At 43.1% G+C, this 60,592-nt stretch overlaps 2 protein-coding genes and 1 long non-coding RNA gene across 3 annotated transcripts in view; all 3 read left to right on the forward strand.

The window, feature by feature from the left end:
• The window catches only part of LOC139626108 (uncharacterized), a 3,375-nt gene extending 2,854 nt beyond the window's left edge, over positions 1 to 521 (forward strand). The window contains exon 3 of the long non-coding RNA XR_011692113.1: positions 1 to 521. This exon is cut by the window's left edge and continues 46 nt beyond it. This is a non-coding gene — a long non-coding RNA (uncharacterized lncRNA).
• A 22,944-nt stretch (positions 522 to 23,465) lies between these two features.
• gsx2 (GS homeobox 2) lies at positions 23,466 to 25,160 on the forward strand. Its single transcript, XM_071486692.1, has 2 exons — positions 23,466 to 24,154; positions 24,395 to 25,160. Exons 1-2 carry the CDS (start codon positions 23,779 to 23,781, stop codon positions 24,733 to 24,735), a joined length of 717 nt encoding a protein of 238 aa, XP_071342793.1. The 5' UTR covers positions 23,466 to 23,778; the 3' UTR covers positions 24,736 to 25,160.
• Positions 25,161 to 29,698: 4,538 nt separating this feature from the next.
• On the forward strand, positions 29,699 to 48,891 carry pdgfra (platelet-derived growth factor receptor, alpha polypeptide). The gene is made up of 29 exons (XM_071486883.1): positions 29,699 to 29,871; positions 32,071 to 32,146; positions 32,244 to 32,534; positions 33,399 to 33,659; positions 34,055 to 34,194; positions 35,098 to 35,260; positions 35,624 to 35,816; positions 36,024 to 36,139; positions 36,229 to 36,525; positions 36,615 to 36,881; positions 36,969 to 37,099; positions 37,234 to 37,402; positions 37,503 to 37,692; positions 37,852 to 37,967; positions 38,871 to 38,997; positions 39,082 to 39,278; positions 39,854 to 39,948; positions 40,344 to 40,476; positions 40,762 to 40,866; positions 41,730 to 41,840; positions 42,259 to 42,412; positions 43,047 to 43,207; positions 43,521 to 43,636; positions 44,156 to 44,278; positions 44,389 to 44,500; positions 44,589 to 44,688; positions 44,868 to 44,973; positions 46,151 to 46,383; positions 46,967 to 48,891. The coding sequence occupies exons 2-29, from the start codon at positions 32,089 to 32,091 to the stop codon at positions 47,112 to 47,114; spliced, it is 4,413 nt and encodes a 1,470-aa protein (XP_071342984.1). The 5' UTR covers positions 29,699 to 29,871; positions 32,071 to 32,088; the 3' UTR covers positions 47,115 to 48,891.
• Positions 48,892 to 60,592: the final 11,701 nt, after the last annotated feature.

Raw genomic sequence — 60,592 nt, forward strand, 5'->3', positions numbered from 1 at the left:
GATGTGTCAGCCAGACGTCCAGGAGAACTCCACTGAGTGATTTATGAAGGTGCTGAAACACACACAAACACACACACGCACTTAAAAGCACATATACACACACTGATTGCCTGCCTGCAGAAAGACACAGTAGTAGACAGGACGCAGGCCAGGCCTGTGTTGTCGGATGGTGCAGACTAAACAGTAAACAGGCACCTCACAGGGCAGTTTACAGACTCACTCTGCTGCATTGCTCAAACAAAACAACTTAAACAAACAAAATCTCACATTTTCCACATGCAGTGTGATCATAAATCTTCATGTTCCCAAAAAAACTGAAAAAAAGTGGAAAATACTCTTTGCAATGTATTCCCATTATTGTTCATGAATGAGTGATTGGACTGTGTCTGTAATCACAGAAATGTGTCATACCAGAGTAAAGTCGTAAAATAAATGTCACACTGACAGACTCTGTGAGCTCTCTGTGTGATTGTGTTCAGTGTATCTGTGCGATGTCTGTCAGCGGAGTCTTTGTGCTGCAGGCTGTATAATAGGAGGATCTGGCTTTATAATGGGACCCCTCTCTATGGGCCCTGGCCCGCTGCCAGCAACCCCAAATGCCTCTCACTGGCTGTTGGTTTAGCCGTTGATCCCTGGAAGTGGCAGTGGACGATTGTGGCTGCATTGGTGCTCGTATAAATCACAGGATATGGTAGGTTTTACTGTGGTTGATTTTTTTTTTTTTTTTACATCTCCACAATGGGCTCAGCCTCGCTAACAAAGCTGAGATGCTTTTTACCCGTGCTTAAAATAGTCGTCTGTCTTCCGATGAGCCTGTAAACCAGCGGGCCACAACACAGATCTACATCTATAATGTTTCTTTAGCCTCTTTCATGTTCGTTAGTCTCATACAGTCTGACTGAACCCCTAAACAAAGTCCCCGCTAGTGTTCCTCTTATCCATTCATGTGCTAACCTCCTACACAGCCACAGACAGACAGGCAGGCGGGCACAGACTCAGAGGAGCTGAGATTATAGCTGTTGGGGCTCATGCTCTCTAATCACAAACAGAAGTGAAGACGTTAGCTGCAGCCAAGGGAAGCTTGTGTGACACTGGCTGGTTCACAGAACATGGCAAATGATTTTTGGTCACAGACTGCTTCGGTCCTGTTTGGAGGTCTTTGTACTGTTCCTGGGTTTTGGGGTCCTACATGCTCCCTGCTGCAGCCCGACTGCTGTGCTGCAGGGATAGCACAGGTCCAAGTGCTTTAGAAATGACTTTGGGTTGACTAACTTTAAAAACAGTCTGATGCATGTGTATTGGAAGAGTGCCATACAGAGTGGATGACGTATTTTTGAAGGCTAACCTGGATGTTAGCTTCACCCTGGTTCCCTCAAAAAGAAGCCAATGAGATATTTACATATGCTTTTTGAATCACTGCAGAAAATAAACTCTGTGACAAAGAAAAGTTTATGATTCTGACAAGTTTTGTCACCACCACTAAACTTCCAACTTGCAGTTTGATTCAGCTCTGAGCTCTTCTACAAAAGCCTTTCCTCTTACAAATTTAGTGATAGTTTGTAGCTCCAACCTCTGTTGTCATTTTTAGCTACTTGTTAGCAACCACCCTTTTTTAAGAGATGTAGAAGCTTAAAGAAATCAGGACGGTGGTATTTACTGACTGTAGTTTGTGTTGTAGAATAAAACATGAAAATGTCATGAGCGTGTGTGAACCACAGACCTTATTTCAGTCATCTAACCAAAACCCCATTCAAAAAAACCAGTAGACTTTGGGACAGAAGCTAAAATGCTAACTAATTTCCAGGTTTTATGACTCATTCCTGCAGTACTCAATAACCACTCAAATAACAGCACCAGGGTTTGGTTTTGACCTCTGACCTTTGACTCTTTTTAACAGTAAATCTCCTGCCTACACCATGTTTTTGTTAAAGCTGAGATTAACACACAAAGGCAGGCATCCCTGCAAAAAACAAAATAAGTTTAATATCATAAAGTGTTTGTTGTATAAGTTCTCAACCAACTCGTGCAGAGCATATGAGCCCACAGAAGGCCTTCATTTCCATACTTGGGAAAAAAAAAACAAAAAAACAAAAAAAAAACAACAACATAAAAAACACATTAAACAATGGTGGCAGAGGTTCAGAGATAAAATAGTAGATATGGTCCCATCTCCTCTCATCAGGCCCACAGCTTATCCGGCTTGTGGAGCAGTTTCGCTGTGTGAAGGCGGCAGATACACCACCCACAGCCCCACCCTCTCTGTAATGAAAGGGGTTATGTATGTATGTGTCTTAATTCTCTTCTACTAATGTCTGTGGGTGGCAAAATTAGGGTGGGCTGTGCTGGGGCCACTTAAATAGAAAACCGTGTCCAGTTTAACCGAGCTGCTCTAAGCCGATTTTTTAAGGTCACATTGGCACCAATGGGGGATTAGTTTGGTTCAGATCAATGTCTGATTGGGATCTTTCTCTCTGCCATTGCCTCCCTCTGTCATGGGAGAATGCAGCTAAAGTCTTGCGATTTGTACTTGGGGAGAAGAAAGGCTCTCCCCTCCCATGGAGGACAAAGACACACATTAGCTCAGTTTTGCTGTTTTTTTCTCCTCCAGCAGTAAAGCTCCCAGTCTAAAGGATCAAACGTATGAAGACATGACCAGTGATGGCACCCCACCGCAGCTGCTGTAGCTACTGTTGCTGCAATATGTGTGTGCATATGTGTGCATCTCCATGCATGTGTGTATCATGTGAAGCGGAAAAACAGGTGGCTTCAGGAGCAAGTGCAGACACATTTGTAGTGACTGTATCCCTGTATAGATTTCTGGGCTATGACTTTTGTTGGTGTAAGGAGCTGCTTCTGAACAAGTGGCGTCCACATCGGTGGGATGTTTGTCATGTTTCCCACAGGACTTGCAGATAATCAGGCCGTTACATTCAACCTCCAACGTGGTCACTGCCATCCACGGGAACGAAAACCTGCACTGTGCTATTCATGATCTTCAATCAGGAGATTCACAGACATAATGGGGGTGACTGCTGACAATCAGATACTTCAGGGTTAATTGACCGCACATTTAGAAAAGATCGTTCAGGCCTTTATTTTATTTGGGATAAATAATTACAGTCAACGGTCACTTTCAAATCCACAGCTTTTAAAGAAGCTGGACAGAAAAACCAAACACGTCAGTGCTCGAGTAAACTGTTATTTTATAAAAATAAAACCTCAAGAAGTAAAATCATCTGAGTACTAACATATTTACTACTTGAGCAGTGCCTTCATAGACACTATACTCCTAGTCCTACAACTACTATTACTCTCTCAGAAACTGTTTTGAGTATTTATTCCAGACCCTTGATATCAGACGTCACTTTCCTCCACCAGTCCGGTCTTTGTCAGCACTAGTTGGTCACACTGGTTCTGCATTTTGTATAACTAATGTCTGACAAATTATTTGAGTACTAACATACACAGTATATACTACGTGAGTAGTTACTTCCTAAGCACTTCCTTTTTGATTATCAAGACAATCTCGTGTTGGTCTAGAAGAAATGTGAAGGTTTTCTTAAAGAGGTTATTACATCTGCATTTATTAAAGGTCTCATATTATATGAAGTCAGATGTCCATGTGTTTTTGATTATAAAGCAGGTCTAGGTTCTATATTAATACTGTGAAAGTATCAAAGCCTCAGTCCACAGACAAATGCACACAGCCTGTATTCAGAAACTGACCCTTAAAACCAGCAGTCAGGACTTCTGGAACTTTGTGATGTCACAACAAAGCAGTCACCACTCTCAGCCATGCCCAAAGCCTCACCCACCTGGACCCACCATCCAAACCTTGCCGGATTTGGTTTCTCTGAGTGTTTACCTGAAATTTGCTATATTTTTATTAGATGGCTCAGAAAACAGTCAGCCAATCAGAAGAGACGCTCAGATCCTCTCTTCTGATTGGCTGACTGACCTGTAGTTACTAGAGCTCCAGAGAGAAGCCTGAGAGAGAAAATCGATCAGTAAGCAAAACAAATCTGGATCCTATCTATCAGACCTATCATACATGTACCTGTATCCATAAACTCAGTGTAATGAGCCTCAACAGAGGATCAGAGGACCAGCAACCTGTGTGAAGTTTGTGGAGGAGAGAACACAACTCACACTGACTGAATACAAAGTGGATAAACAATAAATAAAAAAATATAATGCATCCAAGTGAAACAGATTAAAAAGGTTTTACTGATAAAATATACAGTATGTTGCATTAATAGAACTCCAACAACAACAATTTACTCAAAGAAGTTCTTGAAGTACAAGTAACAGAGTTCTCATTTTGAAGAGATGAAGACAGTACAACAGAAATATCAACTCAAAGCTTTTATTAGCAACATTTTAAATCCAACAAAGGTCTCCCTTGGGAAAAATATGTGCACACAACTACTCTAGCCCACGGTGAAGACACTACATGTTGAAACTCATAATCTCACATTTCATTTCCTTTATGAGCCGAGCCGAGCTATCATCAGAGGGTTTTTCGGACATCTCTGTAAACCCACATTTGTTTGGAATAAAGCTTACAGTTCATCGGCGGGTGTAAAACATGGTGAGATAATTGCTGGTGTAGTGTGAAATGTTTCTTTGTTCATCTGTATCTGTTGTCGCAGCTCAGCATATCATTATCCAATCAAAGAGGAGACCAACTAAACAAACAGGGCAGACCATAATTAATGATGAAGCTACGTAGTAATCTGTAATCCCAAGCAAAACTAGTGTCATTATTTAAATAAAAGAGCAAATCATAAAATGTGTCAGGTGATTTGTCTTTTCCTTCTCTGTACACACATTGTATGATTTACGCTGGCTGGTAAATACACTGGTTTACACAGAGAGGTTCTCAGCAAAGGCTGAAAATAAACACAGAAGGAAGTGCAAACACAAAGACTGAATAAATTGCAGCAATGTCAACATGAATATTCTTCATGACATTGCAGTTATTCTCAAATGAGGTTTAATCAAAATACTGTACCTATTTTCATTAAAAAAAATAAATAAATAAAAAACACTGTGAAAGTCTATTGTCCATGCACATTTGAATTCTTGTTATCTGCTGATCCAACAGTCTCAAGTGACTTCCCACAAGTGTACTACAAGAGTCTTGAGCCTACTTCGACTGTTGCTGCATAATGGACTCTCCTCCCCTTCAGTTAAAGGCCATTGAGAACGTCTGCAGCTGGGAGTGTTTATCTCCTTGTAGTACACTGGTGAGGGTTAGTTAAACTAGGGTCACAGGTCAGAGGTCAACCTCAGCCTCCAAGTAGAACGCATTTAATTGACATAAAGCCAACCACCAGTAACATTAGTCTTATGAAGACAAACATGACATCTAATTTTTTACTGCCAAATCCCAAACTGACAAAGCTGCAAGTTTTTGTTCCAATTCACATGGAAAACCTTTATTTAAAACTCAAAAGCTGATTAATCAGTCACTTTGAGGTCTGTGGGGAAAAGCTGTGAACACAACACTGATGTGTTTATCGTCATATGAGTTGATAAGATAATCTTTTTGAAAAACAATTGTCCATTCAAGTGAATGGGAACTCAGAGCTTAGAGGCAGATCAACATGAAAAGTTGTTTTTGTGCTCTGAAGTGCACGAATCCCAAAAAATGGGTGAAAATTATTCATTATCTCAAGAAGGATACCTCCCAGTTAGCAGAGTTAGCTTTGAGCTCTATAGATCTAGTAGATTTTATATGGCTCCATAAGATGGTGGAGGAAATACTTGTTTTAAAGTAATCTATATGTAATGGAAATGTTAATAAAGCTATTTCAATCAGGAGAGACAAGTGAATGAAGTGAAAGTAAGTATTTTAATTAGACAAGACATGTGATGAATAGTGCTGAAATTATAGACTTTGGCACTTGGTCTCGTGGGGGAGATGTTTAGGTTTAGGATGAGCAGCAGCAAAATACATGAACGTATATGAATATAATCCCCCCGAGACCAAACACTGGTGGTGGTGGTGGCTGACTATCCCTCTGATGCTGATGATGGCTGAAGAACCTCTGATGCTGAAGATGGCTGAGAATGCTCCTAAACTGATAAGGTTGAAGATCCCTCGCCGATGGGATGGCTGAGTCTTCAGATGCAGAGAAGACTGAAGAACCCTCTGAGACAGATTATGGCTGATGAACTCTGGAACCAGGTGGAGATTGGGGAGGAGGAGGGGCGCACATCAGCAGAACAGGAAACTAAAACTGAGAAGGAACATCTTTAAAAAGGGGGCGCCAGCAGAGGATAGGCTAACGAGAAATTGTGTCGCCCTGCTATTGGTTAGTTGTGAAGAGCTGACTGAACAGCTGATAGGACAATGACATCCAGGGGCCGGAAAAAAGAGGGAATAATGAGTGAATGTGTGAGAAGAGGTGTGCCTTAATTAGGATTATATACAGCATATGCAAGCAAGAGGATAGGTCTTCCTGATTGAACTTATGCTAGAGCTTCATTAATTCTGACAAAGTGTAATGTAAATTCTGAGGACACAGCAGGATACATACACTCTGACAAAAACATTGAGAATTTCTTCCAGTTTAGGCTAACGCTATTGTTGTTTTCATGCTAACCTTTCTCTTATATTATATTATAGCAATATATAGAATTGCTGCCATCAGCCAAACAGACAAAAACATTTTACAATGCAAGTGCTGCATCAGATTTATTTCCCTTATTTACTTTTGTGTTTCGACTTGTTTCCAGCAGCTTCTACTCCTCTGCATCCTGGATTGTACCAGCAGACACAGAACAATATTAGCCTCTGGTCTCCAGAAAATATCTGTTTTATTTATTACATTCTGGTTGTTAACATTGTCCGTCTGCCACTTGGTGCCAGTAAGGTCTTATACACCATATTAGTTATACACTATATACATTTATATGGGGTCGGCTTGGGGGACACATTCCACACATGTGCACAACGAATCAAATCAAAATGTTGACATCCCTGCCAGAAGAATTACAACATATTTGATCGTCTTTGTGTTCTTTTAAAGATCAATTGTGGGGTTAGTGCTGTACCTTCAAACTCAGCATTCATGTTTGCTATTGCACAGCTGTTACCCTTGTAGTGTGCTGCATACGCAGATATCTGCACCAGAGCATTGCATAAACCCTCTGGTGATGAATTTTATGCCACACAGAGGCTTGTGTACTTGTGGATGTGTAAAGTATAACACTGGCTTAGCACAGTTGGTTTATGAGAAGAGCTGCCTGATCTCAGAGTGATAAAAGATACTATAAAGCTCTATAAATCATTTGTGATCCATTGTTAATATAATAATTTTGCTTATAGTCTTTTAAATTCCCATCTCTACTTAAACCACCATCTTCACAAGGCTTTAGACTGGTGGTTTACATTTTTAAGATTTAGATGATCTACATCACAACAGATCTAAATGTTGGAAGTTAGAGAGCCATGTTGATGTGTGTCTGTTCCTTTATGAAGTGATAAAGACGACAGACACTTTCAAGAACCCTTTATGTTCTTAGGTAACTGAGAACGCTCATGAGGATACATAGGGTATCATTAGAGTTAAATGTGGTAGTTTCTTCTGGCAACTCAGCGTTTGTTTTTGTAACTCTGCACTGAAACTTGCCAAAGACAACGCAAATGACAAACACAGCTGCTAGAAACAGCAGCTTCTTCCAGAGGCAAATCTCTGATTGTCTGATTATGTGAAGCACCAGTGTACATGAAATGGTCTGAGAGGTCATTATGCAGGGACACTTCTCACACAGCTCCAGGTCAGGGTGCTTCTGTGGGTGAAGGTGAAAGAAAGTTACTGAGAAGGAGAGATGACAGTAAACAAATTATATGGTTGATTGATTAAAAGTGAAAGAGAGATTAAAGAAAAAGAGAACGAGATATTACACCTAGTCCTGTGGTAAATATATACATCATAGGATTCAAGGTGAAAAGTATGTGTCTGTCTTTACTTGGTCTAATAATGTATTAAAGAAGCTATTTGTAAGTAAACATGCCACTTGTAAGTACATTTCATGTGTTATGTCTTTGCATTTAAAGCTTTCCACGTGTCATTTAACGCTGTTTCAATTAGGGTAAGGGGTTAGTCAGATGAGAATTGCAAAAAGCAACAAATACGTAGTCATAACATCAGAAATTGTGTGTTATTCATACACCAGTTGTTGATACCAGGCTGATTGTGGTGTCAGTTAAAAGAAACCAAGTGGAAATGTTGGTATAGGGAACAAGATGCAAACAGACTCCTCCTCCTCAGCAGACACCTTGTTCACCCAACCCTCCACCCTGAGTGCTTTAACATTGTGGAGAGCCAGTGGCACTGGCAGGATTATACTCCATAGCACACACTGCTCGAAGGCTACATTTAGGTTTCCCACTAAGGTCGCGACCCATCCCGTGTCGTACGGAATCATGTTTGTTTGCAGGTAAAATGATGCAATATGTCTCATATCCCTTGCTGTGAATAATGTGATGGTCAAGTGAAACCAAACTAGTTATAGTCTAAATTGGACTGGAGAAGTTTATCAGTGAGCAATAAACTGATGAGCTCTGTGTGCTAAGAAAATACATGTATGGCTGCCTTTTTAAAATAAGAGTAACTGTACAGTGTGATGCACTGAAAGCTCACCTGGTAGAGCGCAGCTCTAAAACCATTGTATTTAACCACAGTGGTCCAGGTTCGAGTCTGAGCTGAGGCCCTTTGCTGCATGTCATCTGCTTTCTTCTCTAATACTAATTGTAAAGCTGTAGTACGCTGCATTTATTGTTATCCTTGATATATTTGAATCATGTGTATCGAAATCCAAAAATGTTTGGCATTAATTAGGCAGCAGATTCCCTCATTTAGCAAAATAAACAAACAAAATCATTTTTAAAAAATGTGTGTACAGTGTGAACAGGATTACAGCTTCCAGCATCACTGTGGGGAGCCAACCCACATCCACTTAAAATTTCAATGTCAGTCACTTTTTAAAGTGTCTGCAGACGGCAGGGTGAGGGCAAAATGATGCAAAGACAAAGGTCTGTATCAGAGGGCCAACTCCAGTTTACAGCATCAAAGTCTAACTGGCTGCGTGTCCGTCCTCATCTTCCTCATCCTTACTCTTTATTTCATTGCATAAAGAACACACCACACACTGGCACTGAATGTTAGCATTGGACATAAACTGTGAGACGTATAAATGAACATAATTTACAGGGCTAAAATTAACAATTTATACTCTTTTAAATAAATAAAAAAGAAATGTAATCTTTTGTTGTGTATCAAAAATCTGTTGAACTACGACCCCAAACCAGGATTTGTCTCGAACCTTGAGTTTTGTGAGCTGCTACATGTGATGCAGGCTGCTGGACACCTTTCCTCCAGTTTTCTCACTGAGGGGAAAAATATGTTTGTTTTACTCATGGGTTAGTTTTTGGGTATGAAAAGGAAAGATTGACAGTGCACCTGTGGGCTGCCAATGAAGGGGTGACCCTGATAAAGAGAGGGGGGAGAGGAGGGGGAGTGGCTGCCCAAGAGGTTCCTCAGTTCTGCAAACCACTTCAGTTCTCACTTGAGTGCCTCTCTTTGGGCCTTAACCCACACAGACCCCCACCTAACTGCTTCAGATTGAAATTCCTCCACTCGGCAAGACCCTGTGCTCCCCTCCTCCCCCAGCGCTCGGCACACACCAAGGGGCATTCAAAACACATTAACACCAAATCAATGGGAAACAGTGAAAAAAGCAGGAAAAAAAGAGGAAAGAAAGAGAAAAATCTCCTTAGCAACATAATCTAGACGGCCTGACGAGAGGAGGAGTGAAAAGAAAAGAAAAAGAGAGGGGTGGTGGTGCCGTTTAGGGAGGGAAGGAGAATTGCACACAAAGGCTGGGCACACAGACAGCAACAAAATTGAAAATTAACACAGAAGAAACAGTTCCTTTTTTTCATGGGAGCACAATCAGCTACATTAAACCCGAGCCAGGCCCCTCCTCCTCTTCTTCAGCCCTCCCTCGCCTGTAGACGGAGGCTCCTACAGGACTTTGCCCTGTTTCAGAAAACTGTGGACGGAGGTAACCGAAGAAAAACATTAGTGTTACTATGAAAGTTGTTTAAAGCCGAACTGAATTTCTCCCAAACACATTTGAAAGAATTTGAATTTAAATGTTTTTAACCATCGCGTGATGCATAGCAGTCTACTGTGCATCATTAAGGGGATCCCACATTCATATTAAAACATGGCTGTAGTTGTCTTCTACAACTACTGCAAATCTATTTTTAAAAATAAGAGCGAGACTGCGGCTTGTTGCCTGTGAATCCTGCTGTAAACGGTGTGTGTTTGCAGGCCTAATCTGCACGTCCACAAACACTTGTTGGGGATCGTCAAGCTTTTAGACAAACACTCAGTCTGGCTTAATGAACTCATGGTCTCTGTCTGTGGCAGCACAATGCACAAGTCCCTGTGCTCCGAGGGCAGAGACTGGTGAGCTGAAAAAACAGCAAATAATGGAGAAAAGTTTAGCAACTAATGAAAAAAAAAAAACCCTCTTCTGCTGAGTCCACAGGGAAGCACATGTACCAGTAGGATTACCTGTCAGGATTATCATGTTGTGTTCATTTGTGTATATTGGAGAGCAATTAGCGTGGAGCAGGAACTCTGGCCACCAGCAGCCCTGTAAATGACCTCTGACCTCCACTACATGATCAGCCCATTGAGAGGAGGGCCTGCTTTAATTAGGGGGTCATTAAGAGCCAACCTCAACGCACCATGGGACCACATAAAGCCAGCACTCACTCCCACCTGCAGTCAAATACAGCTGACTACGTCATTTACATTCAGCTTCATTTTATACATACAAACTACTTGAATTTGTTTCGTTTGTTAACAACATGGCTTTACTGTCTGAATTCTGTTTCTCTAAAAATCAAACTGTCATATTTGAGCAGGGAAAGAAAACATTTTCTTCATTTCTTCACCACTGGGAGCAACACTGGATGTGATTGGCTCAAAGGTAAAAATAAGATTACACACTGACTATGATTCATTGGTTAAAACGTAGAGGAAATTAAAAAAAAAAAAAAAAACTATGGAAGGCGGGTGAGCACCAGAGAGCAGGACAAAGTCTAAAGAGGTGAAACAACAAAGTGGGATGGAGCATAAAGGTGGAGAAAATGGATGACAAGGGAAAGAGTGATTCCACGGGCCTTTTATTCAGGCCTCTGATTTCACACTCGCACAAAGAGCTTTGGGGACGTTTCATCCTTTTCACATTTCTTCTGCATTTATTCAGTGTTATTCTGTGGTGCAGTGTCTCCTATATGGGAGAGGGAGCGCTGCCCGGAGAGGAGTCAGCTCCATTCACAGCTTTATAAATCACCTCAGCATGTGCAGACCGTGGCCAATCGGCCAATTACACCCCCCTGACACACCGGGGCTGATAAAGAAGGCCCAGGACAATGGGATCACAGGCCAGATAAACGACCCTTTAATGAAGTCGCCCACAAAACAGGCCAAAACCGCGCGCCCCACTTACGTATTCCATCACGCCGTTGCCCTCACATTTCCTCTTGCTCAGCCGCCACGGCAGGCACAGCTGGGGAGAGGGAGACACAGAGAAAGAGAGGCAGAGTGGGAGAAAAAGGAGAGAAAAATGACTCTGTGCTCTGACACTGCTAAGCCCCCTGCCCAAGGCCCCTTTCAGACTTTTGGCTGAACAAAAGCATCTGTTGCCATACTGTGCCGCTCAGACCCCCCCTCACACACACATACTCCAGTCGGGTAAGGAGCCTCACGGGAGCTAAAAAAGGCAGCACTGGGCCGTATGCAGCTGAGGCTGCTCACCTTGTGGCACAACCTATTGTGCACCCCATTCCAGGAGCTTCTCCATCCATCTTTGTGTCTCTGGGACAAATAGAGAAAGAGGGAGAGAGAGAGAGAGAGAGAGAGAGAGAGAGAGGGGAAACTTTGTATGACAGAGTGAGAGAGTGAGAGAGAGGGGCACAAGACTGCAGCTGCAGGATGAATAGGAGAGGGAAAGAAGGGATGAGGTGGGAGTGAGAGAGAGAGAAGGGGGCAGCTGCAGGGTGGTCCCACCCCTCCATCCATCCACCTCCAGAGTGTTGTTTGGCTTCTCTTGGGATTCAGAACACAAACAACTTAGTCGTCAAGCTATGAGCCACAAGTTCAGACTGTTCCTGTAACACAGCAGAGAAGGGTGAACGAGGAGAAGAGCAAAAGTGTAAATCAGCAAAGATGGAGAGATGTTTTCATTTCTAAACCTCTCAGCTCTCATTTTCCTCATTTCCCCCCTTAAAGTTGTTAAAATCATCTTTTTCTACACTGTTTGAAAGACTCATACAGTAAACTGTATGTTCTGTGTCAGCCTGCTCCAACTCTTCATATGTGAGGTTTTACGCTGCCTGAAGTTTGCAGAGCTGACTGCAACAAGTGGAAATATTCTAGACGTCTTCCTTTCACACACATTCCCCCAAAAATCTGTTTATCATTTGTAATCTTTGGAAATTTTAGAATCTCTGCTAAAATAATAATAATGAAAAAAAAAAAATCTGTGCATTTGAACAATGTTCAGCTGCACAGATTGAAGTGTGACCTGCTGAGGGCTGCTGCCTGATTCAGTGGACAGAGGAATAAAGGTGAGAGGCAAAAAAAACAGAACAGGAGCTGCATTTCACAAGCAAAAGAAAATATTATCACAAAGTTCATTTAATAAACTGAGATAGAATTCAGTGTTAGAGTCATTTATGAAGAAAAGTTTGCAATTAATTCATATTTTAATCATTTCATTAGCTTAGGATGTGCAGCTCTCTAACTGCAGAATGTTTAATTAGGACCACGAATGAACATAATAATGGTAAATGGTTAAAAAAAAAAAAGATATGAGCCATTGAGTTTTATTGAGGAATGTGAATATGCAGGGACTAGACGGAGCCATAAATATATATTAAAGATGCTGCATGTTTGAATCCCTGCAGGCACGTAGCTGGCCACTAACACTGTTAGTTATATAGGTTGTGACCAAAATTCAATGACAGGACAATGTTTAATGTCAACAACAATTTGGCAAATAAAATATCTACATTCTAGCTGTGAGTGAAAACCCAACCCCCCACATAAACGTCACAATTTAATTAACTGACACCTGATTTTCATTTCCAACCAAAATAACATCTGTCTGACATTACACTGACATGCAGTGTCTTCTGGGCAATGTGAAGCAATTTACATGTATTAACCACTTTTTATAGCCAATGTGTGAACAGTTTGTAACATAACATAGAAATTAGACCTTCACTAAGTTTCTTTGTTGCCCATAACAGTCTGCACAGCAACGAGCATATGAGCCTTCCCTCAGTGCCTCTCTTCTGCTCCCCTATAGCACCAACAGTGTGCAACACAAGCTAAAATTAGCTCAGAAATGGAGTCTGCTAACGTAAACGACCTGCTCCCAGCACAACACAAACTCCATATAAGCACAAAAAAGGTTTATCAAGTGAGGCTCGTGGGAATGTGATTGACAGGTCAAGATCAGCAGGGCAGTCAAATCAAGGAGGGACCTCACAACACAGCGTTAGTCAAACCATAGTTTCATGTAGCCAGACCTATGTCTCAAATATAGTTTATAGTCAAATTGTAATAACAATGTAACTTTATGTACAGTTCAGTTACGCAGCCACTGTTGTCATTAATAACAAGGATGTTCTGAATGTTACATATAGAACCTTTAATATTGATGTTTACTGATGATAACTGACATTATTCTGTTTTTACCTCATTGTTTTGGATGTGAACAGGACCAGACTTGGTAACTGAGCTCACAATGCAAAGACTTGATGTGCTGTTTTAAAAATGTTGTTTTTACAGAGCAATGTTGTCCAATAAAAACCAGATATCTCCAAATTTGGCTTTATTTGGAATTTCTGAGAAAAAACAAATGATTCAGTGAGAATTTGTTGTACTTCTAAAGCTTAAAAAACAGTTGAAGCCCTGCAGGTTTAACATGGCTGTTTTTCATTTTGAAGATACATGGTTTCTGTCTCATGAAAATTAAAAAAGAAGATAACTACATATTGAATATTAGGGACATTAGTCCACCAGTTCTGATGGTGGATTAGTTGCTTGTAAAGTGAGACAGTTGTGGATGTTTGGTGGTTACCACAGCTGCAGGTGCAGAATGGGTGTCACCAAGTTCAAACCCCTCCTCCCATGCTTCCCTCCACCCTCCCCTCACCCTCTCCTCCCCGGAGGAGAGCAGGGATGTCCAGTGGTTGTCCTCTCTGTTATCAGCACCATGGGCCGAACCTCCAGCCGCCTCACCCAGAGTCACTCCTGTGCACTTTGTGATTGTTACCTTGCTCCTGAGGAAAACTTCTTATGGATTACACCTAAAAAGACCCTTTGACTGAAAGAAAGATACTTGTTTTTGATAGAGCCTCTCTGTCTAAAATCCTCTCCTTTATTAAAGCCTTCTTTTCTTTTCTTTTTTTTTTTTTTTATTTCAGAAGACCCTCCACCGAAGTTTGTGTGTTTTTCTGATTTATATGGAGATCAGGTCTCATCCAAAGATGCTCCTATACAGTATCATCTTTTCTCCATTTGCACAAACATTTCTCACTCACACTTAAAACAAATTTACTCTCTTGGGCATTGTCCTGCTTCAGAATGAGACTTTTAAGAGTGTGTTTAGCATTCAGGTTTGGTCATTCACTCCCCCAGTCTCAGCCAAGAAATCTTTGTTTGGCCATTCCTCTTCAAACCGTGGAGTGTCGGGAGGGGCGGGGGGATCGATTTGATTCTAATCGGACCATGAAAAGAACATGATCTAACTACTTTCAGACCGGAGTATATTTAGGCCCACTCCTCTTTACACCCCCCCCCCCCCCCCCCCCCCCTCCCCCCGCCCCCCCACTTTAGTGTGGGCACAATGAAGCTGGCCAATTTAAAAAGCTTTGAATGTGTCTTCAATGACTTTGTGAATACAGGGAGAGAGATTTGGAGAGGAAAAGAGGGAGAGAGGGAGTGAAAAAGTGGGGAAAAAAAGGGGGAAACGCAGGAAAAAAAGGCCAGGGAGCAGGCATAAAAATTCCAAGAGTTGTTTAAGCGTGGGTGGGTTCATTTGCATGACAGCGCCATGTGAATAAGACTGACCTCTTGGACCGCCCCAGTGCTAGGCCGAGCTGCAGCCTGACGTGCAGGCTTTGACCCAGCTCATTGACTCTGAATGGATACTCTGTCAAAGGGAGGGACCTTCCAGCTCTCAGCCGGACAGGCATCTGCAGACCTCCTGTTTGACACCCAGCTACCTCTATTTCTACCCCTGCTACTAGCACAGAGAGGCGCGCGTGCACACACACACACACACACACACACACATACACACATAGACTGAGACAGACACATTTACCAAACCATTAGGCAGATCTCCAAAACTCTTAACTCTTAAAAACTTATCACCGACCCCCAGGCCTGCGAGAAGAATCACACAGAGACAAGTAAACATCCATGGAAACAGATTGCAGACATTTGCAGACCTTTCTTTACTTCATTACACACACACATGCACACACACACAGACACGACAGGTGCAGTAAAGCTCTTGCACGTGCAGGCCCATCAACACGCTTCACTTGATAGCTCTATGATTTACTGCAACAGGCAGGTGAGAGGACATAGAGTGGACCAGGGGGGTGGCTCAGCGATGTAGTCTGCATACAAATCTCAGTAGCTGCCCCAAACTCCCCCTCGACCCCATACAAAGTTGTGACTCTGTGCAAACACAAAGCTCAGACGGCTCACAAACACCCTCTCCATTTATCTGGCTGGCACAGAGCTGGGACGGTGCAGACAGGAGCTCTCGGCCCTGACCTCCGCTGTCTAGATGAGCTGAAAAGGAAGCTCACTGCGAACAATGTCAGGCAAAAACACTTGTTCACTTTCTATAAATTGATTTACTTCCAGAGAAAAAAGACCAGTGTGCTGCGATGAATGACCAGAGTGATGCAGTGAGTTGCTATGGTATGAGAGCTCACTCACAAAGTACACGGCTCTGAATCACAAACGTTTTACTCACCCAGCACCTTCCTGTAAAGCTTCTTTAAAAAGTGTATTACTATATTTAAATCTACTATATATATATATATATATATATATATACACAGTATATATATATATATATGCACACACGCACACTAGTATATACTACTGTTAATTAAACTACTGCTGTGTAGGTGGCTGAGGCTGTGAGCAAGACTGGATCATCTACTGTATAAATATGTATGATACTAACTTTTAATAATTTTTCTTATTGTTTTTATTTCATTTAAATTAGAAATGAAATTAGATCATGCAGGGCTGACGTTGTGCTGTGCTCTACTGTCTTCTTCACAAAACGTGATGATTTTTCTGATGTGTTGTGGTTAAACTGAAGGAAATAGTCATATTTCTATGAGGGCAGTAAAGTACAAGGTGGAAATAAATATAGAAATAAAACTTATAATCCCTGAACATCTTCTCAAAGACAACTCCTCCTGCTGTAGAGCTGAAATTCATACTTTCTGAAATTCCCACGTGGGCCCAAAATGAGCAACAAAGGAACCTGTTTATTTCAAAAAGCACTGAACAATAACATTTTTAAAAAAAGCACTTATTTTATTCAGAATATATTTTACATTTACTTTTTGTTGTTCTCACACATTTCATATATTTTACTGCCCTTCATTTGCTTGAATACCAGTTTAGATTATGTTCCCACAACATAATAATATTACTTTCATAAACATGCTGCATTAGTGTTGCCTTAATTAAAATTTAATTAACCTGTTATTGTGAAAGAAATAACAAATCTGTCACATAACCACCAGATACTGTAACTGTGCAGTAAGGCTAAAAAATAGAATTAAATAATTAAATAATTGAAAATTATCTAAAAACATTTGTCAGCATTTTTTCATATTTACACTCTGAACTGAAGATGGGATGCAAACATGTGTTTTAATTTAATCTACTCATCCATACAATGTTTCGTTTGATTTTATATATTTATATATAAATGTGTTGTTTAAATTATTTATTTATTTATTCTAGTGGATTCAATTTATCTTATTTAAGAAAAAAATCTTTATTTATAGAGCACTTTTCTAAACCCACGTTACAAAGTGCTTTACACAAAGCAGCAGAATAAGACTCGATATAAAGAGATCAATGTTTGCTGTTTTTGCTGCATTTTACTGAACTTTTACTGAATAAACCAAATGTTCAGTGGGCACCATCCTCCCGCCGTCATCTCTGGGATACTGTGCACTTGTCTGTCCACAACTCAAGTCATGATGATCAGCTGAGGAAAATACATAATGAAAAGATGTAAACACTGCAATTAAGGCAGATAAAAATACTACAACACACTATATTAAACATTAAAACAAGCAAATCAGAAATACAGTTAAAGTCTCTTAGTATTATAGTGCAAATAAACCAAAGGCTGCAGGAGGACAATCAGTAAATCAATCAATAAAATCAACCAAACCATCAAAATAAAGAGGTTATTAATCTGGACAATAAAAAAATTATCTAACACAGTTTCACCACCAAAACTGTAAACCATCAAAATCTATAAAGGAGAGACAGATCTGCCAGACTGTCAATAAAATGAAATAAAATCTCTCTGTGATTAAAGTATGTTTTAAGAAGAGATTTAAAATGTGTCACTGCCTCTGCTGAGCTGATTTTCATCAGCTTTCAAAGTCAATAAAATCAAATCTAAAACGCACTGAGAGCCAGGGCAAGGAGGGTAAAACCGCTGTCATGTGGTCACGTCTCCTGGATCCTGTTAAAAGTCTGGAGCAGAGGAATGGATTTAAAATGGTCTCTGTGTCTTTAAAAGATAAAAGAGATTAAATTTGGTAAAAACAAGACCGGTTTTGTTTTGTGCTGTTAAAAACTTAAGTTGATGTAAAAAACACTATTTTCTTTACCACAGCTCTGCACATGTCTGTGTGAACTGAGGGCGTGTGGCTTCTCTTTCACTCTGACACAGAGCCTGAAGTGAGGGAATCAGCCTCTGAATACTGAATCACAGTCAAACACATCTACGGATTCAAGAGGCTTCATATCTCTGATATTCCACATGTTAATTTGGCTGTACCACCTTACCTCCTCACAGGGTTTTATTTTTATTTTGCATTTTTTATTTTATTTTGCATTTTTTATCCCATCACAACAACCTGTGAATATCCCAGGTACCAAATCAGACCTGACCTCTGGGTTCTGGTGTTCCTGTGGAGGGCGGCTCTGAGCTGCTGCTGCTGCTGCTGCTGCTGCTGCTCCTGCTACGCCCGATGATGACTCACAGACCTGGGGGTTGGATGCAGCTGCCGCCCACCAGAGACCCAGCCAGTTCATGTGATGCCCCAAAGTACCCACCACACAATGAGCTGCCTGTTGTATAACAAGCTCTGCTGGGCTTAAGACACTTCAGGAGTTTTTAAACCTTGTGATGCCCTCGATCGATGCAAAAAATAAAACAATCAAATATGCCCCCCCCCCCCCCCCCCCCCTTTTGCTAAAGCTTCCTTTTAGCATGTGTGCATCCTGAAAAAAACAGTCAGTTTCATTATCATCAGAATATTCAGTCACCTTTACTTTCAAATGGCTCTGTCTCAGATCACCTTCACTGAAACATATGAAGCATCTCTCACTCGGCGGCTGACTGAACTGTTCTCATGAAATTTTTTCCTGCAGGTTTTTAAAAGCTTCTGTCTAAGAATCACACAAAACCACCACAGGTTTTCTCCTCGTGAAAAGACAGTCAATGACCGTCTGAGGCTGCCCGCTGCTCATTAACATATATAAATCTGATAATCCTCTCTAAGTGACAGAGAAAGAATCACATGCCCTGACAGGAAGGAACTGTGTGGATTTCAATTACTGCAGAACAAGGGAATGAATATAAATGAAAAGTGAGATGCCAGCAGCTATAACAGAGGAGAAATCAGATCGATGTGTTCTTCATTGTCCAAATGAGCAGAGTAAGGCCCAGCAGAGGCCCAGCCCGACAGACTCTCCACACTCTTACTCTAAACTTCTGCATATCTTCCATTATGTGCATAATCGACGGGAAAATGTGGACATCGTCTCAATTAAGAAGTGAGTTTGCCCGTTTGTGTGAGAGTCTCTGTGTGGCCTGGAGTGAGGCGGGAGCGACAAGCTGCCCAAGAGACACTAACAGGCAACAATGAAAATCAACATAATGGCAGCGTCTACTCAAAGTGGCACTTTTCTAAATGGATATTTAATCTGAGGACAGAACACACAGAAAAATAAAACAGAATAAGTCCCTCTTTAAGCAGCCTGCATCTATGAAAACCTTGATCTGTCCTCCATGGCTACGAGGAGACTAAAAACTGATTGCATAAAGACTAGAAGTTATTATCATAAGTTCAAACATCCCATCAGATAAGAAAAAAAAAACTGATTGACAGGTATAAGGTGTGGATGAAACACTTTGGTTTGTTTGCTTCTTCACAGTCTGATAAACAGCAGAGGACAGAGAAACTGCGGCCTCGGCCCGGCGACAAAAGACATGGCACATTCCAGTCTGCTTCCGCTCCAGCACACAAGCTCAATCCCAGGGATTTCCCCTTTTCAATGGGGGGGAAAAAGAGGCTACAGTATCACGTCCTTTAGATTGAGGGAGAGAGCAGTCGGGGTAACCAGGCCAGAGGGACGCCTGTCATTCACTCTTTGAAACATTTCCTGATGCAGGTTTCACAGGAAGTCAGGAGCTCTCTGTTGTGAGCAGAGGAGGAGGAGGGGACAACCTCTCAGGTTTGGTTAGGGGGATCATTTTGCTAAAAGGCCACTCATTAATGGAGACAAAACTGCATCTTGATCTTCCAGGAAACCAGTGAGGAGCAGAATAATGAGTCTCTACAGCTGATCACTCCTGCACTACACAAGTGACCAACAGTGGAGCAGCTTCCTATTACAATAAGGACTCAAATTCAGGACTATTTGACAAGTGAAGCAAGAAAAGATTGAAATAAGGACTCCTCTGTGCAGCCTCTGTAATGGCATCTGCTTAGTCTTTTGGAAACAACAGAGGAGGCAGACGGACAAATCAGGGCTCTAACAATGAGCTTTAATAAAGACGTTTCTCTGGGAAGTTAACCGTGAGCCGCAGCACTATCAGTCGGTGTTTATCTCATTTTCGAGACCCGTTAATTGTGTGTGCCACAGAACACAGACATGCACACACACACACACACACACACACACACACATGCTGTGTTGAGTGTAGACATCCAGACGCACTCATTGGCGCAGGGGCACACTTCAGCCTGGAGTGTCCCGTCTGAGCGGCTCTGTGAGACTGAGGAGCGTCTCCCTAATTAGAGGGAGCCTGGTGCAGGACATCTCTATAGGCCATCAACAGGGCCCTCGCTGGCTTTGTTCAGCAGCCTCTTCTTCCACTGAGCCTGTCACTTTACTTTTCTATAGGACTGAGGCCCGTGCTCCTCAACAATGTTGTCTGTTCCCAGTCACAGAAACAGATATTTTCCGGGATGTGGGTGCAGCACAACAAGCCTTTATTGGAGCTGAAGTTGTCTCATGATACATTTTTGCAGTGAAACTTCAACGTAGCTTCTTGATCGTGTCTGTTGAATCAAAAGTCTCATCAGCTCCTGGGGAGAGACATTCAAGAGGACTGCTTCCCTTTGTTTATGTGGCTAAGTTGTCACGGTGCTTTAAGATGTAATTATTTCCAACTCATTTTTGCATAGAAACCTAATTATTCACTGAGATATAAATTAGATTCCACATTCATGGAGACCATGAGCCCCCTAAACTCCTGCAGGACACTATTCAGTGGCGAGCCTCTTTCTCTCCCCTGCTCCCCCTTTTCTCTGCAGACCAGGAGATGGAGAGTAGCCACTGCAGCTGCTATTCACATCAACCAGATAATTGTTAATGAAAAGTCATTGCATGGCATTTATGTTGTTCACAGGATCATTGTTCATTTTCCCCCATTGCCATTGAGATCTATATGGAGGATCAGAGTGTTTCCTTTGAGTTTTGGTATTCAGGATCTGTTGCCTGGTAACTAATAAAGGGGCAAATCATCCACTGTATTGGCCAAGATGGGCCGCAGACTGGCCCTGCACAACAATGCAAGGTTTGTAAAAAGGCGTTGATACAAGTTAATGATGCTTGTTCAACAAAACGTTAATGGACTTCTTCACGGTATAATATGGCATGGGATGCGATGTGAATGAGAGGGGGGAACTTCAGCAGTGCACTTTAACAAGTTTGTGTGTTTTTACTTCTGGGAGGAGCTGGATACACACACACACACACACACACACACACACACACACACACCTTTGCACATACACATGCATACTCATACTAGATATTTTGTTTTCCACTGAGGAGAATAAACTTAGACTAACCAGACCCTGAAGGAAATAAACTTTTTTTAAATGCTCTGTTTAAAAAAAAAAAAAAAAAAGTTAATGTTATTGAATAGACCAGTGATTAATTGCCCATCAGGAAGATCTGAAAAGGGTTTGAATAGTGGAGGGTAACCGCTGCACTAGAGAAAGAAGAGGCAAGTGAGAGGTGGGGTCCTGAGAGCTCTATTAATATATATATATTACATATATATTTAAGTGGCCTGTATATGAGCCGTTTAAACAGTGAGTGATGTATTGCACCGGCCCCATTTGTTGCACCGGCTTCTTAACCGAAGCAGACAAAAAAACTGCAGCCCTGTCACCTGGAGCAGAATAAAGAGAATCAAAGGATTTTTCCCTTAAATGGACTAATTTTCTCCTTGAATTATGAAAGTAGTGTGGAGGTAACAGGCTGTGCTCAGTCCCCGACGGCTTAATGCTTCCTAAACCCTTCCACGTGGCTCCACTAGTCCTGGCAATTAGGCCTCATTATAGCCTCATAAAGCGTCTCATTTGTGGGATTACTTCATAGACAATGAAATTTTATCCTGCAGAATTATGGAAAAATCATATTGGAGCTCGCACGGTGTGATGAGGGCGTGCGCCACGCATCATTCCGCTCGGTTTGCTCTCTCTCTCTCTCTTTCTCCCTCTCTCTCCCTCTCTCTCTCTCTCTCGCTCTCTCTCTCTCTTGTTTCAGACTATCTGTACCATAACAGTTCTGTGCGTCTTCCTTGTCAACCGCTGGATGGATTTACGTTATTATAGCAATTACTGTCTGTGTGACAGACATGTTTGTTTCCTTCCTCATCGTGGTTGGATTTTAAAGAGTTTCTAATTCCCTCAGAGAGTTACATCTCAGCTCATAGTTCAGTCAGAGCCTCAGCTGTATTAGGTCAGTAATCAGAATGGTTAGGTATTCATTTGGAGGAGAGAGCTGCATTAGAAATAGTGAGTGGTGCACAAAGACTCCACAACAGGCCTGCTCCACTTCCACTTGTGTTTTGTCTGAGGTCAGAGGAGAAGCTAACACATGTTGTGCTGGCCCTGCAGCGCCTGCACCATGAACCCACCGCCGGCTCGCCTCTGTCTGGAGGTCCGAGGCGTTCCTTGGCAGATGAAAGCAGAAGCTAAACCTGCCGGCGACCTGCCCGCGGATCAAACCCGCTAATTACTGTCACAAGATGAGGGATTAACGCATTTCTCAAATAGCTGCCTGTTTACCCCCGCACAGAGCCGCCATTATAAACACTTTCTAATTGAATCCTAATCGCCATCGAATCACCGCGGCCCAGACTCGTCACCGGTTCATCACTCTTTAATGACTGCTCACAGCCGCCTGCACCATTCCTCCAATCGCATTTGCAAAAAACAAACAAACAAAAAAACAAAAAAACAAAACAGAAAAATAAATCGACTATTGAATAAAGGCAGGTTTGGATGAAGTCCATCATATAGCTTTGCTTTGCGTGCCAGACGCGTTATGCAATTATTTTAAGGAATCAGATAATTCTACGGTTGAACTGGAAAAAAAGAGGGATATTGATCAAATCACATTTTTATTTCCAGTGGAAACTTGGAAAGAGATGAATCTGTAATAATCAAAGAAATCACACAGAGTGTATTTCTATTCCACTTTCCCCTTGCAGCTGCACCCACGGGTTGCTCTTCCAGCTGTTTCTAGTTCAACTGATGTATTTAATCCTGCATGTTTTTAAATTTTTTTTATGTCTATGTGTTACTTGGTGATCCGAGTTTATATAATAGCGGGAGTTTCCAAATTGCATTGTGCAAATGTGCAATTTCAGAGTGATTTGACCAGTTCCTGTGAATAATTCCGCATTAACACATTAAATCTACATTTTTAGCAGAATAAAAATAAATATATATATTTCCGAGGCTTTGTTTAAACTTTGTGAACACTTCGTGTCTGCAAACGAAAGCCACTGCGGAACTTTGAACGACTGAAATAAAAATGAACTCATTAAAAGAAGAAGAAGAAAAAAAGCGGTGCCTGGTTATGTTTTTCTTGTGTCCCAGACTTTTTTTTTCCAAATTCGGGGATAAAAAGAGTAAATCTACGGGTTGTGATTGGAGGCCCGGGGGGACATCACGTGGTGCGGGTCGCTGACAGTATAAACCTTTAGCGCCCGCTGCGCACGTGGGTGACGCTGCAGGGCCCACCCTCCTCGGGGACCCTTTTGTTGGACCATCAAACATAAGCACCTTTGGAGATCCCGAGGGGCTCAGATGAGAAACTGCTATCATCTTCGCGCACGGAGCGATCACTTCTCAGCGGCGCAGTCATGTCCAGGTCCTTCTACGTCGATTCTTTAATAATCAAGGACCCGGTGCGACCGGGACCAGCTGAACACCCGGGACAAGACTTCCTCATCCCCATCAGCATGCACTCCCCGAGCGTGATGGCGGTCACCGCGCCGGTGTGCCCGTCCAGGAAAAACGGGACTTTCTGTGTTTGCCCGCTGTGCGTCACGTCCCACATCCACTCTTCCCGCAGCGGCATTCCCATGCTGAAGAGCCAGTTCCCGGGAGCAGAGGCGCAGTACTGTCAGAGGATAGCGCACCAGCAGTCCCCGGCACTGGCTCACCCGGGACACACACCTGTCTGCACGCCCACCTTCAGCGTCACAGATCCCAGGAGATACCACTGTCTTTCCATCGGTAAGCACCTGTTCGCTTCCCTCCCAGCTCAGGCTAGGAGCCCTGCCCGGCACTTGTTTGATCGCTCTTCCCATCCCGTGATGCACTTTGAGGCAGGTGCATGACTGCCAGCGCTCGGCTTTTACGCACCTCCATTTACTCGCGATATTTTGTGGTGTTTACATGTCTGATAGAGTTTAGGCTAGCAGTGATGATAACAATTTAGATGTCTGAGGTAAAGATGATTTTTCTCTCCAACAGGCGCCTCTGAGAACAGCCACATACAGAATGGCAAGAGGATGCGCACGGCTTTCACGAGCACGCAACTCCTGGAACTTGAAAGGGAGTTTTCCACGAACATGTATCTTTCCAGACTCAGAAGAATCGAGATCGCCACGTATTTGAACCTGTCGGAGAAACAGGTGAAAATCTGGTTTCAGAACCGCAGGGTGAAGCACAAGAAGGAGGGCAAAGCCACCCAGAGGAGCGCGCACAGCGGCTGCAAGTGCACAAGCGGTCACACAGACTATTCAAGGTCAGAGGACGAGGAGTCTCTATCTCCTGCCTCCGCCACGGAAGAGAAAGAAGTGTCACCCATCTGAGAGTGACAAGACCCCCCCACCCCTCCCACCCACCAACACCCAGTTCCCACTGCTGGCACTGCACTCTGTCCTGCTACAGTTATGGGTTATGGCATCACGCAATGTCTGAGCCAAAAAAAAAAATCTCCTGCATGAAGTGTGAGAAGTGCTTCTTCACCTCACGTTTATTTTGCTATTACAACAAATGTGAATTTATGTTCTTGAGATATTTGGAAACATGAAGCTGTAACAGACTGATGTATTGTGATCCCAAGTCTAGTCAGTTACCCCCAGTAAATGTTTTCAATTATTGCCGGATATCCCGTCACTGTCAGTCAGGTTGTGTGGTATTGACAGCCCTTTAAAAACCCGTGTGGAACCTGCACGCAACAATTTGTAAACTATGTATATCTGTATTTATTGTAATAAACATGACGAGTTGACCTGAGAAACTGTCGATGTATTGACTGACTAAGATCAATTATGTGTTCACTTGGAACAATGAATAACCTGATACTGCAAATATATATAGGCCTATATCTTTTTTTTTTTTACTGTTGATGAGAATTTGGAAAAATTAATTTAATTTACTTTTGAATCAATACGAGTTGAGATAATTCAGTTAAAATGAGAAACACATTTCCTTTTTACATTTCAGAATACTTACAAATACTCAGATGCACAAATGGTATTTACAGATTATTTGTCCTGGCTCACTGATCACTACAAATCCCATAGTTGTAGTGATGGACAAAAATCACCACTGAAAAAAATATACATTTCACAGAGGTAGTTTTGTATTGGATTACACTGAGTTTTGTTTTGTATTTTTTATTTTTTTGGTCACTGCGTAAAAAGCGGCTTTCCATCCACTCTGAGCGCAGTTCTCTGCCACATCAGGTTTTACAACATAACCTTTCCAAACTATTTTCTATCAGTCGACAGCTATTATTATTAAGCTGTCATTACTGCACTGTTAGAGCAGCAGATCCCAGTGTTCACTGCGCGTATTTTATTTAGAAACATTATGTAGCGGAGCTCCATTTACATGATATAAGCTGCTTGATTCTAAATGGATGGGGTGAGTTTATATGAAAGTGTAGCTGTAATTTCTCCTTAGATCTGACCACAAAAGGCTACCCCGATGACGCCCTGGGGAGCAGCCAATAGTCCGTTAATGGTCGCTTTTGAAAAGATTTTTTGCTTGTCCAAAGCGAGTTTAATTGCGTTTTCGGTCCCACGTTGGTTGATTATGCTGCTATTGCCTGAAACCACAGAACAAGGATATATAGAAGTGGGCAAAGGCTTTGACAGGTTAGATTGTCCTGCCTTGGGACTCGCATTTAGCCAGAGACCCCCGACGGCTGTGTGCTGAGAGAGCTTTGAGAGACAGCTACAGGGTTCCTCCGAGGGAGAGAGAACGATTTAGTCACTGTTTCATTAGGCACTATTTGAACCTTTCAACTTATGGTGAATTAAAGGGATGCATGCTCAAATGGAAAGACTCTGAGGAGGGATTACGGAGGAGGGGCCACTGGAAATTAGCTGACGCCTAATTTAACTCGTTTCTGTCAGTTTGGGATACATTCCTAATTGAGAGGGGAAGCAGGTGAAGTTTTGGTCCCACACAGACCCATTCAGAGCGGGAATAAATGATCCCCTTTCACATCCCGCTGGTGATCATATATTATTGGGGGAAGCCATCTGATGAATATATGTTGAAGTTCCTATTAATCGAATTAGAGTTCCCTCGCAGGTGTGAAAGACCAATGCAGCATTTAAAGCGACTCTGGAGTTTTGAGAAAGGGGGGGGGGGTTATCTTTTAAAAGTTCATTTTGACAGTGGATCTCATTATCTCTTCTCACTCTCACTTTATCAATAAATTAATAAATAAATAAATGAAATAATGCAAATTAGAGTTTACATTTCAGAAGAAAGGCTCTATACCCACTAATGCACAGAAAAACAAGACCACTCCAAACACGTCGGGCCTCGGCCACTATTGAAAATGTGACAATTACGCATGACAAAAGACAATTAATAAGAGCGCCTTTCAGCCGGCTGCAGCTGCTGTCTCATGCGGAGAAGAAGCTGAAGTGCCAGTGAGGGAGAGAGGGGAACGGCGTTGCCTCCTCCTGAAGAGACGTCCACTTTATTTATAAATCAGCGCTGCAATGTTCATCCTCCGTACATGTGGCCTGTGCATGAGTGTGAGGACTCCTGGCAGGGCGACTGTAGAAACTTCTTGTTCAACAACTCCTACAGGTTTCTTTCGCTGGAGACCAAAAACTGCGGGGGAAATGTGGAGCCTAACATTTAGTGCTGCTGGGTTTGGTGTTTTGTGAATAATTAGGGGTCTAATTTGTGAATACCAAGGTATTGAGGGGCTAATCTCTCTCTCTCTCTCACTCTCTCTCTCTTTCTCTCTCTCTCTCTCTGTGTGTGTGTGTAAGAGTTTGGTTATTCATCGTAACGGTGACCTTTCAAAACGAACAGTCAAGTGGGAAAATCTAGCTTTGCATAAACAAGGTCAACTCATTCACACACACACACACACACACACACACACACACACACACACACACACACACACACACACACACACACACACACACACAGGCAGCGTCAGGGCCAAAGGAACACGGGAGAATTTATTTGTGCTGATATTGAAAATTAAGAATTCAATTTGCTTTTCTGAAGAAATGTGCTTTAGGCAATAAAATGACTCCAGCTCCTCTTAGTCTACAAGGGAAGCTTAAAACGTGGTTACAGTATGTATTGATATACTGTATTGATATTATATGTATTAATTACAGTCTAATTCATGTGTTTCATTTAATTATTTAATTATAGATAGATAGATAGATAGATAGATAGATAGATAGATAGATAGATAGATGGAGCCAGTGCTGGTGGGGAGAGGTTCAGCACGCTGGACAGCTCCCACAGGGACCGCCGCCCGAAGGCCACCGTCAGTCTGTGGAGTCATCCCCACAGACTTATCTCCTCCACACTGCAGGGCGTGACGTGTTGGATGAGTGGGTGTGTATTTAAGCCACCAAGGCCTATGTTTTATACATTCTCAGTCATAGACTCTCAGCTGGGAGAGTCATCTAATTATCTGAGTGAGTTTTTTTTTTTTTTTTGGATAATGCAAACTTGATCAACGGAAGTCAGACTGAACTGACATCATGTGTTTACTGATCTCTGTAAGTGTAAACAGTGATGAACATGTGGTGGTGGTGGTGGTGGGGGGGGGGGTACTGTCGGGTTGTAGTACTGTAGTGTTGACACTTCGTGGACACAACAATATGTCGAAAGTAGCGCAGGCTGAGCTGTTAAGGTTGTAAAGGGAACACATCATAACTCCAGCTTGACAGGTCTCCTGTCAGTCTCTGCTATACTGGAGGCTTTTTACTGCAGCTTCCAGTTTTCCGAAAGCCCCCTGGTGGACAGTTGGTGGCAGGGCGGGAAAGACTCAACAAAGGGAGGAAGAATGACACTGATGAAGGCAGCGTGAAGTGCAGACATCCAGGCTGACTGTATCAGCTTCATCAGGCCTCCACCCTGCTCCATCTCCAAGATAAGAGTGTCCCACTAACATTTCCGGATCCCGGTGCTCACATGTGGCGGGACCTGTCTGGCTGCAGCATCAGAGAAGTGCTCCAGCATCTTCTATTGTGAAGAGCAGCTGTTGTGACTCAGCAAACTTCTCATTGATATTTAATTGGAGAGGACAGCGCTGACGGAGATTTGTTTATGACTTATTATGTTTTACAGTGTCTCTCTTGGTGGTTTTTTAAGACTTTCATTAAAGTCGATATTTGCCTTAAATTATGCAAAACAGAGAACCTCAAACCGGTCTGAGGAAAGCTCGGCCTTCCGAAGTTGAGATCCTTTGTTTGGAGAACAAGGACACTGTTCTTTTCGGCAACATGTGGAAGTAATTGCGCCAAGCTGCTGCATGGAGCTGGGGGAGGAGGGGGCTGGTGGGGGTGGTGTTGGGTGGGCGGTGATCATCAGCCCCGTGGCTCTGCTCCATGAACAGACACCGGTCTGATGCCCCTCTTCTGTGCCCACAGATAGGTAATTCTCAGGGACCCATTATTTATCTGTTGCCCGCCAGGAGAGCCCCGGGGGTAAAAGGTTAAAGGGGGCTGGGGTAAAAAAAAAAAAAAAAAGGTAGTGCCTCGGAACTCGGTGAACAGCTGGCGATTGTGTATCAGTAAACATGGGTCCGATTAGAAAAGACGAAATGAAGAACTATCCTGATGGTTCATTTATTTTAATACAGTTGAAGTGGGGAGTGTGAGTGAGTGAGAGAGAGAAAGAGAGAGAGAGAGAGAGAATGAGTGTGTGTGTGTGTGTGTGTGTGGGGGGGGGGGGGGGGGGGGGGGGGTTATGTGGCTTGTGATATATGATGGTGTTGGAGCGCCCTCTATGAGATCGTCGCTCCACTGTCCCCGCTCTGACTGATGCGCAGGATCAGTCTCCGTTCACCGCTGCGCTGTCATGCGTCAAGAAAGCAGTAAAAAAAGAGAATAAATTTAGTTTTTTGTGTAATCCGGTGAAAACGCCTGCTGAGGTGGATCGCCAACGATTCCAAGAGAATTCGTGAGAAACTGTGGAAGCGAAACATCATTAGACGAAGCAAAAGTTCCACAAAGTCACATCAGACCTACATTTTTCTTCCAAACGTCCTCTTATCCGAACGAAACCCCCATGAAAATACATCCCATCCCCTCATTTCAGCGGGGATATTCATCTGCATGTTCCCCCCGAAGAAAAAAAAGACTCTTACTTTGAAAAGGGGTCCAGCGTTAGAAGAGAGAGAGAGAGAGGGGGGTGTCATTTCCTGAGCGTTATTTACTTTGAGCCAGATGATTACTTTTTTCGGGGGGGGGGGGGGTGAAAGGGAGGAGGAGGAGGAGGAGGAGGGTGGACTGTAACACTGAATCAGTTACAGGTCGCTGTAGCCGGAGCGCAGTTGTGAGGGCGGTCGTGGATGCGGACAGAGGGTCGCACATATGCTCTCACAGCGCAGGATCTCTGAGGATTACAGCCGCTGCAAAGCACCCTTACTGCGCCGTTTGGAGCCGCCAATTCACTGTGGATATACTGGCACCAAAGGAATATAAAGAGGGGATTATTCAAAGGTAATTGAAAGGTTGCGAATGACTGATACAAGTTTTTTGTCAGTCTTAAAAAAAAAAAAAAAAAAAAAAATTGGGTGTTTTGTTGGAGAATAAATCGCGGGGAATTTCTGATGGAGTCATTTTCTGTGGGTCTAGTGGGAGTTTAATTGCGGTCTTAATTAGTTTATCCAATTATTACACCACCCTGCGCCCTTTTCGTTTTACATAACAGTTGTGGAAAAGTTTCTTGAAAAGTTTCATTTCCTAAAAATGGGGACGCGGTGTCTGGAAGTTGTATGCAACTTTTGCATTAGGCAACTATTTTTACATTAGATTTGTGTTCCCCATGAACCATATGCCCCCTCCCTCCCTCCCTCCTGGACGCCGAGCGGAGAGATGTAGCTGACTCTGCTGGATAAAAGCGCTCGGTTTCGGCCTCACAGCTGGAGGTGTCACCTCCAGGACTGAAGGGCTTTCATTGTGGGACGCTGCCTGGCATTTAATGAGAAACACATTGGAAATTGTACATCACATTGTTTTCCCGTCTGTCCGAGGAATGCGAGGAATTAAAATGGAAAATCGGCGCCGGAGTGAGTCCGTCTGAGGCTGAATGGATTCAAAAGCGGAGGGGGGGGGGGGGGGGGGGGGGGGGGGGGGTTGAGTGTGTTTTGGAGCCACGACGCATTCTTCATTAACCACCTACCCTGCTGGGCCACCAAAGGATTTGTGAAGGAATACTAGACCCACTTCAAATTGCTCAAATATTTAAACAACAAAAAGAAACTCAGAACTTTTTTTTTTATTTGCATTGATGCTTGTTGCTCAATGGCCCTTTATAGACAGACGCTCTCTTCAATCATGTCCACGGAAAACAACCTTTTGACACGGGATTGCAGCATCCGTGGAGGGGTGAAAGTTGAGACGAACCTTATCAGCTGTTGCTCAAATGTATCCAGATGCATTTGGTATCTGCCACATTTGTCGAGAGGCTTGGTGGGAGAGCGGGGGAATAAAAGGAGAGGAGCAGTCCTGACTGACACCCCAGGCTTAGTTAGATTTACGCCCAGTGGCTGGAGGATCTTCTCCAAGCCACGGCAAAAAAGAAAAAAAAAGAAAAAAAGAAAAAGAAATATCTTGTTGAAATTGTTGGAGACGAGGGGTGTGCACAAACACGTCAAAACGGATTAGACATTTTGTCATCTGATTCCCATGCAAATGTGTTGTTTTATGTGGAGCGGGTCCACTAATGATAGAGTTAACAAACCCAGGTTACCCACGGATAATTTAGCCCGTTTGGAGTGAGCCAAAACGGACAGCCACAGGAAGCTCCCGCAAGGGCCAAGTTTTGTTGTCTGGGGGAGGGGGGGGGCTGGCAGATGGAGACTGTAGATTCCACAGTGGGGCCCTCAATCTGAGAAACAGAAAAAAACCCAGCCAGGAGTTAGAGATTAAACATAACACTGCTTGAAATGAAATAACCCGTGCAGTGAAGATGACCTGTGTGGTGATTTTATGATCTATGTGGCCCCTGATGAAAACCCGGATCCAGCTCCGCTGCAGGATCTGTGTGATAACTTGTGAGGAGTTTGGACTAAACTTGAGAAATGTCTTAATTAGGCATCTATTAGACATTTCGTTTACAAATAGACCATGGTGGGTGAAGTGAAATATTAGACAGATATTGAAATCCAAATATCTGTTTCTCAAAGGAACAAAAGTGTTTTTGTTTTTTTTTCAGTTGAACGAAAACGAACGAACGAAAACAAAAACTTTAGAAAAAGACAGCGGGCAGGCAGGAGACGAGGCTGAATGCCTTCAAAAGGTGGAGTGTGTCGCCCTCTGCCGACAGCTCCTCATACTGCCCCCCCCCCCCCCCAACATCCCGCGGACCCAGCAGGCCTTCTTCTCCGTGCTGCACGTCACACCGGTGCCGTGTCAGCGCTGCAGGGAAGTGGGAGACCACCAGCCAGCAGATCTGCTGTGAAATCCTCCAGATCCCTTCATAAGTCACTGTGGGATTATTCTAGTTGGTGTAGCTGCACATATGGCGGGTTTGACAGGAAATCAAGACGTCAATAAGCCATTGATTTATTGATGAAATAGTTATATTGTCTACACCGATAAAATGTGGAGACAGTTGTATCATATCTTAAAAGGGAGGACAAAAACAATAGTTTACCTTCCTTGTTGACTAAATAACTGGCCTTTCTGTCTCTACAGGCCAGAACATCCATAACCATGGATGGGGTGAGGACGTGTGTCGTCTTTGGGGGGATTCTGGTGATGCTGGTTACAGGTAAGTAAAATAAAATGCAGGGGTTTTTTTGTTGTTGTTTTGTTTTTTTCTTATTTTTCCACAACTTCCTCTAATGTTTTCCAAACTATGTTTTCAGTGACCTGCGGACTGTCGCCACCAACTATTGTGTCCAACCAGGAGGAGTTCATCCTGCTGCCCGACTCCGTCTTCAACATCAGCTGCACCGGGAAAAGAAACGTCGTCTGGGCCGAACCGCTGCCGGAAAACACCTTCGTTCTTCCGGGATACTTCACGGCGACGCTCTTCATTTACAACGCGACGGCAGAAAACACCCGCTATTACATCTGTGTCTATGAAACCCGGGAGGGTGACCCGGAGACTGAGTCGGAAGAAGACAACGAGGCGGGAATTTATGTCTACGTGCCAGGTGAATGTGTGTGTGTTTTTTTCCCTCATGATGCCAAGGGAAGTTTAACGTGAGACTTTAACGATTATAGGATAAAATACACCATATACCGTATAAAATAACTCACCACCATAAGCTGCTGGTCATGGCAGACAAAGTAACGCTCCAGCAGCAGTGTATTAAATTCAGCAAGGTTGAGTTTTACAGTTTATGAAGTAAATTTTAATCTCAAATATAACGGTTTTAAATATATTGTATTGTAATTTTCTATTTCTAAATTTCATCTAATTTGCATTGAGATATTTCTGTCTGGACCAACCTGGTAGTAAAGCGATGCTGCTGGTATCAGTAGAGGTCTCTTATAATCCGAAGGTAGATGTCCATGTGTTTTTTGATTATAATAGTATATAGTAGTATCAAAGCCTCAGTCCACAGAGAAATGCACACAGCCTGTGTTCAGAAACTGAGCCTTAAAACCAGCCATCAGGACTTCTGGAACTTTGTGATGTCAAAACAAAACAGTCACTGCTCTAATCCCGCCCACCTGGACCCACCATCCAACCTTGCAGGATTTAGTTTCTCTGAGAGTTTATCTGAAATTTGCTATATTTTTATTTGATCACTGACCTGTTGTTACTAGAGCTCCAGAGAGAAGCCTGAGAGAGGAGATGTAAAACTACACTGATGGTTTTTGGTTCTTAAAACCATAAATATATCTTCTGATGGAGATCAACACTTCAAATAAAACACAAGGGAAGAATAAACTATGGGTCCTTTAGAGAGTGTAGGGTAAGAACTCTGCATGAAATATAAAGCTATAAAATCAATGGCAGTAACGCTTTTCAATCACACTGTGTCACCTCATTCCTCTCCTTGTACACCTAGATCCCAAGGCCCCATTTGTTCCAGAGACCCTGGAAAACCTGGTAGTCCCCATGGACCCGATCGGAGTCCCCATCTCTTGCCGTGTGTCAGACCCGTACTCAGACGTCGTCCTGAGGAGCGTCCCCAGTGGAGAGATGATGCCTGCCTACTACGACAACAAGATGGGCTTCTTCAGCAAGCTCTCTCCTGGGCAGTACCAGTGTGAAACCACCGTGAAGGGCCAGACAGTCAGAAGTGTGATTTATACTGTGAAAATCGAGGGTAAGTCGAGACAAACATCTTCGCTGCATGTTTTGTCTCTATGAAATGATCAATAAGAGTCAAGTTTCTGTTGTGTATTTCTTTCTGAAAGTGTTAAGGTGATAGGGTAATGGTTCAAAAACTGCACAGCTTAAAACACTCCCCAAGTGTGTTTACCATGAGAAGGCTGCAGGGTGATGTCACTGCATGACAGCCATGACGTTATGTCATTATCACAAGGGGAGATTACTTAACACGCCTGTTTTCATTCTATGTGTGTGTGTGTGTGAGTGAGTAATGATGACCTACTGAGCCACCACTCGATGATAAATGAACTCATGGTAATCAAGTTGTCACTATCTTGGGACCTGTGGGGTGACGGTGCTGATATCTGCTCTCTGGTGGTCCCTCTGCAGCCCCCGCGGAGCTGGAGGATTTTGATGTGGAAGTAAAAGCCAGTGACGAAAATGTGAGAGCCGGGCAACCTCTCGACATCATCTGCATCGGTCCCCCCGGGCCGGGCTTTCAGCAGCAGTGGCTCCATCCTAAAAAACAGGCAAGAACGCCTCCTCCCTTTTTCCTCTCTGTGTTTTTAGAATTTCAATTTATTCTCCTCTACGGCTTCGTCTGCCCGTCCTGTCTGTCTCGCACCATTTCCTTCAACCCCTTGTCATGTTTTCATGTCATTTCCTACCCAGCAGCACTAAGCCTTAAATTAGTGAATAATGGTTTTGGATCCAAACCGAGCAGTGGCAAGTGGAATATAGTTCTGAAAAAGGCCCTCAGTGGTTACAAAGTATGTGTTAGGAAAGCAGTAACTGAACTTTACGTCTTCATTATGAGGACGGTTGGCCAAGCTGCTCCTACTGCAGTTTACCTCCATGCCAGAGACCCTGGTGTAGAAGTTAAAGTTCAGCCCTGATGGCTGGAGGGAAGGAGGCAGTTCAAAAGGATAGTAAATCCTCTGACCCCAGTGACCTTGAGACGTGTAGGACAGATGCTGTCTGCACATAACAGCCAGAAAACCTTTAATGCTTTTGAAGTGTTAACAGCAAGAATCTCAAAGAGGTTCAAGCGCAGTTTATGTTTGTTTATACTTATTTTCAGATTCTTAATCTATACGGCATGTTGTCTGTTTTTTTTTCATGGAATTCCTCTAAACCCTTTTCCAGAGACAGTGAGGGCAGGAACGCAGGACTCTTGACTCCTGGTTTTGGTCTCAGCTGCAATTACAGGCTTTTAAAGAGCTCTGTGATCCTGATTTATCTGCTGTGGCCTCACAAGTGTTTTAACCATTTGCCTTCAGCTGCACGACACAATGACTCTGATACATTAAAGACGTACCTGTAAAACGGTAAAACACTAAGAGTTAAAAAGTCCAAATATCCTCTTACCAACCCTGTTTTCTATATTCCGGTGAGTAAGACCTTAAAGCTGTACTGTTCCTCTGTTCTCATAGGCTGTGGACGCGGTTCAGACGAAACAGACGCTTCCTGACCAGGTCATCTACACCCTCGTTATCCCACAAGCCACCTCTCAGGACAGCGGCACCTACGAGTGCTCCATCACATCCGAACTGAGCGGAGAGGTCAGAGTCGGCAGCGTGGCTGTCACTGTCTTCGGTGAGTCTTCCCCTGGACACCTTTAATGAGTTTTCAGCAGAGCTGTACTAATGTGAAAGTGCTCACACCACTCACTCACAGTCACTTCATCCACATTTAATATTCTCATCATCATTCTGGTAAATTAGTTGTGATTTCAGATGTGTGCTCTCAGTAGTGTGTGGAAGTCATTTTCTACCGTCCGGCTATAAAGCTTCACCTCTGCTTTCAACATCAGCTACTGTGTTTTATGGGATGGCTTCAACAGATGTTTGCGTCAGGCCCTTCTGCGTCACTCTCTACTGTCCCTCTGAATCCATTCCTTTACCCATTTTCATCCACAATCAACAGCTCATTGTTTTCTTTTACTGTCTCTTCCTTCAGAGGAGAATTCCTTCGTGATGCTGGACCACAGTGGGATTCTCACCACGGAGTTTGTCAGCCTTTTGGAGGAGACTGAGTTCACTATTCTCATCGATGCCTACCCGGCCCCTAAAGTGATTTGGCTGAAAGACGGCAAAGCCATGCCCGAGAACTACTACATCCACACCAAAACGAGCCACGCTGAAGGCAATCGGTGAGAATAATGATTGTAAAGAGATCAATGAATAAGATCAGTGTCACCTGGCTGCTAGCTTTAGCTTCATATGAAGTGTACAGACATGAGAGTGGTATCAATCTTCTCATCTAACTCTCGCCAACAGGGTGAAGAAGAGTGTTTCCCATAAAAGAAAAAAAATATTCATGTAAATAACAAAAATATTTGCAAATTTTTTGTAAACAGGTATCAGAGCATTCTGACATTACGGCAGCCTCTGGAGAAAGACAACGGGAATTATACCATCACAGCTTCCACTGGCTCCCACACTGCTCAGTTCTCCTTTACCATCAAAGTGAAAGGTAAGATAGATAGATAGATAGATAGATAGATAGATAGATAGATAGATAGATAGATAGATGACTGAGTGCTGCACATGTGTTTCTTTCAGCCCCCACTGCGGTGATGTTCCCTCCGTCCTCGGCCCCTGTGCTGCTGCCACAGATGGATGAGTTGGTGGTGTCCCTCCACGCTCCTTTCACCTTGACCTGCCGTGGAGAGGCAAAACTGGCCTGGGACACCCCGCTCTACGTGCCCGAGCAAACGCGGGAGGACAACAGCGGCCTGTTTGTCACCACCATCACTGTGGATAGTGCCACTGCAATGCACACTGGGTACTACAAGTGCTTATACAGCAGGAACACCACTGAGGAGACAGAGGACAGCAGGATCTACATCTATGTGCCAGGTATGTGGTGCACAGCAGCTTTGTGCTTGTGTGTTTTTATTACTTCTGTTCATCAGATGGTCTGAGAAACTCATTTGTCTCCAACCCAGATCCAGATGCTCCCTTTGTGCCATCGCCGGTGCCGTTTGGTAACCACGTCCTGTCCGGCCACGAGGAGATGGAGATCCACTGTCGAGTGTCTGATCCCAGCGCTAACGTGATCCTCATTAATGTTGACACCCAGCAGCCTGTGCCCAGTGTTTATGACAGCAAGAGGGGTGCTGTGGGGATCTTCACTGCCGGAACCTACATTTGTAAGGCCCTCATAAATGGAGAGGAGCACTATAGCGAGGAGTACATCGTCCACGGCTGGACAGGTGTGTGAATGTGAAAATCTCCGTTCCCCGTTAAATCTGTTTTCTACCCTGACAGACATTTTAACCTTGTCCACTGTCGTACCTCAGGTGGTGCTGGGTTGCATGTCGAGCTGACGGCCAAGCGGACTGCTCTGCTGGTGGGAGACACCATCACTGTCACCTGTCTGGCTCGGGGATCTGAGATTCTGGAAGACCGCTGGAAATACCCTGGCAAACTGGTGAGGGCACGAGTCACCCGCGACAGCACGAAGACCATTCAGACATCTCTGGTGTCAGTCTCCCAGAAGTAACAGTCGTTTGCTGTGTCTGGGAGTCAGGTGGTTAGAAACTCAAAGTACCTGTTGTTTCACAGGCTAATCGCGCCATCAAAACAGTGCATGAGAACAAGAGGGATCAGGAAATCCTCTACACCCTGACGATCCCGCAGGCTTCAACCAAAGACAGCGGCATCTACTCCTGCTCCATCACCGATGTCATGAGCTACGAGAACCAGACAAAGCATCTTGCTATTACAGTTTTTGGTATGAAAGTTGGATTTTCTGTCCTTACAATAAACAGTATTTCATAAATTCTGAGCAGTGATCTCTGACTGACTGTCGGACTTTTCTTCTTTTCTAACAGAAAGTGACTTCATGTCCATCCAGCCTCAGTTCAGAGAGTACGAATCAGCAGAGCTGGATGAGGTCCGTGAGTTCAGGGCCGAAATCAGTTCCTTCCCCACGGCTCTCGTCACGTGGCTCAAAGATGGATTCCCGCTCAGCGATGTGACCGCGGAGATCTCCACCAGCCTCCGGCAGCTCAGTGAGACCAGGTGAGACCCTCGTTTGCGGTCCACTAATGACAGCAGAGATAATGACAAGCTGGGATTAACATTCCCACTCAGTGGTGGGCCTGTCATTAGGGTTCAGTGCAGTGTGAACCTCTGAGACTCTGTGGTTATTTCACTTTCTGCTCCCATTGTTCTGTGCAGCTACATGAGTGTTCTCACCCTGATCCGGGCCAAAGAGGAGGACAGCGGGAACTACACCATGCGAGTGGAGAACGGAGGCCAAAGTCAGGACGTTAGCTTGATCCTGGAGGTCAAAGGTCAGAAAGAGGAATCCCCCCCAAGCCCTTCATTACCTTTTAGACCCAGATTTTCACATTTATTTACACACACTTTGCTTTGCCAGAGACAGTTGAGGAAGGAGACAGAGAATCATTTCCTCTGTGACGTGGGTCTCTCCACCTCCCGCCCCCTTTAGGAGACCAGCAGCAGGTCTGAGTCTGTTTATTCCAGTGGAAGAAGTGAATGTGATCACAGATTATGACCGATTCTTTCTCCCTCTAGTCACCAAAATAAATATTGGATTTATTTTTCACAAGCCACAGATCTTCAGAACATTCTGACACTAAAATATCATTTTTCAGACCAACAGATGAGGAGAAAATTAACTTTATTCAGACCTGTCTCTGTCTCAGCAACACACTGATCTGGTAACTTCACTCTTCTCTGTGGCTCTGGCTTCACTGCTGCAGGTTTCGCTTTGCAAAAGGATAAACAGATGTTTGTGGCGACTTATACATGAAACCATGAATTAAAAGTTAAAACTTAAATAATAATAATACTATTATTTTGGAGAGAAAACACTGAGTATTATTAGATTGATATGGGTTGATCACATTTTAAGCTAGCAGATAGAAACAAGCAGCAAAATCAGGCACACAATTGTACCGTATCTAGTGTGTCCAAGCTTTGTGCAGCAACAGGCTGAAATAAGAGGAAAAATGGAAAAATGTATTTTTTTTCCCAGAGGATACAGGCAGGTGAGTCTGGATAAGGTTAGATTATATTAATATCAGCTACTGTCACGTTTCCTATCAGCTGCACAGGCCTGACTGAGCCAGCTCGTGTCATTCTGCACCGCCCACTCAGGAGACAGGAAGTGTGCACCTTTTCATACCTTGCACCTTTGTTGTGCTTACCCCTTCTGTCCCACTGTGTTGCAGTGCCTGCAGTCATTGTGGAGCTGATGGACATCCACCATGGCTCAGCCACGGGCCAGTCTGTTGTGTGCATTACCAGAGGGCAGCCCACTCCCGTGGTGGAGTGGTTCATCTGCAAGAACATCAAACAGTGAGTCCAGCCTTCCTCAGCGCGGCGCTCATCTGCATACATGTAGTCTCTACGCACTTTGGTTGATTGTACGTCTCCTTCCAGTTGTGCCAACGACTCGTCCTCCTGGTCCCCCCTCCTCACTAACTCCACGGAGATCACAGTGGACTCCCACATGGACGAGGAAAACAACCTGGAGAGCCAGGTCATGTTTGGTCACCTGGAAAACACGCTGGCGGTCCGCTGCCTCGCCAGGAATGAAATGGCTGCCGTCAGCAGGGAGGTTAAACTGGTGTCTAATGGTAAGAACACACACACACACACACACACACACACACACACACACACACACACACTTGCTCTGAAGTAACTTTCCTTTTTTTACCCAGCTTTGAATCGACATTTGATGTTGTTTCCACTTTGTTTCCCTCTGTGTGTGACACTCAGAGTGCGACAGACTTTGTGAGTGTGTGTGTGTGTGTGTGTGTGTGTGTGTGTGTATGTGTTGGGGGCAGGGTTAGTGGTTAGCCCTGTCAGCGTGGCAGCAGCTGTCTGATGATGAGTGTGCGGTGAGACAGCTGAGGAGGGGGACTCTTATTCTGACAGTGAACTCAGGGAAGCTTGAGGCCATTTGGTCCTTCCAGATGAGCTTTACAGCCGCTACCCCTACACCTACTCCCCCTCCTGCCTGGCCTCCTGCCCCACCCCCCACCTCCACTTTATCCTCCCACCATACCTTTTGGGCCCAGTAATCTGGACCCCCTACAGATTTAACTGGATTTTATCTTATGCAACACCAGGAACACATTTCATTGTAAGCATTTCATTGGGTTGCTTCCATCTAACGTGTGTGACCACCGGCTCTCCTCCTGAACAGGCCCTCACCCTGAGCTGACTGTAGCTGCTGCTGTGCTGGTGCTGCTGGTCATTGTCATCATCTCACTCATTGTCTTGGTTGTTATCTGGAAACAGGTACTGCTGCCGCCCTCTCACCCGCTCACCCCTTCACTCACTCATTCCTTCTCTTTCAGCCATTAATGTTGTAAAAACCTGTGTAAAAAACACAACATGATGATTTCACTGTGAGACATTGGTGCTAACATGTGACACCAGCTGCAGTGTATTTTAACATTTGAACATTTTCACTAACTTCTCTGTGTGGTTTGACCATTTACTTCCAGTTTGATTTAAGTAACAAAAGCTGCAAATTTAAGCAAATGAATAAAACTACATCTGAAGGTTGATTTTTACAAATGGCCTTTAAAAACAGCTGATTATGATCTAGAAAGCCAAATATGAGACCAGCATCCAGCTTTGACTGGACAAAGGTTAATTAATCTGCTCTTCGTGTGGCCTCTGTCTTTCAGAAACCTCGATATGAGATCCGCTGGAGGGTCATCGAGTCTGTGAGCCCAGACGGCCACGAGTACATCTATGTGGATCCCATGCAGCTTCCCTATGACTCCAGATGGGAGTTCCCCCGTGACAGACTCGTGCTGGGTGAGCTGACTGTCATTTTCACTGTGCTGATGCTGCAGCCTGGTGCTGGCGACTCTGCAGCCTCCCCTGCAGGGATATCTCACTCTGTCTCTGAAGTGAGGCTGTGATAAACCAATCTGGGGTTTGCTGGCCGGGGATTGGATTGATTCAGTGATCAAGGGGACATTCAGTCACTGAGGGAGTCCCAGATGACAGCACACAGGCGTCTGAAGTGCACGTGTGTGTTTGCAGGTTCTTTGTTTTTCTTCCTTGTTACCTGATCCTCTGACTTCTTGTCCTCCTCAGGTCGTATCCTGGGCTCTGGAGCCTTTGGGAAGGTTGTAGAGGGTACTGCCTACGGGCTCAGCCGCTCCCAGCCCGTCATGAAGGTGGCAGTGAAGATGCTGAAACGTGAGTTCTGTTCTGTTGCTGCCATTCATCAGACATCTTTCTTTAAACCAGTGAAGCTGGTTAGGAGACGGCCCTGCTCAGACCTGGTATTAACATGTGTCCTCAGTGATCCGATCACAAGTGGTCAGCTCTAGATCACACCTGATTTAAAATGTGTCTCCAGTGACCACGTGCGATCAGATCTCACCTCCCTGCTTCATATGCAAATAAACAGGTATGTGGAGTTGTCTCTATCAGTCTAACAGACAACATTGAGAACAGACCCGTCTGTGTGTGAGAGAGAGAGAGAGAGAGAGAAAGAGAGAGAGACTGAGACTGTGGCAGAGGACGTCAGTATAGGAGGTGGTCCTTCAGTGTGGCCCAGGGCACATTCACATTCACACATATAAAAGAATGTGGTCTTGGTTACATGTGGTCCAGACCACCTCTGAATGTGGTCTGAGTGATCACATCTCAGATGCGTCCTCAATGTGTCCTGGGTGCGTTCACACCTGAACGTAAAGCTGAACCACTTGTGATTGGATCACCTGAGACGGATGTTAACATCAGGTCTGAACAGGGCATTGTTATTACTGCAACTCATATAGGCCACGCCTCCCTCAAGGAGGCACAGAGGGAGAGATGGTGCATGAGGTGAGAGGGACAGGTGCGTGCAGATTTTCTAAAAACAGTGACGTGTGGATGTTTGCTATTTGGCCAGTTCATCAGTACGCTCAGTCTGTAATGCACAACCTTGTGTAACGCAAAGTTTATTTACAACAACATAAAGAGATTTCCTGTAGGATTCAGATGAAGGAGGTGTTGATGGCTGAATGCACAGCTGGTTGGCTGGTGATAGTCACGCTTGCTGTACCTCCTTTCAGCCACAGCACGCTCCAGTGAGAAACAAGCTCTGATGTCTGAACTGAAGATTATGACTCATCTTGGACCTCACCTGAACATCGTCAACCTCCTGGGAGCGTGCACCAAGTCAGGTGAATGTCACACAGCCGAAGCGCTGCACAAAAAGACACACACTCATTCGGAGGTAAACAAATACTGTGTAATGACAGCTTAGTTTAACCACTGTTGCTTTTCGCTTAAATTTTAGTCACCACTAAATACAAAGACATGTACAACAGCGCCCACACTCATGCAGCCAAAAACCCACCCACACACACACACACACACACACACACACACTCGGACTTGTTAGTTGTAGACTTTTACAGCTCCACCAGCCAAAAAGACTGACAGACCTGTCTCAGCTCTTGGTGGGTGTGGTATTTTAATAGCCTTTTTATGGGAAAGTGGAGGCTTGCCCTCTTGACTGTGCTTTCAGCCTTTATGAGCCTCTGATAAGATTAGCCTGCAGACTGACGCCGATGCACTCCTCTGTCGTGTTGTTCCCAGGCCCTATCTACATTATCACAGAGTACTGCTTCTACGGGGACCTGGTCAACTACCTGCACAAGAACAGGGAGAACTTCCTGAGCCTGACCCCAGAGAAGAGCAAAAAGGAGCTGGATATCTTTGGAATCAACCCTGCGGATGAGAGCAGCAGGAGGTACAGCGTTTATGTTTCTCAGCCTGCCCTACGTGCAGCTCCATTTGAAACGCTCCAATTTTATCCTGAATTGCCCTTATAATTCAAGACACGTTGAAACGCACCTTTCACATCGACACAGCTCTCTTTGTCTACAGCCATCGATACAACACACACACACACACCATCTCCACTGCCCCTAATCAGTAACTCAATCGCCATTTTCTCCGTGGTCTAGGAGGTTGTCTGATGTCTTCACCTAATCAAATTCCAGTCTGAAGTGGTCTCAGCTTTCAAGTTACACCCCCCACCCCCACCCCCCCTCACCCGTCTCTCCACCCCACCCTCTCATCTGTGTTGATGGATGATTCACAGTGACCACACCTCAAAATGACCATAACATGATTTCATCCTGGCTACTGTGTTTGCCTCAACCACATCTTCCTCTAACCTCAGCCAGAGGCAGTGAGAGGGTTTAAGGACACACAAACACACACACACGCACACACACACAATGACATATACACACAATAAAGCGCTGAATAAGATGTGTAACATAATGTGTTATGACCACAGGTGTATCTATCGCTCAATATTCCCAAGACCTGTCCTCGCCTCATCACTAACGCCACCCCTCTTTTGTGTTTTTGAGCAGTTACGTCATCCTGTCCTTCGAGACCAAAGGAGACTACATGGACATGAAGCAGGCTGACAGCACTCAGTATGTGCCCATGCTGGAGATGAGCAGCGCCTCCAAGTACTCAGACATCCAGAGGTCCAACTACGACCACCCGGCCCTGCAGAAAGCCTCAAGCGGTACACGCTGCACTTCTTTCTCTCCTCCCTGAGTTACTGGCGTGCACTCACTTGGCTTCAGTGCTTTGAGTGTTGGAGTCAGTGTTGGTAGAAGGGTACACCCTTGTCAGAATTTAGGGCTGGTACAGCCCTGCAATTACATGGAGAGGATAATTGTAGCACACGCATAATAATGCCCAGTTTCTCTCTGCCATTAGTAAAGGTTTGCCAGGTTTGAGCAGCCAGTGCTATATATATATATATATTTACAATCCATGATGAACATATACTCATGCACCGCCTCCTGGTGTTTTCTCTGTGTTTTCTAAAACAGAGGGCGAGGTGGACAACCTGCTGTCGGACGACACAAACGAGGGCCTCACCACCACCGACCTACTCAGCTTCACCTACCAGGTGGCCAAAGGCATGGAGTTCCTGGCCTCCAAAAATGTAAGACTGAATGAATGAAAATCACATCTTCATTTATTTATTTATTTTTCAGGGAGTTATTTGCACTGCTGGGGTTTGAATCCCACATAGTTTCTCTGCGGCCTCACATTCCCCTGCCTCCCACCGCACTGATGAACTGTGTCCCAGCGGTTGTGTGATAAGCAGCCCTGTGAAGGCAGCTGAGCCCACTCAGGAGAGAGGCCACGGGCTGAATATAGTAGCAGCACAGCCAGGGCTAGAATTAGCAGGCAGGCTCACTCTGCAGCCAGAAGCTACTCATTCAGCTTCATAGTTATTATCCCTAAATATCCAGTGGTCACATCCATCCCTCCAACTGGCATGTTTACACAAAGACCACGCTTTATAAAGCTGTATGAAGTGGCATTAAAAATGAACTCAGCTGAAATGAAATATGCACAGAAATAGATGCAGTCAGTAGCTGTGGGAGCAGAACGTGCGGGTTTGGGAAATGGTTGGAACAGTTGTGCATGATGCAGTGTGTGTCTCTTTTTTGTGCAGTGTGTGCATCGGGACCTCGCAGCCAGGAATGTCCTCCTCTCTCAGGGCAAGATAGTGAAGATCTGTGACTTCGGACTGGCCAGAGACATCATGCACGACAACAACTATGTCTCAAAAGGAAGTGTAAGTTTCTGCTCATGCATCACTTTGTACCTGAAGTACAGTTTACATTATGCTTCTCCACACTGGTTTCGGCAGGATTGATCAAACCTTTCCTCTCTGTCATCATGCAGACCTTCCTGCCAGTGAAGTGGATGGCACCAGAGAGTATTTTTGACAACCTGTACACTACTCTCAGTGACGTCTGGTCCTACGGCATCCTCCTCTGGGAGATATTCTCCTTAGGTGAGCGCCGACACACGTCTGATAAAGACAGACCGGAGGCTGGTGCTGGTGCTCGGTAAACTCATCAGCCCTTGTTTTTGTTCTGAAGGTGGCACCCCATACCCAGGCATGGTCGTGGATTCCAGCTTCTACAACAAGATCAAGAGCGGATACAGGATGTCCAAACCAGAGCACGCACCTCATGACGTGTACGTGATCGCTCACATGACGACTGTGCTGCTGCTGCTGTGTGTGATGACTGAGGAATGCCCTGGGCTGTAAACTCAGAGCAGTTTCTGAGTGGTGACATGCAGTGGCTGACATAAGTCATGGCAAAATTACAAGGTGTGGGACAGGTTGATAACGTCAGTTGTTTTTGCATTTTCAGATACGAGATGATGATGAAGTGCTGGAACAGCGAGCCGGAGAAGAGGCCGTCTTTCCTGGGTCTCAGCGAAACTGTAGCTTCTTTGCTGCCCTCCACCTACAAGAGGGTGAGTCTCCTTGTGACTGCTCACATCCTCAGCCTGCTTTGGATTCTTAACACCTGCTCTCTAATTTACTGCCTCTCATTCTTGACCTCATGGTTGGACCTGCACATCCTGTTCCTCTCTTTATTTTGGCATCTTCTGGCTGGTGAGAGACTTTTTCAGGAAATGTCCTCTCTCATGCTTTTGTTTTTATATCGTGTTGCCAGTAGAAGTAGAGAATAATTTAAATGCACTCCTAAACTTTAAAGGTCCCATATTTTACACTTCTCTTGTGTTGTATTTGAAGTGTTGATATCTACGAGAAGATATATTTGTGGTTTTAAGAACCAAAAACCAACTGAGCCTCTCAACTGATTGGCTGACTGTTTTATGAGTGATCCAATAAAAATATAGCAGATTTCAGGTAAACACTCAGAGAAACCAAATCCTGCAAGGTTGGATGGTGGGTCCTGTTGGGTGACTGTTTTGTTGTGACATCATAAAGTTCCAGAAGTCCTGACGGCTGGTTTTAAGGCTCAGTGTTTGAATACAGGCTGTGGGCATTTCTCTGTGGACTGAGGCATTGATACTTCACAGTATTAATATGGAACCTAGACCTGCTTTATAATCAAAAAACACATGGACATCTACCTTTATACAATATGGGACCTTTAAAACTACTTCTTCTTCCTCTGAGAGTGCATTAGGAGTGTTTTTGTAGGCTGCCTGTGCTTCTGTAAAACACAAACCTACATGTGATTACAGTGCAAATGTAGCAGCTGGATGTCAGCGTGGCTGGCCTGAGTCTGGGTAATGATGCAGCTCCAGTTCTCGACACCACCACCCAACCTTAATTACCTCATTAAACTCCACGCCACACATGGCACATCAAAACAGCTGTACCTCTGCCTCCCTCACAGAGCTTTAATGGCCGGGGGCAGAGGAGGAACCCGCTCTTGTTTTAGCACCTCTGGCCTGGATGGGACATGTGATTTTACAGTTTGGTCTGCACCATCCAGCTGGCAACGCAACTAGTGATCACACTTAAACCACACTTCTCCTGTGGCTGTGTGGAGCTTTATTACACTCGCACACTGTATTGACATCACCATCGCTTCTGTGCTGCAAGATAAATGTGTCGTCTTTTTCTCTTTCCGCTCTTTAACAGCAATTAAATCTAATGACTGTCTGTCTTGTGCAGCATTATGAGAAGGTAAACCATGACTTCCTGAAGAGCGACCACCCCGCCGTGACTCGGGTGTGCATGGAAAACGACGCCTACATTGGCATCACCTACAAGAACCAGGGCAAGCTGAAGGACAGAGAGAGCGGCTTCGATGAGCAGCGACTGAGCTCCGACAGCGGCTACATTATTCCCCTCCCCGACCTGGACCCTATATCTGACGATGAATATGGAAAGAGGAACAGACACAGGTAAATGGAGCAAACAGTTACAGGTCCCATATTTTACTCTTCTCCTGTGTTTTATCTGAAGTGCTGATCTCCATCAGAAGATATATTTGTGGTTTTAAGAACCAAAAACCATTTCAGTGTAGTTTTACATCTCCTCTCTCAGGCTTCTCTCTGGAGCTCTATCAACAACAGGTCAGTCAGCCAATCAGAAGAGAGGATCTAAGCCTCTCTTCTGATTGGTTTGTTTTCTGAGTGATCCAATAAAAATATAGCAGGAAAACACTCAGAGAAACCAAATCCTGCAAGGTTGGATGGTGGGTCCAGGTGGGCGGGGCTTGGGGCGTGGCTGAGAGCAGTGACTGTTTTGTTGTGACATCACAAAGTTCCAGAAGTCCTGATGGCTGGTTTTAAGACTCAGTTTCTGAATAAAGGCTGTGTGCATTTCTCTGTGGACTGAGGCTTTGATACGTTTACAATATTAATATAGAACCTAGATCCGCTTTATAATCAAAAAAATAACGTGGGACCCTTAACTTCTACTACGTTTCACTGTCTACATTGCACCTGAGATGGCATTAACCTGTGTTATCCATGCCCTCCGCAGCTCCCAGACATCAGAGGAGAGCGCTATCGAGACAGGCTCTAGCAGCTCCACGTTTGCTAAGCGCGAGGGCGAGACCTTGGAGGACATCACGCTGCTAGACGAGATGTGTCTGGACTGTAGCGACCTGGTAGAGGACAGCTTTCTGTGACAACTGCCCTGCCTGTAGAGCGGGAGCAGCGAGGAAAAGGGGTGTAAGGACATGAGGAACTACAGAAAGACTTGTACATCAGCCAAAGACTCTGCTGTCTACCCTGTAAATCCCACCGCCATTTTGCCTCCCCAGTCGCCCTTTCAGAGGACAGAACCTAAACCACTTCACTGTCTGGATGAGTCTGTGGTGATATTATGGTACGCCCTTTACTTCTCCCTGGACAGTGCCCCCTGCTGGGCTGGAGGAGTGAGTGAGCATTGATGAAACCGTGAAATCGAGGACTTCAAGACCTACAGCCGCTAAAGCCTATGAGCTGGATGTATCAAGATAAAAGAGAGAGAAAGATTGTCTTTTGAATTTGCAGGGCTTTATTCTACCGGGCATTCGTCTAACAGCAACATAAGCAAGAAGGGACAAATCAAGCACGTCAATCAACAACTCTAAACCAACAAACACCACAGGATATTCATATTCATACATATGACATATATTTAACCACTACAGATGCACTATTTAAACTAGATGAGTCCAATACTAGCAACTGCATCAGCAGGTAAACTCACCCCACACTCACCTGCTGCGAGAAAAGCACCTGATGCTGGCACAATCAGTAGCAATACTTGGATTTAAGAGCACAAAAATCTGGACTATGTGCATTTTCTTTGTGTATGACCATATAATGTTTTCAGTGGTTAAATACTTGCAGTATTTCAAATTTATTTTTTTACTTCATCATTATGTAAACATGTATTATTTGTGAATACCGCGTAGATAATGACCATAGCTGTTTGAATGGTTATGAGAATAGAGCTTCTGAGTTGTGTGTACCTTAGTGGTTGTTTACCCTTTTGCCCAAATCCAACCTAATGTTCTCAAATCTCATGCCTGACGAGACCTCAGTTGCATTTGTCATATGGGCTTGGATAAACACAGTGAAGTATGATTGTACTTGTAAATAGCTCCAGAGTTTTTTTTTATAAAAGAGAATTATTGGGATAACACTCAAGTATTTTATATTAGCACATATTAAGCCTCTGCACCCTTATGTGCCCCGGTGACACCAATGCTTTTGATGAATATCTTACAAACAAAGGATTTTCCAAACAGCGTTAAGAGTTTCTGACAATGTTTGTGGCTTTGAAAGTTGTATGAGAAATATTTATATTTTCTCCTGTGCAGTTATGAAATAAAAGGGATACAAGAAAAAACAGTGTGGTCCCAAAAAATAAGCAGAAGTTTTACGAGCAGGTCATGTCCTCCAGTCTCATATTTTATCTATTGTCCTGAAGTCTGTTAGCAGGTTCTAGTTATACTGAGACATTAGATGAACCAGAGATTCATGTTGATCTGATGTCATACATCAGTTATGTGTAGACTCTTTGTAATCCTCCGTCTCTTCTAGCTACTGTACCAGCAATGCCACTGCCTCTGTCTGTTGACTGTGATGTAATCTGCAATCAGTTGTTGCACTTTTCCTTTTTTCATTTTGTTTTTGGATGTTGCAGACGAGTGAACCAAGAAACAAAAACAAAAACAACAAAAACAAAAAAAAAAAAAAGGAGTGAAGTCATGCTCGTGGCTTTAGACATTTGAAGCAGCGTGGATGTGAATGTTTGTGCCATAGACGAGTGATGTTTTGTTGACGGTACAGTATCTGTAATTATAGGTAATCACACCCAATATGATGATTTAATACCATGTTTCATTATTTTACATCATGTACATTCAGATGATTTATATTTCAATAAATGATTTATAATGTGAAAAAAAACAACTATCTATGACATATTACACAAGCAAACAGAAGTAACACAACAAGTCACAGAAAAGGCCAAATAAAAAATTGCATTGTACATTTTCGGCCACAAGGATATGAGATGCAGTATAGACAGTGCAGACAAGAATAATGGTACTCATTTTAGATATTTGGAAACACAATATGTTGTTAAATAACATCAGCATAAATAACACGAGAGTAGAAAAAGAAAAGCCCTGTCCAGATATAAGAAAGGTCATATACACACAAACAACCGGTGGTGGAAGAAATACCTTTTTATAAAGTACTGATACAATAATGTAAAAATACTTCATCACAAATAAAAGCACAGTATAAAGTATAATTAACTTAATTTTCTTCAAATATCAAACTAAATGTACTCATCCTGCAGAAAAATTGCCTCTTTTGCGGGTATATTATTATACATGACATTTTAAGATTGTTAATACTGGTGCATTAATGTGTATCCAGCATTATGTTGAGCAACTTTACATACAGTTCAGTCCAGTCGTCACCACCTGACTCCTCTGATCACCTCCAGGCTCCTGAGATTAATGTGAGGCATCAGGAGATAATTAATGAGGAAAGAAGAAAGAAATAACTATGCTCTGAGTCACAAATCTGTATTCATTCATCTGTATTTAGGCTTTTCTAAAATCTTAGCTTTTGTTATGACATATTGGACACACTTACCTCTTTGTATCTTTAAATTGAACCATCTGAGAAGTTAAAATGGGAAATGTGAGGCAGGAAAAGGAGCCTCAACCAGACAGAGAGGTTGGGAAACATTAGTTTCATTTTGTACTTTGTTTTAAAAGTTTATCATAATGTTTTGTGTAGGCTCATATGCCAATGTGATATACATTTCCATATATGAAATATATGTACATATATTCCATTTCATTTATACTTAAAATTAATCTCAGACCTATTAGAAATTGGAGCAGTTTCATGTATTGATATATATGTCTAGCCCATATAAATATGTATGTTTATGACGGTATTCTTACATCTATAGTAGCCTGAATGTTACATAAATATATATCCATCTCAAAGCTTGTTAATATATGTTAATATTATATAGAGTATATTTTACTATAGAGTAAGTAAAAATAACTGAGACCACTTTCCCAGAATGAGAAAATAGACATGTTAAAAATGTATGACAAATTCATTTGAAAAACAAATATAATCATATAGAATTTTTATATCTATGTTGTTGTAATAAAGTTAAATTAAATATATATCATAAATATTTATAGTCGCAACATGTTATACCATATGAAAATTCATCATATAGACATTTTAAATATGTACATAAAAAAATTTAACTATGAGTGTTTCATATATGTTATAAACTCTAATTATATATTACCTTATAGGTGACATATAGAGCAACATCACTTGTATCACATAGGTACAAAAATCTCATGTTACATTTCTGTATGGGAAGTTCAGTCCTTGAACAGTCACTGCAAACAGCTAACATATTATATGCAGACACACTGATAATAAAACCAAATTTATTTGTTGAATACGTATGAATATTCTTTGAGTACATTCAAGGTGTCCTACTGTTGCAAATGCAATCTGAAAGACTGCCAGCAGAGGGCCGTGATTTCACCTCTCAACTGCCACCTGATTGGCCAACAGACTGCAAACAATTATTAAGACTTAAAATACTTGGTGGTTTGGTGCTGGTTTGTGTGGTTGATGTTTAAGGTTATGTTAAAGCATCTAGAAATCCCAGTGAAAGCTCCAGCGTATGTGCTGTTATTACCATCTATCTCCAGTAGAGGGAGGTAGTAACTAGATGATGCCTTGTGCCCTCAGGGTGGGGAGATAGAGCGGGAGAGTGGGAGGGTCAAACATAATCTAGAGGTGCAACTGACAATTTGAGCCTACAGATGATAAGAATCCAGATCCCAACCCCCCCTTTAACATTGACCACAACAACCTCCAGAGGTGAGTGACCTGAGGGGTGAGTGGTATGAGAGAGATGCAGCACTGGATACTCCTGCAATTCACCTGAAACCCTGACATCAACCTTTCCTGCGTGGAGGACTGAAACTGCCAAAATCAAAAATACATTTATATGCCGTTAAATGCACCAAAAATAATATTCAAAAAAATACAGGGATTAATTAAGTAATAAGATGTGACAATTAAATACATATTCCAGCACTTTGATTTAAAAAATGATGTTTGATGACGCACTGTTTAAGTGCAACTTTCATAGGGCACTAAAGTGTATCATGTTGACGAGACTTTTATATCACTTTACAACTTTAACCACATCCACAGTTCTACAATTTCAACAACAACTTTTCTCGTCATACAAATTCAGTCTTGTGTTACTGGTTTTTCCGTTTCTTTTGCTCTGTTTGCTCAAACTGTTGAACCCTTAAGGCAGACCTGTGTTAATGCAAAGCAGTGTCAGTATCTGCTCCAAACCGCAGCTGCAGCTTCATGGAAAGTGAAGTATCAACATTTGAAGGGGTTCATGCAGTGGTACTGTAGGTATTAGGTTGTTTTTGTTTTTTTTTTATCTTTAAATGTCTTTATGATAAACCTTTGCACCTGGGCCAGAAAACATGAAAAGAACACCCACATCTGGAGCTGAGTGAAATCACTGAGAAAGTCTGTTACAGTAAGACATGAACTGCATTCTCTCAGCAAGGGCTTTTAAATGGAGCAAATAACTTTTAGCCAAAACCCACATTACCTCTAAATATGTCAGAATGATATTTATTAAGCTTTATTTGAAAAGATCCAACTGTGCCCTGAGCGTTCCCATAGCAGCCTTGTTATTTTTCCTGAGTAAAGTGAAGTCCCCTGTGGCATGTGGGTTGGAAGAAAATTCCCTTCATAAAGATAACAAATGCACCCTTCACTGTGATCTTTGTTTTATATGTGACATGCAAAGTATGATGGTGAACATGTGGCAATAAAATAACTGTGAGTTTAGCTGCACTGCTGCATCTGTGGACATCTAATCCAGAGTAATATATCTGATGACAATTTATTTGTTTCTTTGCACATATAAATTAGCTGTGCTTTGAGATGATGTCAGTCTGAGAACATGCTCATAACAACAACCCTAATATGCTAATGCTACATTCATACAATGTTGGCAGAATGGGAAGACCAGAAAAAATATTCTTATTCTGACTTGGGAGTGATCATCGGTGTGGTTAGCCCCAGTGCTAAAAGTGTAGTCACACCAGATACACAGCTAAATGACCAGATTTATGTGACTACTATTCAGAGACACAAGGGTTTGTGAAACGCTGCGTGGACATCCAAGACATTTGTCTTGGATGTTAAAAAGGTGGAGGAGATGGTGTTTGACCTGCAGGCCTGTGGCCATCCACGACAAAACCTTCTCACAGTTCTCCTCATACAAATGTCTCCGTAGCAGATTACAGCAACGACTGCGCTCCTTACAGTCGATTTAAGAGTTCACAGTGTTGGTCCGAAACTTGTGTTAATTTCCTACCAGGCAGTTTTGGAGAGCCTCATCAGATACAGCTCGGTTTGTGCAGCTTATGACTAGTGCAGACTGCATGAAAGATTATAGCAATGAAACAGCAGAAGTCCCTGCAGGCTACTTATGAACGGGTCACCAGAGGGCAAGCCAATAGGATGTTAATTGACCCCTCCCATGTTGTACATGCTAAGTACCACTACTGCTCCGCTGGTAGGAGGTTCAGAGTCCCTCGCAGCAGACTACACATTTAAAAATTCATTGATCCCAGTGTCAGTAAAACTTTGAACTAGTGGCAGATAAGACCAACACAGAAACAGGAGGATTTTCCTTTTTTTTATATTAATTATCCTTGCAATACCTTTGTGTAGGTTGCCTACTGTATGTGTGTGTGTGTGTGTGTGTGTGTGTGTGTGTTTGTATATGTATTGGGGTTCACATACTGTAAAGAACCTTGGTTGTTGTTTATGAACCATCTGTGACCCTGTTTGATATTTATTAACACAATTGTTTTTTTGTATGAAATATTGTTTTTTACTTTTATGGATGCAGCATTGGTTACGAGTCCAAGACAAATTTTTCATTTCTCTGTGGGAGAATTAAGTTAATCTTAATTTTAATATAAACACATTTGTATAAAGCTCCTTTGAAATAAATGGATTGTATTAGTGGATTTCATTTTGATGTCAGTGTTAGCAGTTGTGTATTAGCAGCCATTTCACCAACAGCTTGTTGACATGTCTTTAGTTGTTTTCACCAAGTTGGTGTCAGAAATTAATAATATCTTCAACCAGAGATGGTGAATGTTTTTTCCCCAGCTCATAATTATGGTTCAACTGATTTAGGTATAATGTTTGCACCATGTTCACCATCTTAGTTTAACACTTGCTAATTACCCATAAATGCAATGTACAGCATGAAGGTGGCAGGTCTGCAGATATTTGGCCATAAACCAAAGACGAAAAGTCAGGGGATCACCAAAGTCTTTAGGATTCATCCTCTGGGTGCCAACAATTTCTATACTTTCCTATAGTCATTTTCTATTTCTAAATTTCATCTAATTTCTATTGAGATGATTCTGTCTGGAACAACGTGGTGCTAGAGCAGTGCTGCTGGTATCAGTATAGCTCCATCCAGTCTAAAGGTAGATGTCCATGTGTTTTTTGATTATAAAGCAGGTCTAGGTTCTATATTAATACTGTGAAAGTATCAAAGCCTCAGTCCACAGAGAAATGCACACAGCTCAGAAACTGAGCCTTAAAACCAGCCGTCAGGACTTCAGCAACTTTGTGATGTCACTACAAAGCAGTCACTGCTCTCAGCCACAGCCCAAGCCCCACCCACCTGGACCTACCACCCAACCTTGCAGGATTTGGTTTCCCTGAAATCTGTTATATTTTTATTGGATCACTCAGAAAACAGTCAGAGAGGCTCTGATCCTCTCATCTGATTTGCGGACTGACCTGTCGTTACTAGAGCTCCGGAGAGAAGCCCGAGAGAGGAGATGTAAAACTACACTGAGATGGTTTTTGGTTCTTAAAACCACAAATATATCTTCTGATGGAGATCAACACTTCAGATAAAACACAAGAGAAGAGTTAAATATGGGACCTTTAAAAACTGTACAGTTGTAGCAAGACAAAAGATTGATTGAGACAGCTCGTAATTATACTATGCCACTCACACACAGACACACACAAACACATACACATACACATATACATACGCTCACACTCAAAGTTGATGCCAAATAAACCAACTAACCAAATGTGTTAATGTGAGAAGATAAAAGATCTCCCTGAAGGGGGGGGGGGGGGGGGGGGGGGGGGGGGGGGGGGGGGGGTGAGACCAAGACACATTACTGAGTGTGCCAATATGTATTCATTTATTTATGAAATGATTTGGTGCAGTGTTTTGATCCCTGTCACAATGTTTCAAATGGTTGAAAGGGGTAGACTGAAGCAAACCTGGAGCACAAAGGGCAAAATAGCCCAAAGAAATCTGTAACAGATCATATGATGGACCACACCTTTCTGTGAGAACAATTCATTTCTTTGAGTTGCTAATGGAGGGCTGTATTGCACATAGGCTATAAACAAGGCACAAGCCAGTAACATGCGGTGCATCAACTAAATGCTTTGAGACTCAAGCAGACGCGAGATTTGATTAAGAATGACAAATAAAGATCTCTTTTAACAATGCGGAAAGACTCGGTGAGACCTTGGCAGATCATAAGTCATGAAAGAGATTGGAGGGAAATTTGATTGTATCATGTTTTACTTTGTGAGAGTGAGAGGGAATCTGATTTTGATATATTTGGCTGCGCGAGTGAGTGTGAGACAATTAGATTACCCATCTCTTTGGTTTGTTTGATATGTAACATCAGTCTCCTTCGTGAAACTCGACGCCTTGTTGCCATCCGTGTGGTCTCCATCCACTGCTCCTCTGGGAGAGCAGATCCAGCAGTACGGGGCTTGGACAGATATGCTGTAAAACAGATTTGTCTCTTGGCCGCTTTGTGTCCCTGAGGCTGGTGTCCCCTTTCAGTCTTTTCCCTCTGAGGGGCCGACATGCGCTTCCAAACGTTTTGTTTAACAGGGGACATCACATCCAGATCAAAACATCATCTCTGATTCTGCCCGTGATTTGTCACAGTAGGATGTTGAAATAAACAGCAGTCAGCTCACATAAACAGTGCTTTTAACTTAGCCTCCTAAAACTCACACACACACACATATAAGACACATACAGTGCATTTGGAAAGCATTCTGACTTCTTCAGAGCTCAGAGACGGGGCTGTGTCGAGGCACAGATCTGAGGAACCGTGTCCTCAGTCGTTCTGTTTGGAGCAGGCAGGGCGTCGGGTGCACAAAACACCTTCAGTTTTCTACTTAAGGTTTCTTTTCTCCTCAGCCAAGGGAGTTACCTAAGGGTGTTGTGCAGAATCTCTTAAACAGTTCCTTTAATTAAGGAAAAAAGTTATGTAATTTACAGCAGAGATTTACAGCAGTAAAATTATGTTTCCATGGAGACGGTTGTTCGCAGGCATTAGCTTGTGATACCCGTTATCGCTTCTTGGAAAGCAACAATGAAGGAGTGCACTGCTATCTCATCCTCCTCCTGTTTTGACAGGAGCTACATATTGTTCTTCAGACGGTGAGAGTGTTGAATGACCCGACACACGGCTGATCTGTGGACATGAAATACTTCCACTATAACTAACTGGAAAGGTCTGTAGCTTGAAACTGTAGAGCAACCATTAAGAACAAAGGAGCTGGAAGAGCACAGCTGTGGAGAGAGGAGAGATCTAACTCTAGACAGTTGGACAAATCACAAACCGCCTACAGGTCAGATCTGTGATGTCGAATCAATTCCTCATTGTTCAGGGTCCATTGGGTTCTCCTGCTCTTCTTGAGATAGATTCTTCATTTATCACTTTATAACTTCATGTTGAGTTCAGATGGAGTCAGAGGTAGCTTTAGTTTTTTTCCTTACTTCAGCTGCTAAGGTCTTTTGTGCAACAGTTTAAGTGACTTTAAGTGATTCCTCAAGTATAACACCATGATTAGGAGAAATCCCTAAATACTTAAGTGAACATTTTACAGAGTTAAGGGTGTTTTGTGCAGGGTGTTTTTATTTTAAGGAAATGTTAACTGAGTTTTTAAGGAAACTCTTAAACCAAGGTGTTTTGTGCAACTGGCCCCAGGACTCTTCCTGGGGCCAAACTGAGCAACAGAGGGCGAAGGGCCTTGGTAAGAGAGCTAACCAAGAATCGAAGCATCATGCTGGCTGAGCTCCAGAGATGGAGAAACTTCCAGAAGGACAACCAAGTCAAGCATCATGCCTGGTTTCCTCCAAAGACGATGTCAAACAGTTACAGCCCAGGTCGGTGGATTGCTGCAGTGATGGATGTGATAAGAGGATCAGAGTCCTGGTTCTTCCATATCAGATTGATGGAGGCCACTTAGCTCATGGGAACCTTTGATGCAGCAGAAATGTTTTGGTGCCTCGACACAGTCCGGTCTCTGAGCCCTGCAGGCAGCTCCCACCTCCTCGTGGTTGTAGCTTTGCACATGATTGCACAGGTAGCTGTGAAACCTGTGTCTTCCCAAATCATGTCCAGTCAGCTGAGTTTACCACAGAAAAACTCCAGTCAAGATGTAGAAATATCTCAGAGAGGATCAATAGAAAAGGGAGGAACCTGAGCGAAACCTCAAGTGTCACAGCAAAGTGTCTGAATATTTATGTCAATTTCAGTTTATGATACATTTTTAAAAAATCAAAAATTCTCTTTTGTCTTTGTCGTTATGTGACAGCGATGAGGGAAAATGAATATGAAGGATTTTAACATGAGGCTGTAACAGAGCAAAAGGTGAAAGGTACAGAAGCACAGAGAGATGCGCACACACACAAACACACACACACACACACACGCATAAGCAACACACACATGCTATAGAGAAACTGAAGACCCATTGCTCTCGCATTGGGTAATGCAATCACATAGGCCCTGTTGTTGTTGAACTTGCTGCAAGCCAGGAAAACATGCTAACTCATGACTGTGGAGAGAGTTTGCTTTCAGGAATCATGTGAGACTGCTCCAGGCTGGGACAGCACAGGGCTCCAAACAGCGATTTTAAGACTTCTTTTTATATTTATTCTTCCCCATTATCGTGTTTCGATCGTGATCGTGTTTGTTTGGTCCAACTTCCTCCTTGACTACATAAACTACAAGACCATGGTTGGAAATAACGTTCATATATCATCACTTCAAGGTCAGAAAAGATAATGATCGATAATGATTATTAAAAAAAAAAAAATCTAAAAAAAACGGATTTTTTTGTCATACAGACTTTTTTTTCTCTTATATAAATGTAAATGTAAATTTTTCCTCACATGATTAGAATTACTGATGTTTCCTTAACCCCATTTGTGAAGATACATGTTAATTGTCTTTGTCTTTGATTAGTCGCGTGTCTGTTTAGGGGTAAAGGTCAGAAACCAGTGTCTGTTGTTTGAAAAATATTGTTTTTTCCATTTCATAAATTAAAGAGAATAAAAAAAAATGTTAAGATTGTTTTTAATGATGTCTCACAGATTCAAGTTGAATAATCTCTTATCAATACACATCGACATCAAATATTCCAGACCATCTTCCAGATTTGCAATGATACATTTTCTAAGTTAAACAGTTGAGAAACCATAAAAATCTGTTTAGCCAAAGCTAAAATGACTCAGCTGCATATATCACAGTGGATTTCAACATAATGTTAATAATCCATGACAGGGACCTTCGTTTGAAAAGAAAGCACCACTTGCCAAAGACTTGCTTGGACAGTAGAGGTGAGGTATAGAGGCTGAGGACACAAGACACCCAGCTATTCAGTTCCTCTGCTGCCTACAGCACTCTGGTCACATTGTGTATTTAAACATTAATGCGCCTCACATTACAGTGTTCCCTCAGTTCCCAGTCACTTCACCCAGTTGATGCTAGATCGAAGTGTTTTTTGGCCAGACTTCCTCAGTTTGTAGCTTTACAGAGTTAATATGATCTTCAATATGCTCATAAAACAGCGTTCTGACTTTACTGCCCCACAGCCAGATGTACCAACAAGCAGACTCAGACTCACACACACACACACACACACACACACATACTTGTACTTCTATCTTTGTGAAGACACTCATTGACATAATGCATTCCCTAGCCCCTTACCCTAACCTTAACCATCACAACTGAGTGCCTAACCCTAACCCTAACCCTTTCCCCGTGTGCCTGAGCCCAACGTAGCACTCTACAGAGTGCTGCGCTTTTTACCTAACCTAACCTTAACCTAAACCTAATTCTAACCATAACTCTAAAACCAAGTCTTAACCCTCGAATTGTGATCTTAAGGTGTCTCAAAAAGTGAGGACCGGCCAAAATGTCCTCACTTTCCCAAGATGTCCTCACTCTGTTAGTAAAATACTTTTTCTGGTCCTTACTATGTAGCAAGTACAAGTACACACACACAAACACACACACACACACACACACACACACACACACACAAACACAAACACATACACACACACAGAGGCATCTTGAAATTCTTGACAGAGTGATGATTGTTTTCTTTTTATTTCATTTTTTCTCCTTTATCTCCTTTATCTTTACAGCGTTTTCTCTGGAACACTGTGGCTCTTGTTGCTTCCTCGAGGGTTTGACCTGGATATGATAATGTTTACTCTAAGCAATAGTGCATGTGGTTTGATTTTTAAATTGTGAAGGCTCGTTTCAGCATTAACGTGTTTTTATATCCCACACTATCTTCTGCATGTGTGTGTGTGTGTGTGTGTGTGTGTGTGTGTGTGTGTGTTTGCTCTGGTGTGTCTGCTTGCCTGTGTGAAAACATATGTACTTGTGTGCTGCCAAGTCAATGTAGTAGTCATGTGCTTTTTGACTTGTGACCTTGGCCTGGGGATGACTCCCTTCCATTCATGTGATCAGTGACAGTGGGCTGTGTTGGTGCTCTGTGGGGGCCTCAGGCTTGAGTGGGAATGATACACTCCTTTCATTTGCCAGACTGACAGAAATAAACTCTCTGAAGTCAGCAAAGTGCATCTGTCTCCCAAACTGTCTCAGCTAATGGCCGTGCTTGGCCCTCCTCCATGTGGTGTGAAGCAAACATAATCAGATTCTCAGACACACTAACTGCACAGATTTTCCCTGTGTGCCGCGCTCTCTTATCTGAAGCACAGACAACAGAGCCTGCGTCTGAAACATCTCTTGGAAATAGTGCCTGAGTCACCCTCGCCCTGTGAATCCCAGTGGAGAGAGAGGGACACCAACTTTAATGTGGTTATTTGACTCCCTCAGGTGTCTCTCTCTCTCACACACACACACACACACACACACACACACACACACCAGCGTTTTGTCATAAAGCTATACTAGACTTTCCTGAATCTCAAGCAGAATTTGCTGCCTGGGTTACATAAAATAAATAAATATTTATCTTCTACAGATTTATGTCGAACCCCCCCAAGGAGACAGTTGTTACTCATCAATGTTTTTATCTGTTTGCTTCAAAGGCTAAATGCGGCGGGAAGTGAGAGCTTAACACACTGTAACCTAGAAAATACATGCACAAACAAGAGCAAATGAAGAAAACGTGTTCAGGCATTTGTTTACACAAGCGGGAAAACAAACAAACACCAGAATCACACATGAAACACAGAAAACATGGCGGCGGTGTTGTATACAACTTGCATCGTTTCTGCATTGGGTTGTGTTTTCTCACAGTTTGTCTAACTTTGCGTGTGTTTTGAGGCTGCAGGGTGATGAGCTGTCAGGGGCTCCTTCATTAAAAACCTTTGGTCTGAACTAAATGCATCTTGACATGGACCAAAATCCAACTGCATGTGTGCACCAGAACCAGAAATGAGTGATTAATAGGCTGTTAGTCCCTCTGTCATGTCTGCTGAGCTATTGATTATTGTTGCTTTGGCTGTCTCTGCGTGACATAAGCGTCTCACTGTGGAGCAGTGACAGGACGTATGAGAGGAGAGCTATGGTTACGTACAGAGGAGCCTCCACGCCGCAGTCGCCCTAAGCCATCGTCATTAATGCTTCAGATACAGTGGAGAAGCCCATGAAATCAGTCAGACCTGCATGTTATGATTTTCATTTAGCAGCAGTTGAGGCTCATCAGGAGGGAAACAGATGATTATCTTTTCATTTACACAGGCCTTCACCATTTCATTTATACTGATAGATAGATAGATGATAGATAGATAGATAGATAGATAGATAGATAGATAGATAGATAGGATACTTCATTGATCCCCGAAGGGAAACTGCAGTGTTGCAGCAGCTATTCACATACAACTTACAAAAAACAAAAACAGATATATTAACAAAAGGAGATTCAAATAACTACTATGCTAAAAAAAAAAAAAAATTACAATGCTAAATATTTACAATAAAATTTACAAGAAAAACTGACTTTTAAAGTAAGTCTCCTTTCTCTGCCTAGAGGGGTGTCATTATGAATCATTCCTGCTGTCGGCAGAATTTGCTTACAGGGATGATCATACTCTGACTTGTTGAAATATATATAATTAAAAGAAAAAACAGAGAAACAATCACAATCCTTTGACAAGTCAGATTCACAATTTACATCCTCACCACAGAGACAATTGTTTGTAGATCCTGTGTTGCATCACAGT

The sequence above is a fragment of the Trachinotus anak genome, unplaced genomic scaffold (genome assembly GCF_046630095.1).
Source record: "Trachinotus anak isolate AG129_WGS33_773 ecotype Australia unplaced genomic scaffold, CSIRO_AGI_Tana_v1 ptg000010l, whole genome shotgun sequence".
Lineage (NCBI taxonomy): Eukaryota > Metazoa > Chordata > Actinopteri > Carangiformes > Carangidae > Trachinotus > Trachinotus anak.

Coding starts and splice junctions, on each gene's coding strand:
- gsx2 (XM_071486692.1), top strand. CDS start 23,779: ATGTCCAGGTCCTTCTACGTCGATTCTTTAATAATCAAGGACCCGGTG. Junction 24,155..24,394: donor ATACCACTGTCTTTCCATCG/GTAAGCACCTGT, acceptor TCTCTCCAACAG/GCGCCTCTGAGAACAGCCAC.
- pdgfra (XM_071486883.1), top strand. CDS start 32,089: ATGGATGGGGTGAGGACGTGTGTCGTCTTTGGGGGGATTCTGGTGATG. Junction 32,535..33,398: donor AATTTATGTCTACGTGCCAG/GTGAATGTGTGT, acceptor TTGTACACCTAG/ATCCCAAGGCCCCATTTGTT. Junction 44,974..46,150: donor TGCCCTCCACCTACAAGAGG/GTGAGTCTCCTT, acceptor TGTCTTGTGCAG/CATTATGAGAAGGTAAACCA.